General features: G+C 39.1%; 9 protein-coding genes and 1 long non-coding RNA gene across 10 annotated transcripts; 9 read left to right on the top strand and 1 right to left on the bottom strand.

Annotated features, from left to right (window-relative positions):
• Positions 1–5,286: 5,286 nt before the first annotated feature.
• LOC136707615 (olfactory receptor 6N1-like) lies at positions 5,287–6,222 on the top strand. Its single transcript, XM_066681830.1, has one exon. It carries the CDS (start codon positions 5,287–5,289, stop codon positions 6,220–6,222), a length of 936 nt encoding a protein of 311 aa, XP_066537927.1.
• Positions 6,223–12,226: 6,004 nt separating this feature from the next.
• Positions 12,227–13,204, top strand: LOC136707539 (olfactory receptor 52B2-like). Its single transcript, XM_066681710.1, has one exon. It carries the CDS (start codon positions 12,227–12,229, stop codon positions 13,202–13,204), a length of 978 nt encoding a protein of 325 aa, XP_066537807.1.
• Positions 13,205–17,315: 4,111 nt separating this feature from the next.
• On the top strand, positions 17,316–18,293 carry LOC136707458 (olfactory receptor 51I1-like). The gene has a single exon (XM_066681592.1). The coding sequence runs from the start codon at positions 17,316–17,318 to the stop codon at positions 18,291–18,293; it is 978 nt and encodes a 325-aa protein (XP_066537689.1).
• Positions 18,294–33,944: 15,651 nt separating this feature from the next.
• Positions 33,945–34,397, bottom strand: LOC136695706 (uncharacterized). Its single transcript, XR_010802336.1, has 3 exons — positions 34,285–34,397; positions 34,168–34,203; positions 33,945–34,081 (listed from the first exon to the last, which is right to left on the bottom strand). It is a non-coding gene; the product is annotated as an uncharacterized lncRNA (long non-coding RNA).
• A 4,264-nt stretch (positions 34,398–38,661) lies between these two features.
• LOC136707389 (olfactory receptor 51I1-like) lies at positions 38,662–39,642 on the top strand. Its single transcript, XM_066681464.1, has one exon. It carries the CDS (start codon positions 38,662–38,664, stop codon positions 39,640–39,642), a length of 981 nt encoding a protein of 326 aa, XP_066537561.1.
• Positions 39,643–45,055: 5,413 nt separating this feature from the next.
• LOC136707311 (olfactory receptor 52K2-like) lies at positions 45,056–46,045 on the top strand. The gene has a single exon (XM_066681340.1). The coding sequence runs from the start codon at positions 45,056–45,058 to the stop codon at positions 46,043–46,045; it is 990 nt and encodes a 329-aa protein (XP_066537437.1).
• A 4,296-nt stretch (positions 46,046–50,341) lies between these two features.
• LOC136707229 (olfactory receptor 7G1-like) lies at positions 50,342–51,322 on the top strand. Its single transcript, XM_066681220.1, has one exon. It carries the CDS (start codon positions 50,342–50,344, stop codon positions 51,320–51,322), a length of 981 nt encoding a protein of 326 aa, XP_066537317.1.
• A 1,841-nt stretch (positions 51,323–53,163) lies between these two features.
• LOC136707147 (olfactory receptor 52B2-like) lies at positions 53,164–54,129 on the top strand. Its single transcript, XM_066681102.1, has one exon. It carries the CDS (start codon positions 53,164–53,166, stop codon positions 54,127–54,129), a length of 966 nt encoding a protein of 321 aa, XP_066537199.1.
• A 1,930-nt stretch (positions 54,130–56,059) lies between these two features.
• LOC136707068 (olfactory receptor 7G1-like) lies at positions 56,060–57,028 on the top strand. Its single transcript, XM_066680982.1, has one exon. The coding sequence runs from the start codon at positions 56,060–56,062 to the stop codon at positions 57,026–57,028; it is 969 nt and encodes a 322-aa protein (XP_066537079.1).
• A 1,837-nt stretch (positions 57,029–58,865) lies between these two features.
• On the top strand, positions 58,866–59,834 carry LOC136706998 (olfactory receptor 1E16-like). The gene has a single exon (XM_066680857.1). The coding sequence runs from the start codon at positions 58,866–58,868 to the stop codon at positions 59,832–59,834; it is 969 nt and encodes a 322-aa protein (XP_066536954.1).
• Positions 59,835–72,089: the final 12,255 nt, after the last annotated feature.

Below are 72,089 nucleotides of genomic sequence, written 5' to 3'. Positions count from 1 at the left end.
TTAGAAAATTGATAAGGCTTTAGAAACCATGAATATTCCTTCTCAGTGCCCCGTCAACAAAAAATATGTCCCTATGGAATTCAGAGACTATTTAATCACTTGGGCTCATTCTTCACTTTCCTCTGGTCATCCAGAAGAGACATGTACTCAGGAATTAGTAAAAGCTAGGTATTGGTGGGAGAACATGTCAGTGGATATTCACCGTGTTGTTGCGTCTTGTACAGTTTGCGCACAATGCAAGACCCCAAAGACTTTGCCTGCTGGAAAATTGCATCCATTACCTGTTCCTAACCGCCCATGGTCTCACATAGCAGTTGACTTTATTACTGATTTACCTCTTTCGCAGCAATTCACCACCGTCTTAACGGTGGTAGATAGATTCTCTAGAGCTGTGAGATTTATTCCATTTTCTCAGATTCCTACAGCATTCGAAACTGCAGAAGCCTTGTTCAATTATGTGTTCAGACTGTTTGGAATCCCTGAAGACATTGTATCAGACCGAGGTCCACAGTTTACTTCCCAGGTGAGGGCCGCATTCTTTGAACATCTGGGGGTCAATGTAAGCTTAACCTCTGGTTACCATCCTCAGTCCAATGGACAATGTGAAAGAGTTAACCAGGAACTGGGCAAATTCCTTAGATTATATTGCCACAAGAACCAGGTCGAGTGGGCTCATTTCCTCCCCTGGGCTGAAATGGCACAGAATTCCCTGGTAAATTCCACAACAGGTATCACCCCATTTGAATGTATTTTGGGTTATCAACCTCCTATCATGCCCTGGACAGCGGTGACTACTGAAATTCCAGCTGTGGACAGCTGGATGAAAAGGAGTGAAGAGGTATGGGAATTTACTCATCAACACATTGAAAGGGTGCTAAACAGATACTAGAACTTTGCTGATCGCCATAGAAAGGAGACTCCACTCTATCAGCCGGGAGATTGGGTCTGGCTTTCTACACAGGACTTCAGATCTGAAAGGGGTTGTAAAAAACTGACACCTAAATATATTGGTCCATTTAAGATTATGGAAAGGATTAATGATGTTACATATAAGTTGGACTTACCTAAACAGTATAAAGTTTCTAGGTCTTTTCACGTATCCCTTTTAAAGCCTGTGGTTCCAGGTCCTTTGGACGAGGTGATACCAGGTTAGGCACCTCCGCCTCCGGTGGTCGTGGATGGAGTCCCGGTGTACCAGGTTCGTGGCTTGCTGGACTCCAGGAGGAGGAGTGGTCAACTGGAATACCTGGTAGACTGGGAGGGTTATGGTCCGGAGGAGAGGAGTTGGGTTCCTGCCCATGATGTTCTGGATCCTGCCTTAGTGTTAGAGTTCCACCATCTCTATCCTGACAAACCAGCCCCTCGTCCTAGAGGACGTCCCAGGTCTCAACCACTTGGCACGGGCAGGGTTCCTGGTCGACCTCGTCCTCCGACTGCGCCAGACTCCTTGGGGGGGGGGGGGGGGTTGTACTGTCACGCCTGTCTCTGCGGACGTCTCGATTCCTCCCTCAGTTCAGGACGCAGTACCACTTGAGTCTAGGAATGATTCAGAAGACTTCAATTCCCATGATTCAGCTGATGGTCACATGACCTCACCAACCAATAGAACCCCTCTCGCACGCTCCAGGTGACCTGAGTTTTAATTCACAGCTGTTTCGTTTTAGTCATAATCACTCACTCACTATATAAACCTGGACTGTTGCATTCACCATTTGCGAAGTATTGCTAACCATTCCTGTTACATACCGAGCGAACCTTATGAATGAAAGCCAAACCATGTATGACCCTACCTTACGTTCTTCTCGACTCTGTGTTTTTGGATCCGGACTGCTATTGTTTAGTACATTGTGTTTTTGACCCCAGCCTGTATCTCACTACTCTTTGGATTGTCCCTTTTGCTCTGTTTGCCTTCTCTTTACGGTGTGCTTTGCACATCCCTAAAGTAAATCTCTTCCTGTTAAACACCCGCGAGCGTCTCTCTTGTTTACCAAGCCTGACATGTTGCTATGCGGATTGACTAGGATTAGTCCACAAAATCTCCACAGAGTGTGTAATTGCTTGTTCAGAGTGTGTTTTTGCCTTGTGTCTAATTATTCAGGAATCACCATGACCCTCATGAAGATGAAGCAATTACAGAAGATGAATGAATAAGTGAATTGATGGATTATGGAATAAATTAAAGTATTCAGATGACGAGAAAGCATTATTGTGTATTTCAAATTTCCATTAGACTTCAAATGAGTGCTTAATTATGTCTATGGGTTCTGAAAAATATAGACAATTTCCATATTTCCAATTTCCAAACTTGCTAAAATGATATTCACAAGGGGCTTAACATAAATTTACTCAGAGACCTTTTATGCTAGCAATGGCCTAATGGCCAATACATGATTAAATTAAACTGTCTCTGAAGGCTGGAATCGTCTTGGCCAGTGTCTAATTAATATAACCTTGGCCTTCATCCCCACAAGACCTGTACTTGATTTTTTTAGGCTAGTACTGACATCTCATAGATCAGGGACCAGCCAGTCTTACATAGAAATGGCTACTGTAGCTGCAGGTCCTAATTAATACACACTTGATTTCAAGATATTCCCACATATGTTCCCAGTTTTTGTATAGTCCCAAAATAAATTCTATGATTTAGCAGCCACATTGGCCCTGTGGATATATGACTGGTCATACCCTGGATATACATAGTTTCAGTACCAGTCTGAGATAATTTTTGACATCCTCATAATCAAATTTCCCCAGAAGGTTTTCTTTTTTTTTTTTTTAAGTCAAATGGACATTAACTTAATGGTTATCCAATTCTTCCACCATAATGCAAAAGAATCAAAAACACACTTTAAAATGAAATTATAAATATCATGTTGTTTGCAAGAGTTGTATTAACATTAACCACACAATATCAAGCATGTCAATCAGTCTCAGTGACAAAGCACCCTATCCCAAAGGCTTTATTAGAACCTTTGCTCATTATAACCAGAAAAAAAACGTGAGTGTAAATAATCTAAATAGTCAGACTAGGGTCCCTAAGGATTAATTAAAATAGGACTAATAAGATATCATTAAGAGAGTTCCCCATGTGTCTTTAAGATGATGCAACAGTTTGCTGTTGAAACTGTCCCAAAAGACTCATGAGTCCTATTGCTTTTGTAAATATAATTTAAAAAATGTTTAAAGTGTAAAGTTACTCTGAAAGTTCATATTGTGACAGTAATCCATGAAAAGCCCAGTCAACACTAAAACCAACATGATGCCATATTATTTCTTTACTTAAGTAGTTAATTAAAATGAAAAATCCTGCCAAACCTACCAGTTCACATACATACATCTGTCTGTTGCAAAAATATGTTTAAAGTATATTTATTTTAAAACTAACTGGATTAATGTTAGTCAAGGCACTAGTACAGCCATGTTATTCCTATCTACACTTTTAAGAAATACCAGGATCCACGCATTTTATTAAGCTTAATGTAGTCATTCCCATGTCTCCCATTGTCTAAGACTCTCACAATCATAGACTGCTTCCAAACTGAGAGTTAGGGACACTTGTTTCATGAACCCTTTGATGACCTTTGACAGGGGTGTCTTTTGTTCCATTTGTAACTATTTAGAAATGAGTTCTTCTCTTAGTGTTTATGTTTAGATGGTTTGTGGTTTCATTTTAACATATGCTGAATCTGTACATTTAAAATATCTGACACAGCTCTGTCAGAAATATTTTAATCTTTACACCTGAACAATATCATTCAAAAGCATTAAAGCATTTTTGTTAGAATTCAGTTTTTAGTTACTTAGCCTAAGATTTTTAAAACATGTTACTTCATACACTGAATAGCTAAAATATCACCGTATTGTTGCTACTATCATTATTCATTTTATCAGCTCCACTGACCATACTGGGACATTTTGTAGTTGCTTTGTTAGCCCACTTTCTTACTCCTCATCAATTGACACAAAACACTTTTACAACTACAACTGAGCTTGTATAATCTTGGTGATGAATCAGCACAACACTGCTTTCACACTAAAGTGGTGTGGTGTGTTAATGTGTGTTGCACTGGTACAAGTGGATCAGACACAGCAGTGCTGCTGGATTTTTTTTTAAATACCTTATCACCACCACTGGACTGCAAACAGAATCTTGTAACAGATGAGTTACAATCTCTGACTTTATATCTACAAGGTGGATGAATAAGTTAGGTGTGTCTAATAGAGTGGACAGTAAGAGGACACAGTCCAGCACCACTGCTGTGTGTGATCCACTCGTACCATCACAACAGACACAAACACACAACCACCACATGCACGTCTCTACTCATATAATATCTGCTCTGTTATGAACTTATGTGATCTGTGATGGACTATTCAATAACAAAATGGAAAATGGCTCACAGAATAGATAGTCTGCAGTCCATAACTGAAAATAAAAGCAATAAAGTGCCCCTGTATTATCAGTGGAGAGAGGAGATGATCAAATGAACACAGAAGCAGTAGCTGACTGTCGTATTCAACATTACCTGACAGTAGAGTTTGGGGAAATGGAAAAGAATGTTATTGAGATAAGATTTTCTATGTTAAACAATCCTTATATTTATTCCAATATGGGTCTAATATCTAACCCTAACCCAATAAAACATTTGTGAGTGCAAAAAATAAATTTGTGTGAAAAAAAACACGCCAGACAATGACAAGTGCTCGCACAAACAGGAAAACATTTCCTGGAAGGAAAATATATTTTGAGTAAAGCAATTTTGAGTGAATACATGAGGGAAAGTTTATGCCCTTGTGTTCGGACAGGGGGTGACAATACCAGAAAAAATACATCCCAAACACAGAGGGAACAGGAGACTATAACATATGTAAAAAAAAAAAAATCATTTATCGTTTTAACACCCAGAACTACTTGACAGCATTGCTCTTTGTACAACAAAGGAAATAAAACTTCACAATCACATGTTATTGTAAAGAGCTTTACTAAGTGTGTGGTAATAATATGTAATTTTGTCATTTTAGATCATTATTTTTTTCATGCCTTCTCCATGCATGTAGTTCTATAAGGCTGTCAGATGATTGGCTCAGTTATCTTCAACATCACTAATGATGTCATTGAGGTGAAGCATGACTAAGATATTGCAGCCACTTGATGGGTAGAAAGCAGATATCTCTGAATCTGTTTGTCATTATTCTGATTATATTTTTTGCCATTGACAAGCATTTGCGTTTGACATGTTTACTGTGTGCTTGTGTGTTTTTAAGACCATGTGAATGGAAGTTCTAATGGAAAACATGACTCTCACTCTCCACCTGCAACTTAGTCTGAACCCGTTCTTAATCCCTTCTGGTGCAAAATATATAATTTTTTTCACTGGACTTTTAATCTACATTTTTGGCATTTTCTGTAACCTTACTCTGCTGCTTCTCATCATAATGGATCATAACCTTCACAAGCCCATGTATTTTATTTTGTTCAGCCTTCCATTGAATGATCTTATTGGAATAAGTGCTTTGCTTCCAAAAGTGTTGTCAGACATTGTAACAGAAAACAACAAAATCTATTATCCCCTATGTGTCCTTCAGGGTTTTCTTTTACACATGTATGGAGGCGGTGTTTTGTTTATTTTGGCCGCCATGGCATTTGATCGCTATGTAGCCATTTCTCGTCCACTTCACTACAACACAATAATGACTCCCAGAGTGTGTCTTGGCATTATAGCCTTAGTTTGGGGCCTAGATTTTGTCATAATTGCTTCACTATTCTCCCTCCATGACAAGCTTTCCATATGCAGATACAACCTTATGAATGTGTTCTGCGACAACCCCTCTCTACTGTCGCTTACTTGCGCCAACACTATGATTAACAACATAGTCGGGCTGTTCGATACCACCATCATGCAAATTGTAAGTGTGTCTGTTCAGGCATTTTCTTATATAAAAATTTTGATCACCTGCTTGTCCACAAGTCGCTCAGAAACCAAGAAGAAGGCCATAAATACATGTATGGCACAGTTGGTCATTTTCCTCATATTTGAACTTGTGGGGACATTCACAATTCTCTCACACAGATTTGCAAACATTTCAGTTGACCTGCAAAAAATAACTGGGATGCTCATTTTTATAGTGTCTCCTTGTCTGAATCCTATAGTTTATGGACTAAACACAAGTGAAGTTCGACACAGTTTCTTGAATGTTTTCCGCAGAAAGATTTTTACTTAAAAGGTTGTGTATTTTGTGTCTTTATAAATGATCTCTAAAATTACCTAATTAAAATATAAAGCAGTTTCTAAGTTGGAGAGTGTAAAAAATGCTGTACATCTAATCAGTGTTGTCAAAATGTTCATTAAAGCATTTTAAGCAAAACATTTAATTAACTGATATGTATAGCAATATGTAATGCTTGGAATCAAAAATTCTTAATCTCACATTTGCTGTCAGCATTTATATATATATGTATATATATATATATATATATATATATATATATATATATATATATATATATATATATATATATATATATATACACACACACACTCAAACTCAAAGTAAGGATTTTTATCCTGTTGTTTAAATGCTATACATGTGTGTTTAAGTGCACTCAAGTCCCATTTTCATTTAAATTATGTGAATATATTAATCCTATATCTGTCATGAACATGCATGTGTATCTCTGACAAAGAATAAAGATGTCATATGAAACATGTGAACATGTGTGGTTAGACTGCAGCATAGAATTATAACTAGAGCATAGGCCCAAAGATCTGTTCTGACACTAGTAACTCCAAATTAAAGTACCTTATTTTGGCTTCTATTGCTCCTAACTTGCTGCTGTAATTACCTGTATGCTATGTGGGTACGATTTCTTAAAATAAGACATTATAACAGAACAAATGTGTCCTTTCTAGAAAACTTTTTTTAACCACTGGCTGATGTCATTAGTAGGTGTTGTGTAGCTTCTCTCAGTTTCAGCATGTCAAATAATAGCATCTAAAACATAATATAAATGATTGTGCCCCCCATCTCTACTTTCTTGCTATAATTTTATCAATGGATTGCCAATCACTTCACAAAGGGCAATGCAATATTGAAAAAAAAAAGGTATTTCACCATTTACTCTACATTATATTGTGGGAATATTCAGGAAAATCTAGTTATTTAGGGAATCTTAGTTAATGTACAGCAAGGCCTGACATTGTTGACCATGTGGCTATATTCTGCTCAGGAAAATTACTGCCATTTAATGCTGTCCTCTAATACAGCACAACTTGCAACCTGAAACTCGGTTACAAAAGAGGAAAGTCATACATCCATTCTATCCAAAAAACATTGCCAACTTCTCTGGGCCTGAGCTTATTTAGATGAAGTGAAAGACAGTGGAAATATGTACAGTGGTCAGATGGGACAAAGATAATTATTTAGGGGAACAATGCATGTCAGGTTCTCAATATATTAAAGTTTAAACTGGCTCTCCTGAATTTTATCAGTAAAAGGTCAACGGCCAAGGTCTGTCAAGGTATGAGGGTACATCATTGTGAAGGTCCCATTGCTGTGGAGGCATACATTGTGTTTTTGTGGAGATATATGCCATCAACCAAGCAACATATTTTCTGAGAATAGTCCCAGGTCTCATTCTGCAAAAAAAAACTCTTTGAACTCATGCTCAGAGCGCATATGCTTGACTGTCCTGCCTGCAATTTAAAAAAAAATCTTTATTTGTTTGTGTGTGTGTTTGTTTATAGGACCTTGTCATGGTGGAAGGGCTTGTGTGATCTCATGACCTCCAGGACTATGTTGTCGGGAGCCATGTCCATGTCCAGACCACGGTGAACAGGTCTGGAGTGAAGATCCAGACAAACATGATCCAAGAAGCATCCCTATGAGCACAACCATTAGAATTCAATGTACCCTGGCCAGGAGAGGGTTACCAGGACCTACCCCTGGAGCCAGGCCTGGGGATTGTGTCCAAAGGTGAGCGCCTGGTGGCCGGGCAGCCCACATAACCCGGCCAGGCTCAGCCCAAAATGGCAACGTGAGAGTATCATGTGGACTCACCACCCACAAGATCCAGGGTAGGGCTGCGGTGCAATGTCCATCGGGCACAGATGGGGGGAGAAGGGGCCCCTGGCATTGTGGAACTTTGCAGCAGAAACTGGTCCTTAGTATGTAGAATGTAACTTCACTGGGGGGAAAGAGCCAGAGCTGGTGTGTGAGGTTATGAGGTATCAGCTAGATATAGTTGGGCTCACCTCTATACACAATGTGGACTCGGGAACCAAACTCCTTGATAGGGATTGGTGTCTATCCTACTCAGGAGTTGCACAGGGTGAGAGGTGCCAGGCAGGTGTCGAGATACTCACAAGTCCCCGGCTGGTAGCTGTACAGCTGGAGTTTGTCCCAGTTAACGATAGGGTCCTCAATGTGGCTCCGGCTTGCAGAGAGGAAAAATTTGACTGTTGTGTGTGCATATGCACCAAACAGCAGCTCAGAGTATTCTGCCTTCTTGGAGGTAATGGGTGGAGTGCTAGAGTGGATTCCATGTACTGACACTATTGTTTTGCTGGGGGACTTAAATGCTCACATTAGCAATGACTGGGAAACCTGGAGAGGAGGGATTGGGAGGAATGGCCTGCCTGATCTGAACCCGAGCAGTGTGATGTTGTTGGACTTCTGTGCTAGTCATGGTTTGTCCATAACAAACACCATGTTCAAACATGAGGTTGCTCATAAGTGTACTTGGTATCAAAACACCCTGGGCCAAAGGTCAATGATTGATTTTATGGTCATGTCTTCTGCCATATGTTTTGGACACGTGGACATAGAGAGGGGGTGAGCTGTCAACCGATCACCATCTGGTGGTGAGTGGGATCCAATGGCTGGTAAAGCTGCCGGACAGACCTGGTAAACCCAAAAGTATAGTGAGGGTGTGTGGGGAAAAGCTGACAGATGACTCTGTCCGGGTGGATTTCAACTCTTACCATCAAGAGAACTTCTCACATATTCTGGAGGAGGCTGGGGTAATGGAGTCTGAATGGACCCTGTTCTGGACTTCCATTCTGGAAGGGGCTGCATGTAGCTGTGGTCAAAAGCTTGTGGGTTCCTGTTATGGTGGCAACCCAAGAACACATTGGTGGACACCGGGGGTAAGGGAAGTTGTCAAGCGGAAGAAGGAGGCTTTTCTGGCTTGGCTGGCTCGGGAACTTCCAATTCTGGGGATGGGTACCAGCAGGCAAAGATTCTGCAGCTGTGGCAGTGGCTGAAGCAAAATCCAGAGCATGGGAGGAGTTTGGAGTGGTCATGGAAAATGACTTCTGGGCGGAAAACACTCCGACAGCTCAGGAGGGGGAGGGGGGACACTGTCCAAGCTGTGCTCAGCAAGGATGGTGAAACTCTAAACTCGACTGAGTGTATTGTTGGGCGTTGGAAGGAGCACTTTGAGGAACTCCTTAACCTGAGAGACATGCCTTCTGTGCAGGAGGTAGGGCCAGAAGTGTCTGGGGTGTCGGATTCCTTCTCCTTGGCTGAAGTCACTGAGGTGGTGAAAAAGCTTTGCAGTGGCAAAGCCCCAGGAGGGTAAGTGATTCACCTAGAGTTACTGAAGGCACTCGATACTGTGGGGCTGTCTTGGATGACACTACCATGCAATATTGTATGGACCTCGGGAACTGTGCCTTTGGATTGGCAAATGGGGGTGGTGGTTCCCTTTTTTAAAAAAGGGGACAGGAGAAAATGTGCCAATTAAAAGTGGTAAAGTCTATGCCATGGTGCTGGAAAGCAAATCCGTCCAATAGAACCAAGATTTTTGAGGAACAATGCAGATTTCATTGGGCCATGGCACTCTTGTGCAGCCTCTGTTGTGCTAGCACATAGATTTGAAGCAGCATCCTGAAACTTACAAAGTCTACAGATGCTTCTCTGATATTTCCTCCTATAGTTAATCCTCTGGTATATGGACTGAAAACTAACGAGATTTTCCAGAGTATAAAACATGAAGACAGAATCAGGCAGGTTAAAAAGCAACTGCAGTAGGAAATGTTTTAAGAGTCTGTTCTGCAGATTAACTTTGGCCAAGTGTCCATTTTATTAGTATTAAATCACATTTTATTATTTTGAGCCTTTATGAAAAACTTTACTGCGACCCTAAAATGGAAAAGCGGAAAAGAAGAAGATGATGATGATGAAAGATTTTGCTGTGATTTTAATTCTCAGATGGACATAAGTCAATTATGTAGAACACCTTGAAAATAAATATATATTGTTTATAATTAAGTGAATTACAGTATTATTGAAATATAATTAAAATCATTTCCATGTCTGTCTATGTTTAGTTGCTATATCATTTCAACAAAAATTTCGGGTTGTGCCACAATTTCATGATGAATGGACCAATGGAAATGCCAAAATTACTTAATAATATAATTATATATGGACTTCCACTGAAAGTTATGAAGGGGTGGCATGGTAGTGCAACAGGAAGTGTCACTGTCACACAGTCCAGGGTCTTGGGTTTGTGGGTTCCAGCCCTGCTCAGGTCGCATGGGTTCAAGCCCTGCTCAGGTCTGTGAGGAGTTTGATTTTTTTCTCCCCATGTCCATGTGTGTTTCCTCCGGGTGCCCAGTTTCCTCCAAATGGTCTAAAAGCACACATATGTATGTGAAATGACTCAAAAGTGTCAAAGGTGTGAATGTATGAGTGTGTGTTGTCGCTTTGACCTGGAAAAGTGGTTACAGACAATTAATAAATGAAAGTTAAGAAGGATTTTTCATTCACCTATGTAGTTACTATTTTGTAAATACATGCTTTTCATTGGACAGTGACATTTTGAAATTTCAATTCAGACTTTTATCAGATGCAACAGTGTAATAAAGTATCAAGTATCTCATGTATAATAATTATACATTTCCATGTACATCACCTTTCATATATTTAGCAGCTCAAAGAGCTTTGCAGAGAGAAAAAGCAAAAAGTGTATTCAATGATTACAATATAGATACAGTTTTAGATAACGTACAGAGAACATTCAGTAGAAAATATAGAAGTATTACAGAGACCATTCATTCATTCATTCATTCATTGTCTGAAACCACTTATCCAGTTCAGTGTTGCTGTGGGTCTGGAGTCTCCCTGGAATCACCAGGTGAGAGCAGCCTTTTGGCTTTATATTTATTTTTCTGTGTTGCCATTTGTGTATGAGATTTGTCTCCCAAGTGGTAAGTGTTTATCAAACACTGGGGCTAAAATGATTGTTAAAACAATACATTTAAATGACATGTAATCCCAGTTTAGTTTACAGAGCCAGTTTGTGTTGTTTTTTGATTGAAGTAATGGACATTTGAAATTAATTATAGTACACAGTATTATATATAATTATATACAAAAGTAATTATATTTTGTAGTTATATACTTTGGTCATATCCTGTTTTAAACATAAAACCTGCAAAACATGTATTGTGGCAGTGCTGAGTATGGAAAGGCCTAAGGAAACCATGCAGGTGTCACTGAACCTATCTTGTGGCTATGCATTTTTGGAGTTCAGGGCTGTTTTGTTGGTTAATTAATGGGTTTTCTGTTGTTAGTGTGTACTTTATGGATTGGAGCTTGTTTGCATTTGTGTGTGTGTGTGTGTGTGTGTGTGTGTGTGTGTGTTGGACTAGGTGATCCAAATGCCTATGGATTAAAATTGATTTGATCCCAAATGACATGGGATTTGTCAGCCATATATTTGTTTAATTTAGTTCAGAATATGAATAACAATACGGTTTTATTAATATTATTATTTTGTAATTGTAAATGGTTCCCACAGACCTGAACAACATACAAAGGTTAACAAGCACAGGCAGTGAATTATCCCAAATGACATGGAATTTTGTCCACTGTAAACTTGTTTAATTCAGTTGGGTACTGGAAAGGACTTGCCTCTAATACGACAGGTATAAAAATGCCATGCATGACTAACAGCAGCATATTTCCACACATTCACACATATTTAACATAGATTCTTCTTTTAAACAGCTAATTATCTGTCTGTGATTCTCCCTTAAAATAATTGTTTATTTAGAAATTTCTGGACATATATGTTTACTGGGTAAGCAATTTAATTACTACTACTACTTAAAATAAGACTACATTTTTTGTCCCTTGTCTGCTTTCTGCTTTAAATTTTTTATTTTTTTTCCCTTCACCTTCACTTTAGGTCACCTGAAAACTGAAACAGAAGTAAATCATGGATTCTAATTTCTCCATATACACGACCTCTCTGACACTGGATCCCCTGGACATTCCTCCATCCCATATTTTTTCGACATTTTTAATAGGAACACTTACATATTGTGCCATCTTAGTTTTCAATTTGACTATAATTCTAACAATTATTTTCAACAGGAAACTTCATAAGCCTATGTACATTCTATTATTTAACATGCCAGTCAATGATATAATGGGTTCTACAGTCATTTTCCCTCAGCTGGTATCTAGTATACTGTCACAGAATAGATACATCAGTTACTCTGCTTGTTTTGTGCAAGCTTTACTGGCCCATGTATATGGAGTGGGATCGTTTCTTATTCTCATTGCTATGGCTTATGACAGATATATTGCCATTTGTTGTCCACTGAAATATAACACCTTGATGACTCCAAACAACTTGCTGAAAATAATCACTATAATGTGGACCATAGATTTTACTATGATTGGTTTATTACTTGCACTGAATTACAACAAAAAGATTTGCAGCACCAAAATTGTGGACATTTTCTGCAATAATCCATCATTGATGAAGCTCATATGTGAGGATATACAGCCAAATAACTATTATGGACTGTTTATAATAGCTTTGCTGATAGTGCCTCTGCTGTTAGTGACATTCACATACATTCAAATCCTAATGACTGTAGTGATTAAAAGACAGTCTGATGCCAAAAGTAAGGCTATTCAGACCTGTGGTACACACCTAATTGTTTTCTTATGCTTAGAATTCTGTGCAGTCTGTGTCTTGTTAGCACATAGATTTGAGGCAGCATCCCCAAACTTACGAAGGGCCACAGGGGCTTCTGTAATGATATTTCCTCCTATAGTTAATCCTCTAGTGTATGGACTGAAAACTAAGGAAATTCGACAGAGTATTATCTTATTTTTTTATAATAATATTTCCATACAAAAACAGAATGATAAAATCAAACGGATTAGAAACCAACTGCAATAGGAAATGTATTAGTTGGGGTTTGTTTGGCAGATTTCTGGCCAAGAGTCAAATGTATTAATATGTATGGTTTTTTTTTTTTTTTTATGCCTTCATGAAAAAAAAACTTTGTTGTGCTTTCGTCTATCAGATATAAAAGACCACACAAACATAAATATCATACCTGGAAATGTGTAAACTAATTAAAAATGTCTACTAGAAATGGAAATGCATCCTGTTAAAAGACAAACTTGCATCTCCATGCATGTAGATTTATTGGATCCTACATCATTTCAGCCCAGCATCTCTCTTTAAAATTCTTGTTGAATGGACTGATAAAAAGGTTCCAAAACATCTTACAATATAAACAGTTTTCATGTGTATTTAATGATGAAACTATAGATCAAGTCATAGATAATTTATATAGATCATTCAGGGCAAAAAGAGTAGTGTTTAATTAACCCATTTAATCCCATATTTTTTCCAGAAATATAAATATCCAATTTATATGTCATTATATACCTTTTGAAATATTCCATCACTTTTTTAAATTTTCAAGGAAAAATAAGTGAAACTGTTTGTTTTATTATCTTTAAGCAAAGATAATAGAACATCAAACATCAGCATTGTTCCCTTGCATGCAACATGTATTGAAACATTCATGCATTCGATCATTCATTGTCTGTAAGTGCTTATCCAATTCAAGGTCACGGTGGGTCCGGAGCCTACCCAGAATCACTGGACATAAGTGGAGGGGGCACCAGTCCTTTGCAGTGTGATACACACTCACACATTCACTCACACTCTCACACCTATTGACACTTTTGCGTCACCAATACACCTACCAACGTGTGTTTTTGGACTGTGGGAGGAAACCGTGTACATATGTTCAGAATATGCATATAACATCCTGACTGGCAAATTACCTGTCTCCATCTCTTACTTCAAATCTGTTCCATCGTTATCACAAACACTGAGGACAGTATCTTATTAATTCTGAGAGATAACTGCAATTTTGCATGCCTTATCTAGATCACTTGGATCACTTGTATATTTGTTGGAAATGCATATATTTTTCAGGAATATTTAGAATTACAAAAGTAAAAATATGTTTTAATCTCTTTAACTCCTGCATACCTCATGTGTGTGGTAACTGCTGTATTGCTTCAACTTTGTCAGGATCAGGTCAGATCCCGGACCACTCTGTAAGGGTCAGTGCAGACTTTGCCAATACTTTTCTTCAAATCAGACACTATGGGTGCACGCCAATCAGTGAGCTATCTTCAAAGATGACATCTACATCAGCCCCTGTATCTATTATAAATTCAACCAGACTGGAACTTATTAACAACCACAGGGTAGCAACTGGTGAGCCAAGCCCAGCCAGTCAGACAGAGCTCCTTCCCTGTGTGTGAGGGGATATGATTAGGATTGCCAAACTATCCTAGATATTGAGAATCATCTTGTATTTGGACACTAAAATCCATGTTCCTTATGGTGCCTATATACCAGACAAAGCACAGGCGGGGCAGTAGGCACATGCACATTCAACTCATGTGCATGTTAATAAGACATTTTACAACTGGAACGAAACATGGACCATTGAAAAATGAATCTTTATATTCTGCAAATCTGGCATAATACAGGAATGGAAAAGATTGCACTGCACCGATTAGCCTTTCCTGCATTTTAGGTTGTCATCCGTTGTCAGTCTATATCTACCAATCCACGCTATTGGTTGATATGCTTCCAGGTCAGGGTTCAATGCAGCCAAAGTTAAAATGGTTTAAACTTTTTGACACTTAACGGACCATTGTTAACAGCATATGGTCATGTTTGTAGTCCGCCAGAGCCAAGGCAGAGTCCTAACAGAACTACATTTGAGGAATGCGTTTCTGATGCCTCCACAGCTTTTATTGTGTAGGCTCTTTTGGACTGTTAAAATGGATGATTTTTTTGAGAAAAGATGTTCTGTAGATCCACCTCAGCCGGAAGCAGGTATTACATGTTTCCTAAAGAGAGAATGCACCTCTCATTGGTCATCACTTTTATTTACACAATCAGCAGTCAGATTTAGCTATCCGTTACTTAGTGCTGCAGCCAATGGAGTCTCAGTCCCTCCTACTGGGGATTGTTTTGCGGCAGCACTGAGGGCAACATGTCAATGCTGAAAAACTATACACAATACTAAAAGTTACAGCTCTGCTTTTAGATAGATCTAATGTTAGTGCCATGTTGTGGACATCCCAACACATCTGTGATGGCAATAAAGCTGGCTGACTTATAGAATCAAAGTCATTCTTTGTACATAAAAATCACATTAAATAATTTAATATAAGATTAACCATTCTTGTATTCCTTCACTCTGTTTCAGAAAGTTGCAACTTCATATGAGATGTGTTGGCATACAAGCCCGAGGCATACCAGCACTAGGTGCTGTATAAAGTGAGCTCAAAACTGAAACTCTCCCCCTGCCCCCCAAAAAATTGTGTCCACCCAATGGTCAATTTCTGCCAGTGCTACTGCTAACAACTTTAAAGCCCATTACTCTGGCAACTCATCAGCTTTGCCCATAACTCCCAGGCAATATGACTGTAGCTGCCCATTTCTTTTTTACTGTGTTTTGTTTTCCCAAGCTTTCAATATTGACCATAATTTTGTACCTTAATTTTTTTAAATTTTGGCTTAATATGATGTTTGGTGTTTTTGTTGTGCCTATGAGTATGTTTATGTATAACTGCTGCAGCCTCCATTTTCATACTGATTGCATAGAAACTTCTTCCAAATTTCTGACCATCAGTTCCTTCAATAGGTGCAATCTCACTGAAACTGTATTTTTTCTACCAACCCATGACGATACATTTACATAAATCCTTATCTATGCTAGCGCCAAAGACAGTGTTCTGTTAGCTCAAACAAGGCTCTAATAAAGAATTCAGCTTTTCTCCAAGCTTTTGAACATCTTCAAAAGCTTCTTGGATTCATGTATTACATTCCATCTGTGTACAAATTGCCCTTTCTTTTCTGTGTTTCATCCACAAATGTGAAAGACATTTTTCTGAGATGTCTCTGTGTCAGGAGACTGAAGCTGATGGCAGGGTTAGGATGGCCAGTTGTGTCCTTAATGGTTCTCCATTTTTGGAGGAAAGTAGTTAAATGTTTCTTCTTGGATTTGTTTTATGTTTTTTTATTGTCACATGAAAATGTCAAAATGAACAATGTGAATTGAATTGGCCTACAGTCTACTACAGGTTAAAACGTATTATATATAATTATATACAAAGTAATTATATTTTTTAGCTATATATTTTGGTTAAATCCTGTTTTAAACATATAACCTGCAAAATATGTATTGTGGCAGTGCTGAGTATGGAAAGGCCTAAGGAAACCATGCAGGTATCACTGAGCCATCTTGTGGTTATGCATTTTTGAATTTCAGGGCTGTTTTGTTGGTTAATTAATGGGTTTTCTGTTGTTAGTGTGTACTTTATGGGTGGGGGTTTGTTTACATTTGTATGTGTGTGTGTGTGTGTGTGTGTGTGTGTGTGTGTGTGTGTGTTTGTGTGTGTATTGGACTAGGTGCTCCAAATGCCTATGGATTAAAATTGATTTGATCCCAAATGACATGGGATTTGTCAGCCATATATTTGTTTAATTTAGTTCAGAATATGAATAACAATACGGTTTTATTAATATTATTATTTTGTAATTGTAAATGGTTCCCACAGACCTGAACAACATACAAAGGTTAACAAGCACAGGCAGTGAATTATCCCAAATGACATGGAGTTTGTCCACTGTAAACTTGTTTAATTCAGTTGGGTACTGGAAAGGACTTGCCTCTAATATGACAGGTATAAAAATGCCATGCATGACTAACAGCAGCATATTTTCACATATTAACACAGATTAACATATATTCCTCTTTTAAACAGCTCATACTATGTCTGTGATTCTCCCTTAAAAACAAAAATGGTTATTTAGAGATTTCTGGACATATATGTTTACTGGGTAAGCAATTTACTTACTACTTAAAATAAGATTAAATATTTGTCCCTTGTCTGCTTTCTGCTTTAATTTTTTTTTCCCTTCCCCTTAACTTTAGGTCACCTGAAAATTGAAACAGAAGGAAATCATGGATTCTAATTTCTCCATATACACTACCTCTTTGACACTGGATCCCCTGGACATTCCTGCATCCCATATTTTTCTGACATTTTTAATAGGAACACTTACATATTGTGCCATCTTAGTTTTCAATTTGACTATAATTCTAACAATTATTTTCAACAGGAAGCTTCATAAGCCTATGTACATTCTATTATTTAACATGCCAGTCAATGATATAATGGGTTCTACAGCCATTTTCCCTCAGCTGGTATCTAGTATACTGTCACAAAATAGATACATCAGTTACTCTGCTTGTTTTGTGCAAGCTTTACTGGCCCATGTATATGGAGCTGGATCATTTCTTATTCTCACTGCTATGGCTTATGACAGATATATTGCCATTTGTTGTCCACTGAAATATAACACCTTGATGACTCCAAACAACTTGCTGAAAATAATCACTATAATGTGGACCATAGATTTTACTATGATTGGTTTACTACTTGCACTGAATTACCGCAAAAAGATTTGCAGCACCAAAATTGTGGACATTTTCTGCAATAATCCATCCTTGATGAAGCTTATATGTGAGGATATACAGCCAAATAACTATTATGGACTGTTTATAGTAGCTTTTTATACAGCTCTGCCTCTGCTGTTAGTGATATTCACATACATTCAAATTCTAATGACTGTTGTGATTAAAAGACAGTCTGATGCCAAAAGTAAGGCTATTCAGACCTGTGGTACACACCTAATTGTTTTCTTATGCTTAGAATTCTGTGCAGTCTGTGGCTTATTAGCACATAGATTTGAGGCAGCATCCCCAAACTTACGAAGGGCCACAGGGGCTTCTGTGATGATATTTCCTCCTATAGTTAATCCTCTAGTGTATGGACTGAAAACTAAAGAAATTCGACAGAGTATTATCTTATTTTTCTATAATAAAGTGTCCTTACAAAAACAGAATGACAAAATCAAACGGATTAAAAACCAACTGTAATAGGAAATGTGTTTGTTTGGCAGATTATTTCTGGCCAAGAGTCAAATGAACTATATATATATGTCTATATGTCTATATATATGTCTACTAGAAAGGGAAATTCATTCTGTCAAAAGACAAACTTGCATCTCCATACATGTAGATTTATTAGATCATTCAGTACAAAATAGTAGTGTTTAATTAACCCATTTAATCTCATATTTTTTTTTCCATTTATATAAATATCCAATTATAAATATCCAATTTATATGTCATTATTTACCTTTTGAAAAATCCCAATACTCTTTTTTACATTTTCAAGGAAAAATGGGTGAAACACATTTGTGACCGGTGGGATGATATGGTGCATATGCATTTGACATATTTGTCCTATGCAGTCATGTGTATTCTTGTATATTCTATCCTAGTTAATATCACATATCACAGATGTTTTTTCATTAGCAGACCCCAGTATTTCCACAAGACTGCTCTATTATGCTCTAGTGTGACTATATTACACATTGAAAAATCCTTTTGAATACTAAAAGCAAAGATAATAGAACATCAAACATCAGCATTGTTTCAACATGTGCAACATGTATTGAAACTTTCATGCAATAATTAATTCATTGTCTGTAAGTGCTTATCCAGTTCATGGTCATGGTATGTCTGGAGCCTACTCAGAATCACTGGGCATAAGTGGAGAGGGCACCAGTCCTTCGCAGTGTGACACACACTCACACATGCACTCACACACTCACACAAATGGACACTTTTAAGTCACCAATATGCCACCAAACGTCTGTTTTTGGACTGTGGTTGGAAACCATGTACATCAGTTCAGAATATGCATTTAACAGCCTGGACTTCAAATTACTTGTCTCCATCTCTTACTTCAAATCTTTTCCATTGTTATTACAATCACTGAGGACAGTATCTTATTAATTTTGAGAAATAACTGCAATTTTGCATGCTTATCTAGATCACTTGGATCACTTGCATATTTGCTGGAAATGCATATTTTTCAGGAACATATTTAGAATTACAAAAAAAAATAGGTCACTATTTTTAGGTCACTATTGTGACCAATGGGATTTTAAAAGCGTGATTACAGAGACTTGTTTCCGAATACTTTGTTTGTTTGATTGTTCGTACATTTTTTTAAAGTCTTTACTGAGCTTGACTCTCTAACAGAAACAACACTCCATAGTTAAGACGCAACATGACAGAAAGTCATCACTCCATGTTTTATGTTTGTTTTTTAAGATAGTATATGGGACAGCTGTGACCTAATATTTGGCGTATTTGGGGCAGCTGTAGCCTAATAGTTAAGAAGCATGCTTGGGATTGATAGTTTATTGGACAAGTCTACAATTTAAAATATTGCCCTCCCCTCTCAATCAGCAATTTAATGTGAGTTGGTGTAGAGGTTGGCACACTCATCCCCAACTGGTTACAGTCTGATTTTTTGGGGTAAGGATTTGACTGTACTATCATGTCAGACTATCATCTATCATCTGACAGTCACTATCATGCTGACACAATCAGGGAACAAAGAGTGGACCTTTAGCTGATTAGAGTTACCACAAGATAATCTTGACTGACATTTTTCGTTGCCATATTTACAGCTCTCTCAGCAAGCTACTTGTCTGGTGGATGGTGTGAGCTAGACATGCAGCACATGAAATCAAACTGCCTTCTTAAGTCCTGGAACTTTGTGCTAGAAAACTGATATTTCTCTTCCAGGGTCTCTCTAGGAATGGTGTAGCCATAAGGATTTCCTTTTGTTGTGTGCTTTTCAGTTCGCAACATACCTGACATTATTTTATGAGCTTACATATTTCGGTAACACTTTACAATACGGGTGCACAAATAAGCATATATTAATACGTCATGAATTATCTCTTCATAGTATATTAATACATACATTAATGCTTAATATATCAGGAACTAACAAAGGATATGCATTAATGACCACATTACTCATACATAAATCGCCATTAGCAAGGGTAAATATTAAGTATCAACATCTTGTTAATTCAATCTCTTAATTAACACTATGACTTGCCTTATTAATTAACACCCATTACATATTGGATGTATTTGGATACTGTGTGTTACATATCTTTGTGCATTGATGTAGGCAAAATTATAGGCAGGGACATTGCGATTAAGTGATTATTATGAGTTTATTACAAGTTTTGTAATTACTTATATAAAGTCACTTGACTTTAGGGTTGTTATTGGCCACAATAATTAATTAAATAATTAGATTAACCCACAAAGTGTTAATTAATAAGGCAAGTCATAGTGTTAATTAAGAGATTGAATTAACAAGATGTTGATACTTAATGTTTACCCTTGCTAATGGCGATTTGTGTATGAGTAATGTGGTCATTAATGCATATCCTTTGTTAGTTCCTGATATATTAAGCATTAATGTATGTATTAATATACTATGAGGAGATCATTCATGACGTATTAATATATGCTTAAGTAGTATATATCCTACACCTTCTGTCAAACACCTCTGTGAATGATTTATGACCCCTTGATTTATGACCCCTGATTTATGACCCAGGTGACAGGTCAGTACAGGATGTCCTTATATGGGCTTCCCCTCACACCTACACCCCACCCCCTGACACCCTCACACCCCCCCAACATGTTTGGGGTGGGTTGTGCTTGCATGTGTTATTTAAAATGACCCTGGTGGATTTCTATGGCTAAACGCTTTTTAAAATGTCTACAGTGTGTGTAAATCAGTCTCTTTTAAGAGAATCTACAGTTACACCAACTATTAGTTCTGAAACCAACGTTGCTTTTGCGCCAAGGAAGAAACGGCGTGGTAAAGCGTTTGGTAGCAGCCCTCGCGAATATTTTAGGGGTGTTAAAATTAACCTGTTTGATTCTCGGGCTTATGACGTTTGTGGGATGGTCAAAAGTGGATCAACGCCTTCCAGTGATGTCTGTTAAAAGAAACATAAGCCGACACTGAAACCACACGAAGTCAAGACACGAACAACACGCAAGCCATCATGTTTGAGGACATTCTTCCAGCAGACCATCCCGACACCCGTGGACCTATGTGGTGTGAAAATTATCGACTGTCGGACATTGAATATACGCCGATTGACACGGGTCATGGGGTTGTAAACTACAGCTATGGTGAATCGACGGCGGTTGCCAAAGCGGTATCAGACAACAGTTTGTTGGGTCAATATGGTGATGATCTCAGTTGTGTGGACATTGCGAACCCACATGTTTTTCGACAAGACCCGTTGGATGATTTGGCAACGTTGATGGCTAGACAACTGACAATCGCTGAAGCTCCTGAAGACAACGATATATCTGCTCCGATTGATGTGGTGGACGGGCAAGTAAGCTCTACGGCGCTAAAACTGATAAAGTCCACTGTCGTTGTAATCCTACAACACATCATAAACAACAAGCTGAAGGAAACATGTCTTGGTTGTGAAGTGGATCACCCTAGTCAACTTCGACATTCGTGTCTGTTTGAACCTGATATCTTCTTTTTTGAAAAATACTATAAAGATATAACAAGGACATTGTTCACGCCCGCCTTAAAACATGCCATAGCTGGGCTTCTAAAGTGTTTTGGAATAGAACTACCCCTTCTAAAAATTCAAGGATGTGTTGAAACAGTCGTCTGTGAATTACAATGCGAGCCGTACATTGTGGAAAAGCTGCAGGAACTAAGAGAAAGTCTGATTGTTCAAACCTCTGAACAGTTTGTCAGCGATGCCGTTGACTGTTGGGAAGGTGATTCAAAGACTTGCAGAGCTGTTTAAGTGAAAATGGGGATAGTTTGCGGACACCAAAGTCTGTCAAAGCGTGTGCTGAAACACCGTGTGAACTGCGAATTGACACGTTTGTTGTATAAATGTATTGACGATAGTGTGGATGATTTTACACTCATTAATAGTGTGTATGATGTCAATGTTAAACGTTTACAAAATTTCAAGAACCAAATGAATATTGTTAAATCAACATCGCATGATTGGTGTCATTTGACACAGTTATGTATAGATTCTGACGAAACAACCCTTGTGACTATTAGTAAATTACTGTCTCTCATGCCTAAGAGTGAAAATGTGGTAAAAATTGGTTATGTGCTTTGTCTATGTACATATATAATAGACATTTGTGTGATAAAACTTTCAACAAAGAAACCAATTGATGTTTGTAAAGTGATTGAAACATTTGTTGAATATCTAGTTGAGAAAAATGTAGATGTGTGTGCAAACTTTTTAGATTTCATCGATGCATTGTGAATAAAACAGTCAAACAAACAAATCTGGGGTCATTATTTTCAACAATGTCATCTATCGACACATCAAATCTTATGAGAACGGTATATTACACGCCGTCTAATTCTGGTTCATTAGGCGGTAAAAATCGTTTGAAACGGGGTGTTTTAGAGAATACAGGTTTGTGTCTGTCTGATCAACAGGTTTCAGACTGGTTATCTGGAGAGGATGCATACACACTCCACAAACCCATACGACATAATTACAAAAGAAACCGGGTTATAGTATATGGCATTGACGCTCAATTCCAAGCTGATCTTGTTGATATGAGTGCGTATTCTAGGGAAAATGACGGATATAAATATATGTTGACATGTATTGACGTGTTCAGCAAATATGCGTGGGCTCGACTGTTAAAAAATAAGTCTGGTATAGAAGTCTCAAAGGCATTTGCGAACATATTAGAAGAAGGCAGAGTTCCTCAAAAGTTACAGACTGACAGGGGTAAAGAGTTTTTCAACAAACATTTTCAAAATTTAGTATCAAAAAACAAAATCACACATTTTGCTACAGGTAGTGAGCTAAAAGCCAGTGTCATAGAGCGGTTTAATAGAACGCTAAAAAGTTGTATGTGGCGTTATCTAACAGCTGTAAACTCCAAAAGGTACATTGATGTTTTACAAGATATTATGAGCGGTTACAATAATAGTTACCACCGTAGTATCAAAACCAAGCCAGCTGATGTGACGAAAGAAAACGAATCTAGCGTGTTTAAAACGCTGTATGGTGTGAGAAACAAATTAGACAAGAAAACCATATTTAAGTAAAAGACTGGTGACGTTGTGCGTATTTCTAAAGTCAGGGGTCCGTTTACAAAGGGGTATGAGGAGAACTATACACAGGAGTTTTTCACTATATCAGAATGTATCCAACGACAACCACCCGTTTATAAATTGAAAGATTATGACGGTGACATTATACACGGCCGTTTCTATGAAGAAGAGTTGCAAAAAATACGCATGTCTACAGAAAAAGCATTCAAAGTTGAAAAGATTTTGGATAAAAAAAAACAGGGTAAAAAAACAATGGTTTTAGTGAAATGGTTAGGTTGGCCGTCAAAATTTAACAGCTGGGTTCCTGAAAATGATGTTGTGGACATACAAAGGCCTTAAAAGGTGTTGTACTTTGTGAACTAGTTCATTTACATCAAAGGACAAATATGGGGGACAATGGTTTTTGCGTCACACTGCCGAGCAATTCGTCTATGTCGGTATACCCCGATAATCAAATTTCTAATTATAGAACAAAACTAGCGAAACCAATCGATCTAAAAGGTGACTGGGAAGTAGGGGTGATAGAGTTTCAATACCCACGAACGTGGACAACCTTTTGTGAGCTAGATGCCACATTTAGCGTAATTGATAAAAAATCTGGCAAAACAACACAAATAACACTACCTACAGGGTATTATAACCATATACCGGCATTAGTTGCTGAGATTAATATCCATCTAGCAGACCATTCAATAGGTCTTGTTTATGACCAAATAAGTCACAGGTTATTTATTAAGACGTTATCTGATATCGGTTTGATATTTAATGGTAAACTAGCCATCATCTTGGGTTTTAAACCGGGTGTGATACTAGAGTGTGTAGTTAAAACAAATGACCCGGATGTCGTACAAAAAGAGTACGCGCCACACCCTGTCGACATCTATGGTGGTTTCTACTCAATGTTTGTTTACACAGACATTGTTGATTACCAATTAATTGGTGACAGTTTTGTACCTCTGTTAAGATGTGTACATATATCAGGGAACAACCATGATATTGTCACAGTTAGATACAGTAAGCCACACTACGTGTCGACAACAAAATCACAGATAAACGATATCGCTATAGAAGTGAAAACCGATCAGAACCAGCACGTAAATTTTTCTTATGGGAAAGTGGTTGTAAAGCTACACTTTAGACCTGTAAAACAAGGAATTAGGTTTTGAAAATGGAATCTTTCAACAGACAGGCCATGGATCCTGAACGTTACGTTTCTTACTATCAAAGTCAGGCCGGAGGCCACATGCCCGGCTATACAGGTAGCCCAACAATGTATGGTGCGGGATTTGGTGGGATTTTTAGAAATTTATTCAGAATGGCTATACCGTTGTTCAAGAAGGGTTTTAATATAGCCAAACCACATCTAAAAACAGCTGCTAAAAACATTGTAAGTGATGTTGTCAGTAACGGTCTGACGCGTATGATGGCACACAATCAAGTCCTGCTAAGAAAACCAAGCTTGAGATGAAAAAACACATAGTGTCAAAAAGAAAGCGTAAGGGGAAGCAGACAACAACCTCGACCTGTAGGAAACCTATTAAAACCATTTTCTGATCATGGCTCTACTTCATCGCATGTCTGAGGAGTGTATTAAATCAGAACTGGACTTGTTTACAGTACCTTTAACACAAACCGCTATTGAGAAAAACACTTATGTCGAAATTCTGCCGCTGTCAGCAATATCCGACACTGCCCCACTGGAGTTTTTCATAGCCGGCCATGGTGAAGATTATATGGATCTAAATAACACACTATTATACCTTCGTCTTAAAATCACAAAACCTGACGGAAGCGACATTGATGACGGAGCCGCTGTGGGGTTGATAAACTATCCTGGAGCCACAATATTTTCACAGGTCGACGTGTCCCTAGGAGACAGGCTGGTATCACAGAGTTCAAGTACCTACCCATACCGTAGCATGATAGAATGTCTTGCCAACTATGGTCGGGACACCCTGGAAACTGTCTTCTCTGCAGGCCTCTTTTATCTGGACACTGCAGGGCATATGGATGAAACAAACCCCGCAAGGAACAATCGCGGTTTGGCAAAGAGGGCCGCATTTACAAACGCTAGTAATGTGGTAGAACTGCTGACCCCGATTCATAGCGACATATTTTTTCAGGAGAAATTGATGCTTAACGGTGTTGATATAAAAATTTGCATGACACGTAATAAGGATGATTTCTGTCTAATGCGGCATGACGCGTTAGCATACAAAGTGAATATTCTCTCTGCATCGTTATTTGTCAAAAAAGTATCTGTGTCACCAGCTGTAAGGTTGGGTCATGCCCAGACATTGTTGTCAACAACGGCTAAATACCCCATTGACAGAGTGTGTCTAAAAAATTTTTCCATACCCGCTGGAACACGTGTTTCTAACCAAGAAAATTTGTTCTTGGGGACTCTACCCAAGTCTATGATAATAGCCATGGTTGATAATGATGCATTCACAGGCGCGTATAATAAAAACCCCTTCGCGTTTAAACATTACAACTTGGAGTTTCTTGCGGTCTATTTAGACGGCCAACAATTTCCAGCCAAACCACACCAATCCGATTTCCACACTGGTTCCGCCATGCGCGAATTCTTCCAGTTAGCGCTTGCATCTGGAAGACATCTGAAAAACCAGGCATTGCCAATTGATAGGCAGGATTTCCTACAGGGCTACACTCTGTATGCGTTTAACCTCACACCTGATGAAGAATGCGGTCAACACGTGTCTTTGGACAAATCAGGTAATATTAGACTGGAGGTCCGTTTCAGACAGCCGCTCCCGCATACTGTAAATTTGGTTGTGTATGCTGTTTTTGACAGCATCATTGAAATCTCTAACCGAAGACAAGTTTTAGTGGATTATTACTAATGAATACGTTGGAGCTGTCTGCTGTAATGGACAAAGTGGCTGTTAACACACATTTTCTCGGTGTGTTAGCATGTGACCAATTACCAACAAATGGTATATGGAAATTACCTGTGACGGCTATTGTCAATACACACTCATCTGATCTTCCTGGCGAACATTGGCTTGCTATCTACATAAGTGAAGACCGTGTCGGGTGTTTTTTTGACAGTTTTGGAAATGCACCTACCTATGACAAGTTCCCTAAAATTATTAGTGATTTCCTTAAAACAACATGCACGACTTTGAGGTATTCTACCAGACAAGTTCAAGATTTTACATCAACTACATGCGGTCAACATTGTGTGTTTTTTCTATACCACATGGTTAGACTGTGTAATTATGAAGAAGTGATGTCAAAATATGGTTTTAATTTAACTAAAAATGACAATATGGTTTCAGCCTTTGTGAAACATTTGTATCCGTGTGTTTGTAAGAACAGGTCGTTTATTTGTATACAACATGTTCAAAAAGGAGAGATGTTTATTGTATAACCCTGTGTAGTGTAAAGCTGACGAATAAAAACACTGATTTTCAAAAAAGATTTTCAACTCTGGTTCGTTTATTTACAAATATACATGTAACAATAATAAAACAACAAATGACAGTTTTCAAACAATGTGAAAAATATTCAAAACAATCAATTAAACAACACAATCACACACACATCAAATAAAATAAAAATAAAATATATAACAATTAGAAGTTTAACCAAACACTTCTGTCTAAAACGGGGGAGTGAAATCTGGGGTGTTCAACACTCTTAACAGGCGATTGCAAAGTGTCTTTCACTGGTGTAGCATAATCAGCAGACTTTTTATTTTTTAACAAATTAATTTTTTGTCTGACAAACTTATTTGGTATGGTAGAAAGAGGGATGTTTAAAACAGCAAAAGCCTCTAGAAACTCGCTCCACCCCTGAGGTCTACGATCATCGCTAACACGGTGTGCGGCGGTGATGCTTTTCACCAAGTCCAGAATATGTGACCCTGGGATCGTACGTCCATTTAAGACAAATTCTCCTAATTCATTCCAGGAAGACACATCTTTTGATTTAGACATTGTATCTAAAACATACTGAACATTCTGTCTGCTTCGCGAAGATACATTTCTAAGAACATCATCGAGTATGGAATGTTTGTTACCAGTCTGATCGACAACATTTATTTCCTTATTAACAGTATCCGCATGCGGCAATGACAATGTTAAAGTATTGGTCTCCATATCACCATGTTTAGCGATGGTTAAATATCTCTGTAACACGGATGTATAAAGTTTGGCCTTCTCGTGGGGGTCGAGATCCCTCCTGGCCAAAATATCTCTGATCGACACGTCCAAATCATTTTCTACAATTTGTCGGACAGCGCCCCGACTGTTATCACTCTTTAACTTATCCAACTGGTGCTGAGGTACCAAAAATAATTTTTCAGCATACTCCATGCCTTCAGTTTATCTCCCCGCTATCAAGCTTGCTATAAATGGTAAAGCAACGCTTAACAATGGTAAAAGAAAGCCGCCTTTCTGATTAATTATTTTCTTTTTCCGTGAAACACCAACCTTTTTATCAGCGATAAATTTAATTTCAGACTTCTTCTTCTTTAACTCACGATATTGTGTTGATGTGAGAGGTACAGTGCCATTAAGAACATTAAGGGCAACCTCACACAGAGTTAAGATAAGTTCATTAGACGCCGTTTGTAAAATAACACGTCTCTGTGCTGGTGTGGCTTTAAATAAAAGTTTAAGAAGCGGCAGGTTTCTATATAGTCTGTCCGACATGCTGATCTATCTGCGTATTTTCGGAATGTAAACAACAGGCGTGTTTGAAAGCAGATCTGTTCTGAGACGAAAGTTTTCAGGAGTCTTAGCTTTATAATCAATTAAAAGGTGACCGAACGGCTTGCTAACAGCATTTTGAAAACATTCCATGAAAAATTTGGTGTTGCCGGGGTACATCTGTCTACCTAATACACAAACCTGATTGTTGTCTCTTGGATTTTTAAATAATATGAGATAGTTTGTATTCAAACTAATTGTCCTACTAGACTTTCCTTGAAAAAACAAATTTTGCATTAAGTAAATGGCGCTTAAATTTCTGTGATGTACATACTGTGTAAACACCTTTTCCACTTCGGCATTATTGCTGGCAACATCATCAATTATTAACAAATTATTTCTGTTAAGCGGTAAAAGTGTGTCGTCACATAGCGACGTTGGTATCCCTTGAACAAAAATAATATTTCTTATCTTTAACATTTCATCATAAAGGGGTTGCCAGCAGTCATAAATGTATACTATATTTTCTATTTTATTTGAAATCAACTCATCAGAACGCTCAATTAACTGTTTTACAAAAAAAGTTTTTCCGGAATTTGATGGTCCGCTTATTACACACGAAAATGGGTGTTGTAATCTAAAATCAAACCCGTCAACATCTATCACACCTCGACCGTCTTTAGTACCCATAAGGAAGTGTTGAAAAATCAGGCAACAGGACACGTTTGTTGTACACAACTTTAAACCGCTTCACTACTGATTTGTTTTTCAGCGTGAGGTTCTTTTTATTTCTCACAATGCCGTCAGCGCGAGCAAGTATGTGTCGGCTAGTATCGCGATTCGTCACATAATTATCAACAAGGTCAATAAGTGTGTCGAGTCTAATAACTTTTGAGTTTTCAGAATTTAGCGTAATGCCCTTTGCTTTCATGCATGTTTTACCGCCAGCTGTAAGATAACCGTACGTCTTAGGACCTCCCGAGCAGAACTCTGTAATGTAATCACCACCACCAATCTCGTCTGTCAAATCGCCTAAATAAGGCCCCAGAGGGGGTTCCCAATCACCTTCACGAGAAACAAAAATAACACTGTCAGTGTCGCTATACAACAATCTGTCTCCCAATTTATCCATTATATTATACAATTCTAAACGAGCGTGCGCTGTTGTAAATGCGCCGAGGAATACATTAATATCACGTGTTGGACAGCTGTCTCCAGCCGAATAGCACCACTGAATCAATGCTGCGGTGTCGGACACAAATGAAAAGTGTTTAACCTCATAGCCGTCACCAAAGATGTGTTGTGAAAACTGTTCAGGGTCCGTTAACACTTCAGACACGGGCAGGTTTTCCCTCATTGAAAAACGGCCCCACAAGCTGTTTAACAACAATTTGTTAATAGAGCGACGCGCCTGGTTAAGGCATATCTTGTCAGGATTCAGTTGGATATTTTCCTTTTCAAAATAATCCCTGATGTATTCGTCCCTCTCTTCCTCTGTGACAGCATGTGCTGGATAACCACTGGCCTCCTGCTTGTACTGTAAAAACGTCTTTACATACTCGCAGAACAATGTCTCTGAACTGTCTGGGAAATGCCAAACTTCATGGATTTTTGCAACTACATACCCTTTCTCAACAGCCTTCACTAGTTCAATACTGACCCATGACCCCGTTATAGATCTCTCTTCATCACTATGCATACACGAACGCAACTGGTTTTCGTGCTCGGCACATGTGCGGCACATGTGCGGCACAGAGGGAACATTAACTTTCCATTACAACAGTATGGTAAAACAGGGTGGAGGAGTTTTCTTGGCGGATATACTGTTGCCTTGACTAGACCATAGTAATCCTCAAGAGGTTGAAAGTCTTTGAAAAATATTTGGGGGTGCCCTACTGGGTATTTCTTCCGGGCCTGGCAGAATGGGTACAAGCTGGTGAAGTCCAAATATCTAATCTTCTCACCCTCCTTTGCTTTGTAATACAAATTATACGCATTTGTTCGACCACCAAAAAGTGCGTCTCTTGGTTTGAGCCTTTCAGGAGCTGTGTAATTAGAAATGAACGTGGCAACATCCAAATCATCCCTCTTAGCAGATGCCCACTGACATTCCCACATCACTTCAACTTCTAGACCATATGCACGAACAAGCGTCTCCACCTTGGTATCAAACCGCATTCGCAAATCTCCATACAAGACCTTTGACATAGGATGGCACTGGTTCGGGTTGTAACGACATTCATGACCATGATGCATGCAACCATTAAATTCTAAAGCTTTCTAAAGCTTTTCGCACACCATCTTTTTCATAATAACCATCCACATAATATGCGCCAAACTTCATTTCCCCGTGAGTTAAAGCGTGGTGCACATCAACATCTCTTACATGCTTAACATACTCAAGCCATTCAATAGAGACGTTAGAGAATGTCTTGTGCTGGTTAATGTATGCGTTGTTGTGTGTCAGCGCCAGCGTGTCTTTTGGTAGAAAATGTGTTTTGTATACTGCCATACAACATGATGCTAATGTCGTATAATTAAACGGGTCTAGCTTTGTGCACTGAATGAATTCTTCGTGATACTTGATACATGCTTCGCGCAGTAAAACAACGTCGTTCCTGCCGTAAACATACAACTCCTTTTGGAAGTCAAAAACACCGTTTGAGACTGTGTCGTACCATTCGTCAAACTCTTTTTTGCCTTTGTCGTTCATAGTGTCATAACCATAAAAACCCTTTTCAGGGTATGGCCCCACATAGTTCTCATTTTGTTTTAAATTGAATTTGTGTGGGAAATGTCCTTTCTCGGAGCATGTTAGATTTAAGGCTGATGTTGTTTTAGCCAAACGCATTGGAATGAATGAATATGAGTCTATGTAACGTTGTTTGTATGTTTCATCATACATGGAGATCAATCTACACCCCATCATGGTGATTTTGACAGCGACACCCACACTAGAAAAATATTCCAATAATAGAAAATTGTCAAAACCGGCCGCATTGTGTGCTAACCATGTGTACCCTTGATATTTGAGCTGTCTAAACTTTCTCATAAGCCTTTCTATGCAGTCAGACCCTTCTGCAGTGAATTCTGTACCATCATATGTAATAGCGCAGACAAAATTAGCTTCATGCTTTCCATTTTCAAAGCGTGTCTCAAAGTCGAAAAAGATGTAGGAATTACTGGGTTCTTTTATTTTGATCGGCTGTATGTAACATTCATGTGTGGTGTCCGATATTAAATCTTCACCACAATGAACACAACGACCCGACACACACTTGTGGGGTTTTGGTTTTATTAAACTTACGTGATAACGATGGCCACATTTTTTGCAATACTTAGTTAGATTGCATGAGGATGCTATCACCCCTGTAATAGACTGTTGTTTTTGTTTCTTATGCTGCTCATAGCAATAGACAGACTTGCAGTAACGCGAACAGTCATCACAATATTTCACACGCCTGGGGTGTTTGTGACACATCGCATCTTGACACACATCGCAACTATATTTACAGCTATGATCTCTGGCGTTAGTGTAGCCCGTATAACAAAACGTGCAAACATGCGGCACCCCCATGAACGCTTTCAAATTTTTTACCAAATAATAATGACCGTCATGGAGGTACAGAAACGCAGTCTTGGTATGTGGTTTGTCTTTGGTTTGGTACTTTTCTAATTTACCCGAACGACTCTTGTGGAACACAACTATTTTAATACCATACTTATATTCAAAATGACCAATATCATTAAAACCTACTCTATGGTCACGTGTGTAGCCAATGTTTATCTGTATCTGTTCGGCTATAGGTTCTAATGTGTTATGTGGTACATGCGGATTCAGAAAAAGAGCAATGCAGATTGCAAAACACAGATTGTTTGAGATGTTTGTTGGGCAGAAAAGATTCAGTCTGTTCCTTTTGATCACCTGATCGTGTGCTAGGTCACGCACCTTACGACGAACACCACCATTTTTACCCACGACTATCGAGACAGTCAGAGCCAAACTCTCATCCGTTTTAATACTGTTATTGCTCTGCATAACCCTTTCAATAGCATCTGAAAATCTGTCCACACTGTAACCGTCCCTTGAAGACAACACCGTGTTTACATCAGATGTTAAACTACTACCTCTTAGGGTGATGTCGATAACACCGCCATCACCAGCCAAGACCCTGGAGAATGACACAATTTCTGACAACACATCGTGTATATAGGACGTGTATGAAGCTATGTCTGTGGATGGCGCGTCATGTAAATTCAGCATCCGGTGAAGCACAACGCTGTTAAACCGATTCCTAGACACTATGGTATAATCGTCTACAACACCACCATTTCTCACCAATTCTGCTATATGACCGTCAGATAAACCAAAGTTAGGAGCTGTTGGGTCAAATGCTGAATGTCCAGGTGTTGTCACACCGCTACCTGTTTGTTCATTGTTTATGTGTTGTGTATTATTTTGAATATCATTTTCTAGGTCTGCTATAGCCATGTCACATTCTTCGATAAGACAGTGTAGTTTTTCACTTGGAGACAACCGCCCCCAAGCATCATATGTTGCGTCATCACATGCAAAATCTGTTGATTGTTCGCCACTACTATCATATCTACAACGCTTAACCGGTTGTGTATGTGATGCTTGTCTTGTGTTTGTTAACCATTCGTCCAGTGTAATTTGTAATAAGCCATGTGCGTTACTGTTATCGCTGTCTTGTATGTCTACTTCTTGCTGGTTGCTAAGCGATTCAATACCCATATCATATTCGTCCATAAGACAAAGCATTTTTTCACTCGGAGACAACTGTTTCCACGCTTCATATATTGGGTCATCACGCGCAATATCTGTAGATGCCATGACTGTTTAGACCTATTTGGTTTTCGATACACAAATTGTTGGTTTTTAAATGTCAATGGTTTAAAATAATGCTATTACTTTTGAATGTACGTTAATGATTTGATTTATTTAACACATACTTGAAAAAAAAAACCCACAGTATATTATTAACACAATAATAATAATAATAACAATTATAATATTAACTATTATCATCTACAAGACGGTCCTGCAACAGGGTTCCGTGTTGATTTTTTTAACTGCAAAAGTCTGTTTAATTTATACAACAATTCTAACGCTGTTTCACTGTGCGCAACCTGTTTCTTACACAAACCATGAATATCCTTAACTAAATTGACATTAGCTGTTTGTTCTTTACACAAGGCTTCAATACATTCAAACTGTTTCTGAATAATATTGTCACGCCTGCGGTTTAAAGCAGCCTGCCTACGCTGTTCAATAGAGATTTTAGCGATCTCCTGTGACATCTGTCTCATCAACGTTATAAGCTCAACAGGGTTGTTAGCACAATTAGAACCCCCCACCTGGTTTTGTTGTTGTTGTTGTTGTTGTTGTTGTTGTTCGTGATCTTGATTGGATTTTATTTCATCCGTAACAGAGTCCCCATGTTCGATCAGAGCATCATTTAACACATCATTCGGCACAACAGCAGCACCGTTGTCCTCCTTTACTGTAAAGCTGTTATCATTCCATATTTTAAATAACTCATCAGACCATCCAGCGGCGCACAGACCAGGATCAACACAGTCCTCATACACCGACAGATCGAAAATGTCCAAATCTATGAACAGATAAAATAATGAAACACTCGTTAACACACAAACCTCATGTTATAAATAATACAAATAATATTTAATTGTGTTTTTATTACCGTTTGTTTTGTGGATATCGTCCAATCTAAGACGTTTACCACTACTTGAGCGCGATGTTTGAGCACCACCAGATCCAAAACTACCACGTTTTCCTTGTGGAACAGGCACCCTGATGTCCCTTGGGACGCTTTGTTTGGATCGGGTAGGACTGCTTGTTAAACACGGCGTAAATGTTTGCGGCGCTTGGTCGTTGTTGGCGTACGTAGCATCCAATGGTTCAACAACAGCAGAGGTGCCGGGAACAACTTCAAACCCTGGCGGTGTTAAGAGATTTGTTTCTTCAACCAAACGTGTCAACCCTACTACAGAGAACATATAAATTACACACTATTGCGACACACAATCAAAATATAACACCATGAGTTATAAGATGTATCAGACAACCTACCAAGAGGATTTAAATACCCCGTAGCATCCACAGTTTCTGAAGAAATGAAAAAATAATCTCATGAATAACAACTAAAATCAAAAAAGACACATAAAATAATAAAGAGCAGAGTCATACCTTCACAAAGTTGTGATAAACCTTCAATGCTCCTAATGGCACGGATGGTTTCTAACTCAGATGTACCTAGACAAGATAAACCCTGTTAAGTGGGTAAGAAAATATTATATCACCGAAATTCTGACAAAAAATTAGGTAGAAATCTGTAGTTTAACACTTACCGAAAATGTAGGACTCCATTGCGACTTCCAAATAGTGTCGGTATAGGCTTTCTCACAAACACAGGATTCAAGCTAACTATATATACATGGGGCTGTGGGTGTGTCAGGGGTGTGGTGTGGGTGTGAGGGGGAACCCATATAAGGGCATCCTGTACTGACCTGTCAGTCATAAGTCCGAGAATCAAACTGGTTAATTTTAACACCCCTAAAATATTCGCGAGGGCTGCTACCAAATGCTTTACCACGCCGTTTCTTCCTTGGCGCAAAAGCAACGTTGGTTTCAGAACTAATAGTTGGTGTAACTGTAGATTCTCTTAAAAGAGACTGATTTACACACACTGTAGACATTTTAAAAAGCGTTTAGCCATAGAAATCCACCAGGGTCATTTTAAATAACACATGCAAGCACAACCCACCCCAAACATGTTGGGGGGGTGTGAGGGTGTCAGGGGGTGGGGTGTAGGTGTGAGGGGAAGCCCATATAAGGACATCCTGTACTGACCTGTCACCTGGGTCATAAATCAGGGGTCATAAATCAAGGGGTCATAAATCATTCACAGAGGTGTTTGACAGAAGGTGTAGGATATATACTACTTGCTTATTTGTGCACCCGTATTGTAAAGTGTTACCCATATTTCTATACCTAGTCCAGGCCACCACACTGATGGGCTTGGTCTTTCTTTACATTTCACCAAGCCCTGATGTGCTTCATAAATTTTCTGAAAAATCTCAACTGCCATTGACCACAGCACAACAATCCTGCTGTGCCTATGACCAGACCATCATGTTCAAATAGCAGATTTCACGTGAATGTAGTCTCATGCTGACACGGGAACTTTACTAGAGTGATGAGGCCATCCTGACTTTATTAGTTTCATGACAGAGAACTGTTCTGCATCAGCAGTTGTCAGTGGTCTGAGTTGGTTAATTTTGCTGGTGGACGCAGAAATTCCCTCTACCACATTAGTAACATAACAGGATATTTCACTGTGTATATCAGTCTCAGTGCATGGACTGGCCAGTGGGCAATAATTAGACATTTCCCAAGATACTCTACAACAAGACTAAAACTCATGAGTCTCATGTGAAGGCACTGATAGTGTAAAGGCACGATTACCAAGCTACAGCTGTGAATGAGACTAAATAGCGTCTTGTGCATTGATACTAGCTCAAAATTCTCAAGCCCACTGTGGTATCTGTGAATCTTTTACCATGCCCACAAGTCTGCTAATCTTTCTTTATTGATATGGCAGTTTTCCAAACTTGGTAATTTACTGTTCTAAAGGACACAACTCGTCATCCTAACCCTGCCGTCAGCTTCAGAAAAATGTCTTTCACATTTGTGGATGAACCACAGAAAAGAAAGGGCAATTTGTACACAGATGGAATGTAATACATGAATCCACGAACATGTCCAAAAGCCTGGAGAAAAGCTGAGTTCTTTATTAGAGCCTTGTTTGAGCTAACAGAATGCTGTGACTTCGGCGTTGGCATAGATAAAAATTTCTGTAAATGTATCATCATGGGGTGGTAGAAAAATTCCGTTTCAAGGAGATTGCACCTATTGAAGGAACTGATGGTCAGGAATTTGGAAGAAGTTGCTATGCAAGTCAGTATGAAAATGGAGGCTGCAGCAGTTATACATGAACATACTGATAGGCACAACAAACACACCAAACATCATATTAAGCCAAAGGTACAAAATTATGGTCAATGTTGAAAGCTTGGGAAAACAAAACACAGTAAAAATTAAATTTGTCCAGTGAGCAAATCCACTTGGAACACATGCAGTAATATAGTACATTGTAGTAGAGAGTGCCAAACGAGGACACGAGTGAGCAAGCTTACAGAGTGCAGTTACAGTCATATTGCCTGGGAGTTATGGGCAAAGCTGATGAGTTGCCAGAGTAATGGGCTTTAAAGTTGTTAGCAGTAGCACAGGCAGAAATTGACCATTTGGAGGACACAATTTTTTGTGGCAGTGGGGAAGTTGCAGTCTTGAGCTCACTTTATACAGCACCTAGTGCTGGTATGCCTTGGGCTTGTATGCCAACAAATCTCATATGTGGTTGCAACTTTCTGAAATAGAGTGAAGGAATACAAGAATGGTTAATCTTATATTAAATTATTTAATGTGATTTTTATGTACAAAGAATGACTTTGATTCTAAAAGTCAGCCAGCTTTATTGCCATCACAGATGTGTTGGGATGTCCATGACATGGTACTAACATTAGATCTATCTAAAAGCAGAGCTGTAACTTTTAATATTGTGTATAGTTTTTCAGCATTGACATGTTGCCCTCAGTGCTGCCGCACTGACTGAGACTCCATTGGCTGCAGCACTAAGTAACGGATAGCTAAATCTGACTGCTGATTGTGTAAATAAAAGTGATGACCAATGAGAGGTTTATTCTCTCTTTAGGAAACATGTAATACCTCCTACCAGCTGAGGTGGATCTACAGAACATCTTTTCTCAAACAAATCATCCATCTTAACAGTCCAAAAGAGCCTACACAATAAAAGCTGTGGAGGCGTCAAAAACACATTCCTCAAATGTAGTTCTGTTAGGACTCTGCCTTGGCTCTGGCGGACTACAAACATGCCCATATGCTGTTAACAATGGTCCGTTAAACCATTTTAACTTTGGCTGCATCGGACCCTGACCTGGAAGCATATCAACCAATAGCGTGGATTGGTGGGTACAGACTGTCAGTCTGTACGGATGACAACCCAAAATGCAGGAAAGGCTAATCGATGCAGTGCACTCTTTTCCATTCCTGTATTATGCCAGATTTGCAGAATATAAAGATTAATTTTTCAATGGTCCATGTTTCGTTCCAGTTGTAAAATGTCTTATTAACATGCACAAGAGCTGAATGTGCATGCGCCTACTGCCCCGCCTGTGCTTTGTCTGGTGTGTAGGCACCATAAGGAACATGGATTTTAGTGTCCAAATACAGGATGATTCTCACTATCTAGGATAGTTTGGCAACTCTAATCATATCCCCTCATGCCCCAGCTCTGACTGTTTGTGTGGAGCAGTCAAAAAGTGGAGCGTGTCCGTGCATGTGCACTCACACACAGGGAAGGAGCTCTGTCTGACTGGCTGGACTTGGCTCACCAGTTTCTACCCCCTGGTTGTTAATGGTTCTCCATTTTTGGGGGAATGTAGTTAAATGTTTCTTCTTGAATTTGTTTTATGTTGTTTTATTGCCACATGAATATGTCAAAAGGAACAATGTGAATTTAATTGGCCTACAATCTACTGCAGAAGTGCCACTCCTGCTGTTTATTTACAGTGAAGAACACTAGACAGGTCCGATCAGACCTAACTGTGACTTTTTCAATACGTATGCACTTGTTCACTTTACTTAGTTGTTATACAATTATCTTGCACTACAGTCTACTCTGCCTTTTACATCCAGTATCCTACCTCCTCCTATTACAATTATTTTGCACTACTGTTTTTCACTGCTTTGTAAATCAGGTTATTGTCTTCAGTCAGTGTCCCATTGACTCATGTATGTCTATCAGTGAGCTACTGGTATCGTATGTCCTGCACTTGTCTTCTGTTTGTTCACATTCATATATTTCAATTCTTAGCTTAGTTGAATTTAGTCTATTTTTTGTTAAATGTTACTGCATCTTGGAGAGGAGAGTAACATAATTTCAACCCTTTGCATGTCCTGTACATAAGCAGAATTGACAATAAAACTCTCTTGACTCTCTTGACTCTTTAGACAAATAAAGAAATGCAAGGAATCATTAACCACCCCCCACACCCATGGACACACACACACCCACACCCATGGACAAAATAGAGATCCTATACGTCATCCATGTTTTTGTTTTGCTGTAGACTGGTTTCATACATTTGGGAATCTGAAAGGACTTGCTTCTATTATGAAAGGTATAAAAACATCATGCATGATGAACGGCTGCATATTTACACATATTAACACATCTGATAGAGCCCTCTTTTAAGCAGCTCTGTGTCCATACCATCTGTGGTTCTCCATTTTTAAAAGAGTAAAATTCTATTATTAGTTTAATTATTAATTTAATTAGCGTTTTCTGGACATGGTTCTTGTTGTTTATTGGGTAAGCAATTTACTTACTACTTAAAATAAGGCTAAATTGTGGCCACTTGTCTGCTTTCTGCATTTGTTTTTCCCCTTCACTTTAGGTCATCTCAGAATTGAAACATATATATTATGGATTCTAATTTCTCCATATACACAACCTCTCTAACATTGGATCCCCTGGACATACCTCCATATCATGTTTTTTCAGCATTTTTAATAGGAACTCTTACATATTGTGCCATCTTAGTTTTCAATTTGACTATAATTCTAACAATTATTTTCAACAGGAAGCTTCATAAGCCTATGTACATTCTATTATTTAACATGCCAGTCAATGATATAATGGGTTCTACATCCTTTTTCCCTCAGCTGGTATCTAGTATACTGTCACAGAATAGATACATCAATTACTCTGCTTGTTTTGTTCAAGCTTTACTGACCCACCTGTATGGAGCTGGATCTTTTCTTATTCTCACTGCTATGGCTTATGACAGATATATTGCCATTTGTTGTCCACTGAAATATAACATCTTGATGACTCCAAACAACTTGCTGAAAATAATCACTATAATGTGGACCATAGATTTTACTATGATTGGTTTACTACTTGCACTGAATTACCGCAAAAAGATTTGCAGCACCAACATTGTGGACATTTTCTGCAATAATCCATCCTTGATGAAGCTCATATGTGAGGATATACAGCCAAATAACTATTATGGACTGTTTATAGTAGCTTTTTATACAGCTCTCCCTCTGCTGATAGTGATATTCACATACATTCAGATCCTAATGACTGTAGTGATTAAAAGGCAGTCTGATGCCAAAAGTAAGGCTATTCAAACTTGTGGTACACACCTAGTTGTTTTCCTATGTTTAGAATTTTGTGCAACCTGTGTCTTGTTAGCACATAGATTTGAGGCAGCATCCCCAAACTTACGAAGGGCCACAGGTGCTTCTGTGATGATATTTCCCCCTATTGTTAATCCTCTGGTGTATGGACTGAAAACTAAAGAAATTCGACAAAGTATTACTTTATTTTTCTATAATAAAATCTCCTCACACAAACAAAATGACAAAATCAGGCAGGTTAAAAAGCAACTGCAGTAAGAAATGTATTGCTCTGAGTTAGACTAAGAGTCAAATGTACTGTAATTAAATAACTTTTTAAATTTAAACCTTTTTGAAAAAGCTTTGCTGTGTTTTTGTCTTTCAGATGAATGAAATGAAATACAAAATTATAAATAAATATAAATATATAAACCGCGACCCTGAAATGGAGAAGCGGAAAAGAAAATGATGATGATGATGATGATAAATATATAAGTTTTAAACTTTTGAATTCTGCTTTAACATGGTTTGACTGACACAGGTAATTGTCATAGTTGGTTTTGTGTACATTCCGAATATATAATCTATATTTATGAAACACAAAATCATTGAATGGAATTCAAACTTCTGTATCCATCTTTGTCTATTTTTATTCTGTTACATAATTTCAACCCAAATTTTCACATTGTGTGACAATTTCATGATGAATGTATCAATAGAATTTCTCAGATAATAATTGATATATTTCAATCTTGACTTCCATTTAAAATTAAATAGGTTTATATTATTATTAATAATATTCACCTATAAACTTATGTGAAAATATGTGTTGTTCATTGGACAGTGACAATTTGAAACTACAGATTTTTCATAAGATGCATCAGATGTGTGTGTGTAGACCTATTTATTATTTACATTATTACTGTATAGCTATTTTTCTTCCATGTCTGTTCATTTATGTTTAAATGTCCTCCCTCACAAATAATATATTGTAAATAAAATTAAAATTCTAATAGTCCTCTGAAGAGGGGAGAAGATGCAGCAGTGTAAATAATAATTACACTGAAAATGCAAATAACAATTGAAGAGTTTTATGTACATCATTTTTCATATAATACATATGTGTATTTTATGATAAAACTATAGATAAATCTATACATACGTTAAATAGATCAGTACTCAGTACAAAACAAGTAGTGTTCAATTAAAATTACAGAGACTATTTGTTTGCAATAGTTTGTAACGACGTATCCAGCTCAAAGCTGGAGCATACCCTGGAGGGGAACCAGTTCATCACAGGGCAACACACAACACACACAGTTTCATTGACACACTCATGCCTAGGAGTAGCCAATCCACCTACAAATGTGGGTTTTTGGACCATGGGAGGAAAAACAGAGCACCCTGAGCAAGCCAATTCAGGTATGGGGAGAATTCATGATGCTCTTTATAGACAGTAACCCAGAGCAGGGCTTGAACCAACAACCCCGAAACCTTAGGCCTAAAATTTGAGGTATTTGGGGCAGCTGTAGTATTTTAAAATGTGAGCTTGGGATTGGAAGGTCATTGGATCAACCCAACTGTAAAGGACTGCCTTCCCCTTCGAAATGTCTTTTAATGTGAGCTGGTCTACAAGTTTTCACACTTGTCTCCATCTGGTTACAGTCTGATTGGTTATTTAGGGTAAGGTTTTGACTGCATTCTGACAGGAATGTTCTATATAGTGGTGACTCAATTAGGGTGAGTGTTAATCACTGTGTAGTTATTTGGTGCCATACATAGCAGGCTACTTAACTGTGCATATCAGTCTCAGTGTGGTCAGCATTTTCCCAGGATCATACTCTGTGACTGGTTTAATCTCAAGAGTCTCACAAGAAGGCACTGAACGTAAATGTTAGATTTCCAAGTTACAGTTGTTAAAGGGCGTTACTAGCATCTTATGGTCTGTTACTAGTTAAATTGCTCCAGCTCATTTGGAATATCTGTTAAACTTTTCATTTGCTCACACTCCTGTTAAATGCTATATTTTTATTTGGCTGTAACATGCTTCTGCATCCATGAGTCATCTGGAAATACATGCCACCAGTTTCCACTGTTTTCTGTTGAGTTGAAGGAGAATGCCTTTCAGCCCATGACTGTGATCATCTGCAGATAGTATCATTGTTTTTTTTGTGTTCCAAAAACACACAAAGTAGTGTCTGCCATCAGTGCTACACATATTGAAACATTTATTGCATTCCATATGTGTACAAAATACTAGTCAAATTTTTCAAGCACCCTCTCAAAGTCTCTTCTATGTGTTCCTTTCGCAACTAAGTGAAAAAATGGTAGATGTTTTCTGACTCACTCCTCATATCATATATCAGGCTGCTCACCTGCAGAGAGTCATCCTACATTTCCATGCTTGTGGTGGTTTTGACTTTTGAAAGCACTGCTTTCAATCCAGGTATGTCACAATATAGGAACAGTGTGTCATGTGGCTCTGGTGCAAGTTACCAAAGAAAGAAGATGAAACACATGGTCAAAGTAACTGTGTTTTAGCTGTAGTTTGGCCTCAGCTGAGAGGGAGTTGGCAGATGATGGAATCCGGACAGGGCTGGTGACTTGCAGGAGAGTGCCCAACCAGTAAAATGTGATGGAGAAAGGCCCTGCCATCTTCGTTATAAAATGTATGAAGGACCCACATGGACATGCTGACCTAGTTTTAACTAAACAGTTAAGAAAAATCTGTTTTAAATTATATTTGTAATATTTTATATCAGGTGCCAAATTAGGTCTAGTTTACACATATCCCAGTCAAATGTAGCTGGGCCCCACAAAGAAACACTGAAAATTCACTAAAAATGTAATCTTATTCTGGATTGATGAGCAGAACAATAGAACACCACATGCCTGTACCGGTGTGGTGAAAAATGTCCTTCCTGGTCCCTGTTCCAGTGTGTGTGTGTGTGTATGTGTGTGTCAGTGTTGGACAGTAACAAAGTAAATTTAATTTGTGTTTTGCAGAATTGCAGAAATTGCTCAAACTATGCTCTGCAACTATGTAGACAGAACTTAAAGGAAGAACTTAAAGGAATGCTCTGTAATATATTTACCTTAAAATTACAGCTTCAATATTATTGTGATGCTTCACTGACCTGTAATTGTGCCTCTGTCGTTGCTTTTCAGGGGTCAGCACTGCAGAAACTGCACTATGTAACATTTGAATGTAGGCTAGGAAACCACTCCTTTCCTACCCCTGACCTACCGGTTTCAGTACAGTTGTGTAAAGGTTAATTGCACTACAGGGAGCCCCAGGAGCAGACAAAAAAAATAAAAATTGCCTCGTGTTCCTAAGTGAGTAACAAAACTATTATGCACAAGTGTCCTATGCCATTGTGAATGTTTATACTTGTGCTCTGGTGTTTGCATCACTCTGTAATTACACCACTCAACCACTAGGACTGAATTCCAAACATATTTTTCAACCCTATGTAGTACACAATGTATTGGTGTAGAGGTATTCGATGTATGAACCTTTAACCTGCACTATTAAAGGAGTGTAATGTAGAGTGCCGCCCTTAGGTTCAACACAGAAGCATAAATTGGGTTTTACATTCAGGTGACAGCTACCTTGGGTGTATGTAATAGTTGATATAACATAATTCATTATATTTCATCTTTGGCACACTTAGGAAGGTTTTTTCATTCACCTATAAAATTACTATTATAAAGATAAATGTTTTTCATTGGACAGTGACCATTTGAAACTTCAATATGCACAAACAAATTGTGTGCTTTCAGTTTGTATTTTTAAGCAATTTACATACTACTCAAACGAAGACTAAGCAAACTGGTGGCACTTGTCTGCTTTCTGCATTATGTTGTTCTTTGTGTCCCACCTCATTGTAGGTCATCTGAAAATTTAACCATATATAAATCATGGATTTAAATTTCTCCATATACATGACCTCTCTGACATTGGAGACCCTGGACATAGCTCCATCTCATATTTTCCCAAAATTTTTAATAGGAACCCTTACATATTGTGCCATTTTGGTTTTCAATTTGACTATAATTCTAACAACAGCTTTCAACAGGAAACTTCATAAACCTATGTACATTCTATTGTTTAACATGCTGGTCAATGATATAATGCTTTCCAAAGCATTTTTCCCTCAGCTGATGTCTAGTATACTTTCTCAGAATAGATTTATGAGTTATTCAGCTTGTTTTTTTCAAGCGTTTGTCACCCACCTGTATGGAGCTGGATCATTTCTTATTCTTACTGCTATGGCTTATGTCAGATACATTGCCATTTGTTGCTAAAAACAATTTTTGCTGATTTTACTGTGGTTGGTTTACTACTTGCATTGAATGTAATTCACTTTTGTGTTTGTTTTTGTCTATTTTTAAGTGTTCTACATAATTTCAAGCCATATTTTGACATTGTGTGACAATTTCATGAAGAATGGACCAGTAGAAATGGTCCAAAATGACTTGCCCTTTGCAGAGTATTTGTTTATTTTATTACCCAGAAATGGATGATTATTTAATTTAATAAGTTATTTTGTAATACCTACCTTTTGGGTTCCATTGGCTATATTTCAGAGTATACAAGTGATTTTTTATTAAGGTGTTTAAATAAAATTCCAGTTATTTATACAATTGAATGTGTGAGTGCAATCAGTGAGTTATTACAAGACAGCCATAAAAACAACTGGCCATTGCAACACTATTTATTATTTTTAAAATTGAACAATAATATATTGTCCATACAGTCATGTAAAATGTAGATAATATTGTTCTGTACCAGTGGAAATAAGTGGTAAAACAAAGAGCCATTTAGGAGCTGAAAGAGCCGGCTCTTTATGAAGAGCCGAGCCAAAAGAGCCGGCTCCCCAAAAAGAGCTGAAATTCCCATCACTAGTTATTGCTGGAATAGGGCTATTCACTGTATAGAACTGTGTACCAGCCCCTACCTTTGCACACCTAAGTTATGGTCTCAGTCACATTAAGAAGGCAAGCATTTCTACAAATTAAATCTTGACAAGGCCACAGCTGTTCACTGAAAACCATTCCAGGTGACAACCTCATGAAGCTGATTAAGTGAGTGTGCAAAGCTGTCATCAAAGCAAAAGGGGGCTACTTTGAAAAATCTACAGTATAAAACTTATTCTGGTTTGTTTAACACTTTGTTGATTACTACATAATTCCATATATGTTCCTTCATAGTTTTAAGGTCTTCCATATTCATTTACAATTTAAAAAAGAATAATAAACAGAGAAAAAACACTAAATGAGAAGATGTCCAAACTTTTGACTGGTTCTATATATACTGAATCTTGATGCAACATGCAGTGTCACAGTCGCACAGCTCCATGGTCCTGGGGTTGTGGGTTCGAGACCCGCTCCAGGTGACTGTCTGTGAGGAGTTTTGTGTGTTCTCTCCATGTCCGTTTGGGTTTACTCCGGGTGCTCCGGTTTCTTCCCACGGTCCAAAAACACACATTGGTAGGTGGATTGGCACTCAAAAGTGCTTGCAGGTGTACGTGTATGTGTGTGTCACCCTATGAAGGACTGGCAGCCCCTCCAGTGTGTTCTTGCTTACAGTCAAAGAATGAATGAGCATTATTGAGATGAATCCGCATTACTTTGTTCTTTGTGTCCCACCTCACTGTAGGTAATCTGAAAATTGAACCATATGTAAATCATGGATTTTAATTTCTCCATATACACGACCTCTCTGACACTGGAGATCCTCGATATACCTCCATCTCATATTTTCCCAACATTTGTAATAGGAACCCTTACATATTGTGCCATTTTGGTTTTCAATATGACTATAATTCTAACAATAGCTTTCAACAGGAAACTTCATAAACCTATGTACATTCTATTGTTTAACATGCCAGTCAATGATATAATGGGTTCCACAGCATTTTTCCCTCAGCTGGTGTCTAGTATAATTTCTCAGAATAGATTTATTAGTTATTCATCTTGTTTTTTTCAAGCTTTTGTTGCCCACCTGTATGGAGCTGGATCATTTCTTATTCTCACTGCTATGGCCTATGACAGATACATTGCCATTTGTTGTCCACTGAAATATAACTCCTTGATGACACCAAACAACTTGCTAAAAATAATCCTTACAATGTGGACCATAGATTTTACTGTGGTTGGTTTACTACTTGCACTTTCTTATCACAAAGAGATTTGCAGCACAAAAATTGTGGATATGTTCTGTAATAATCCATCTTTGGTGAAGCTTATATGTGGAGACACAAGGTTAAATAACTATTATGGACTGTTTACAATAGCATCATTTAATGGCCTGTTACTGCTGGTAGTAATATTCACATATGTCCAAATCTTAATGAACGTTATGATTAAAAGACAGTCTGAGGCCAAAAGTAAGGCCATTCAGACCTGTGGTACACACCTAATTGTTTTCTTATTCTATGAATTTTGTGTAGTCTGTGTCCTATTAGCACACAGATTTGAGGCAGCGTCACCAAATTTACGCAGGGCCACTGGTGCTTCTATGATGATATTTCCTCCTATAGTTAATCCTCTAGTGTATGGACTGAAAATTAAAGAAATTCGACAAAGTATTACTTTATTTCTCTACAGGAAAATTTCCTCACAGAAACAAAATGACAAAATCAGGATAAAAAGTAGAAAACATGTTAGTGTGAGTTAGGCTAAGGGTCTCAAATGTTTTATGATTAAATACCTTGATTTCATTTTAAGCCTTTATGAAATATTTGCTGTGATTTTGTTTGTAAGATGAACATAAAGGAAATATAAAATTATATATAAATAAAAATATATACCTCATATTTATAAATAAGTGCATTACTATAATATTTGTTTTTTTTTATCAAAATTTAATCATTTTAATTCATTTAAAACAGATGCTTAGGTCTGTTTTTCAGTGACACTTTTTGAAAATTTGGATTCTGATTTATATTCTGTGAACAGACAAAGTAAATTTCATAGTCTGTGTTATAATGTAGTAGTGTGCTACATAATTTCAAGCCAAATTTTCACATTGTGTGACAATTTCATGAAGAATAGACCAGTAGAATACACCTATAAAATTGCTATTTTGATGATACTTGCTTTTCGTTTAAATTTGAAACTTCAATTCAGAATTTTCATCAGATGCAACATTTTAATATCAAGTACTTTGACAGTTCATTCATTCCTTTATTCAATGTCTGTAAGTGCGTATCCAGTTCATGGTTGAGGTGGGTACGGATCCTACCTGGAATCATTGGCTGCAAGGCAGGAACACACACTGGAGGGGGCGGCAGTCTCTTACAGGGTGTCTCACACACACACACACACACACACACACACACAAACACACACACACACACACACACACACACACACAGCCCTATGGATGTTTTTGAGTAACCAATCCACCTACCAACATGTGTTTTTGGACCATGGCAGGAAACCAGAGCATCTGGAGGAAACCCACATGGACATGGGAAGAACACATCAATCTCCTCACAGACAGTCACCCAGAGTGTGACTTCAACTCACAAACTCCAGGTCCTTGGAGCTGTGTGACTGCGAAACTACCTGCTGCGTACATGACATTTCGTACATGTAGCACCACAAAGTGCTTTACAGAGGAAAAAAAAAACATGTGTTTATTTAATAAGAAACCTATAAATCAACTTGTAGAACATTCAGTATAAAAAGAGTAGTGCTTGATTAAAAGCTAGATTACAGAGACTACAACTTTCCAGTAGGACATGTTAGAAATCCTGAAAGTCACTCATATTGGCGCTCGAACACAAAATCCTAGAGCTCTGTGACAGCAGCACTACCTGTTGTGCCACTGTGTCAGCCCAGAATACAGAGACTTATTTCTGTACTGTGCTTTACTGTCTAAGAGGAAAAGAGCTCCACAGCTAAGATGCATAGTAAAAGAAAAATGGCATTTTCATGTTTCACCCATGGTCTAATATTTGGCACAGTAGTGGCCTATTGGTAAAGAAACAGGTCTGGGACTGGATGGTCACTTGTTCAATCCCCACAACAGGTGGGAAAACCAAGGGTAGGGAAGTGGAGGAACAGGGATGTCCACCTCCCTCAGTCCATGGCTAAGGTCCCCTTGATCAAGGCATCTAAACCCCATCTGCAGTCTAGGTGCTGGGGATGCCTGACCACTGCCCCATGTGTGTTTTCACTGCTACAGTTGGTTTAAATGTAGAAGACACATTTAGTTGCACATTATACAATATCAATCGCACACATGACTTTTGTCTGCATTTACAAAAGGCCAGAAACAAGCGATCTAAAATAGCAATCTAGAATCGGCAGAATCACTGTATACATTGAGGTAAACAGGAGCTATTTCATTCAGAGCATGCTGCCAACATATCTGGTGACCAGGAGGCATACAGCTTAGCCAGAGTCAACCTCAGAAGAAGCATCTCAAAGGATAAATATGGTTAGAAGCAGTGAACTGAAGAGCACTTCATCTCCTCTCAACTTCAGTGTGTGTAACAAGGCAAACACACAATGACTGAGTAGCACTGCACTGCCCCCCCTCAACCCCACCCCAACTGTGCCTCGTTGCCCAATGAGGTCAATCATTTTATGCTCGCTTCGACTGGGGAAATTAGGTACTCTTTTACAAGATAGATTTTCCAACAGGTTAGAAGCCATCACACTCTGCACCATAGACATCTGTTACTCTCTGTGCTGGGTGAATGCTTGCAAGGCAGCAGGCCAGGATGTAGTAACTGGCCGGGTGCTTAAAGTTGTGTCGAGCAGATGGCTGGTGTCTTCACAGAGATTTTCAACCTGTCACTGGCCAAAGCGGTTGGCCCGAATATCTTTAAGACTGCCACCATTGTGCCAGTGCTGATACATTCAACTGTTTCTGCCCTGAATGACCTCTGCCCTGTCACACTTACTCCCTAGGTCTTCAAAATTCTAGATTTTTCTCATGTGAAATCATGTCTGCCAGCTGCAATGGACCCACACCAGTTTGCCACTACCACTGAAACAGGTCAACTGATAATGCCATCTCTACAACACTAAACATTGTCCTGGACTGACAAAACTCATATGTCAGAGTGCTGTTCACTGCCTTTAGTTCACTTTTCAAGACTGTGATTACCAAGCTTAGCCAGCTCTCTGCACAGCAATCTTTCTGCAGTTGGATTCTGGACTTCCTGACTAACAGACCCCAGTTTCTTAAAATAGACAAATTCTTCTTATCCACTATCACCTCGAACACTGGTGTGCCACAAGGTTGTGTTTTGAGCCCCCTCCTGTACTTCCTATTCATCTAGGACTGTGTTCCTCTTTATGGCTCAAACACCATAATCAAGTTTGTGATGATACCACGGTGATAGGCCTGATGAGAGGTGACAATGAAGGGGGTGAGGTCACAGGGATGAGAATCTGGTGGTGTGGTGCAACAAAAACAACCTGGAACTCACCACACAGAAGACCAAATGGATCCTAGTGGACGTTATGAGAGTTAGGAACCAGGCACACACTCCAATCTACATCAGCAGAGCTGAGGCAGAATGTGTGCCTGACTTCAAGTTCCTTGGCATCCATATTTCTGAGGCTCTCACCTCATTACTGAACTCCTCCTCTATGGTCAAAAAGGCACAACAGTGCCTTTGCTTCTTATGAAACCCTCAAGAAAGCTCAATGGTGTCCCAGATTGCTGGTGGATGTCTACCGCTGAGAGCATACTTTATAACTGCTGTGTGGTATAGCAGCTGCTTTGTATCTGACCACAAATCTCTCCAGAGGGTGTTGAAATATGCCCAACACATCACAGGCACTCGGTTACACACCATTAAGAACATGTAGCAGAAGAGCTGTCTGAGCAGGGCAGGGAATGTCATTAATGACCATTCTCACCCTAACTACTGACTTCGTATCCTTCTCCCATCTGGAAGGCATTACAGGAGTCTCCATTCCTGCACCAACAGGCTCAGTAGGAGCTTCTTTCCTGAGGCTGTGACCTTTTATACAACCCCAGTATCCTTTCATTCTATGTATATATTTATTCTATAATCTTTATATGTCATTATACTGTATTTTGCACTTCTATTTACATGATTTATGCATTTCATTGGCTTTGTAACTGTACTCTGCTCAATGACAATCTAATCTAATCTAATGTAATATAATAATAAAAAAACTGAATCTCTGTTATACAAAGACAAATGCTCCTTTCTGACTGTCCAAAAAACACTGGAAAAAATAAACCACATAGAATCACCATGATAAAAATAAAAGTAACCATCCAAACTGTAATGAAGGATAGTTGCAAAAACAAACACCTGTCATGGTATGAGATGTATAACTCTTACTAACATTGTTTGAATGGAATTTTATTATTAATGTCAAATGTAAATAACATTTGAAATAATCTGTAACAAGCACACACAGGGAATTTGATAGTATCCCTAATGACATGTATGTTGTCAGCCTCAATTTTTTTTTTTTTTTATTCTGTTGGGAATTGGAAAGAACTTGGATCTAATATATTTGTTATCAAACCTGGTCCTAGTGGGCCACTGCCCTACATGAAGTTTTATCCTAAATATAATCACATATACTTCATACTTTGGAGGATATTTTAATTAGCTCATTAGTTGCATCAAGTGTGTGGGGAGCAGAAGAATTTCTAAAATATTTAGGGCAGTAGCAAACAAAGACCAGATTTGAGAGACACCGCTCTAATATGACATAAATACAAATGCTGTTCATAACAAACAGATGCATATTTACACATATTAATTCATCTGATAGATTCTTTAAACTGCTAATATCTGTGACTGATTCTATCTGTGATCCATCCTTAGAATATCAATATCATATATATAAATGCTGGAGTTTTCTGGGTAAGCACACTATTTACTACTGAAATGCAGACTAAGCAAATTGTTGCAACTTGTCTGCATTCTGCATTAACCTCATTTTAGGTCATCAAGCTTAAAAAAATATGGATTTTAATTTCTCCATATACACAACCTCTCTGACACTGGAGACCCTGGATATGCCTCCATCTGATATTTTTCCAGCATTTTTACTAGGAACTTTTACATATTGTGCCGTTTTGGTTTTCAATTTGACTATAATTCTAACAATAGCTTTCAACAGGAAACTTCATAAACCTATGTACATTCTATTGTTTAACATGCCAGTCAATGATATAATGGGTTCCACAGCAATTTTCCCTCAGCTGGTGTCTAGTATACTTTCTCAAAATAGATTGATTAGTTATTCAGCTTGTTTTTTTCAAGCTTTACTCAGCCACCTGTATGGAGCTGGATCATTTCTTATTCTCACTGCTATGGCTTATGACAGATACATTGCCATTTGTTGTCCACTGAAATATAACTCCTTGATGACACCAAACAACTTGCTAAAAATAATCCTTACAATGTGGACCATAGATTTTACTGTGGTTGGTTTACTACTTGCACTTTCTTATCGCAAAGAGATTTGCAGCACAAAAATTGTGGACTTGTTCTGCAATAATCCATCTTTGGTGAAGCTTATATGTGATGATACAAGTTTAAATAACTACTATGGACTGTTTACAATAGCTTCGTTTAATGGCCTTTTACTGCTGGTAGTAATATTCACATATGTCCAAATCTTAATGACTGTTGTGATTAAAAGACATTCTGATGCAAAAAGTAAGGCCATTCAGACCTGTGGTACACACCTAATTGTTTTCTTATTCTATGAATTTTGTGTAGCCTTTGTCGTGTTAGCACACAGATTTGAAACAGCATCCCCTAACTTACGAAGGGCTACAGGTGCTTCTGTGATGATATTTCCTCCTATAGTTAATCCTCTAGTGTATGGACTAAAAACTAAAGAGATTCGACAAAGTATTAATTTATTTTTCAAGAGGAAAATCTCCTCACAAAAACATAATGACAAAATCAGGCAGGTTAAAAAGCAACTTCAGTAGGAAACATGTTAGTTGAAGTGAGGCCAAAATAAAATGTATTATAATTAAATGAATTTATTTTATTTTAAGCCTTTATGAAAACACTTTGGTGTAATTTTGTTTGTCAGATGGATATGGGGGAAATAAAAAATATATACCACTAATTTTTAAATAAGTTCATTACTGTATTATTTGGTTATTTTGGTTTTATTTGTATATTTTGGTTTCTGTTTTATACATTCTGTGAACAGACACAAAAGTAAATGCCATCGCTGGTTAGGTATAACTTATGAATACATAATTTATATTTATGAATCACAAAATCATTGTATGTACTTAAAACGCCTGTGTCTGTTTCTATCTATTTTTAGTGTGCCACAAAATTTCAAGACGCATTTTTAAACTGTGTGACAATTTCATGAAGAATGGGCCAATGAAGAATGCGCCAAAATTACTTGGAATTAAATATTTTTATATTAACTTCCACTGAAACTTAATAAGGTTTTTTTCATTCATCTACAAAATTACTATTGTAAAGATTCTTGTTTTTCATTGGACAGTGTGCACATTGAATTGAAGTTTCAAATTGTCAAAGAATTGTATGCTTTCCTGTCAGCTGATATGCCCATGTATTTAATATGACCTTTTATAACAGTTTATAAATTGATTTGATCTATTTGATGACCTTTTTACCATTGAAGACTATATCAAAGCTGGATAAATTGCATAAAAAATGAAAATAAATCTGAGAACATTTATAACAATCATATGCATTGATCACCTTAAGAGTGATCCCTTAATTAGTTCATTGGTTGTGTCAGGTGTGTTGTGAGCAGAGGAATCTCTTGAATATTCAGGGCTGTGACCCACAAATGCCAAGATCGAGAAGCACTGCTCTAACACAACATGTATAAAAATGTTGTGCATGACTAACAGCTGCATACTTACACATATTTAACACATGTGATAGGTTCTTTAAGCTGCTAGTATTTGTGGCAGATTCTATCTGTGATTCTCCAACTTAGAAAATTAGTGTGATCTTGATGAACACGTATGTGTACTAGGTAAGCAGTTTACATACTACTCAGAAGAAGACTAAAGAAAATTGTTGCCACTTGTCTGCTTTCTGCATTATTTTGCACTTTTTTGTCCACCTCCCATTAGGTAATATGTAAATTGAACCATTTCTCCATATACCAGTGGCGGATGCTGGTCATTCAAGGAGGGGAAGCTCAATTTCAGCCTATATCATAAAATGTGTCAGTTTATTTATATGTAAATTCTACCCTCCGTTCCTTTTCAAGAAAATTATCGGTGACCCTGTTGTACCAACAAGGCGTCTTTTCCAGGGACTTGACTAGTGTCCTCTCAATGGCCAGCAGAGCTAGGCTGCTTAAACAGCCTTGGCACATGTGAAGTGTGTCCGTCCGCCTGTGAGTGCTTTGTGACCTTGGAGGGGCTCAGCAGCACTCGCTGGACAGAAATTGCGATAGAAGTCAGTCTCTAAACACAAGCAGCTACAAAAAACCCATCAGAAATAGAAGCTTAATTTCTCACGTCGTTTTTAACAAAGAAAATGCTGCTAAGAGGTTTAAGAAAGTCTCCGGTTCAACTCAGAACAGAATGAAAATATAATGCTCTCACGGATATTTACACCAAAGGATAGCTGATTCGCTCATTTCGCTGTCAATCAAAAAGGGATTCAGCCTCAGACAATCATCATGCAGAAGCTGAGCGTCCGGGCCACCCAAGGCCAGCCCACTGCCCCATAGACCCCAGGTACTTGTCTGCTTTCTGCATTACTTTGTTCTTTGTGTTCCACCTCACTGTAGGTAATCTGAAAATTGAACCATATGTAAATCATGGATTTAAATTTCTCAATATACACAACCTCTCTGACACTGGAGACCCTGGATATACCTCTATCATTTATTTTCCCATCATTTTTAATAGGAATCCTTACATACTGTACCATTTTGGTTTTCAATATGGCTATAATTCTAACTATTGTTTTCAACAAAAAACTTCATAAGCCTATGTATATTCTATTGTTTAACATGCCAGTCAATGATATAATGGGTTCCACAGCATTTTTCCCTCAGCTGGTGTCTAGTATACTTTCACAGAATAGATCAATCACTTACTCTGCTTGTTTTTTTCAAGCTTTACTGGCCCATGTTTATGGAGCTGGATCATTTCTTATTCTCACTGCTATGGCCTGTGACAGATACATAGCAATTTGTTTTCCACTGAAATATAACACCTTGATGACACCAAACGACTTGGTGAAAATAATCACTATAATATGGACCATAGATTTTACTATGTTTGGTTTACTATTTGCAGTAACTTATCGCAAAGAGATTTGCAGCACAAAAATTGTGGATATGTTCTGTAATAATCCATCCTTGATTAAGCTAATATGTGATGATACAAGGTTAAATAACTACTATGGATTGTTTACAATATCTTTTCATAATGGCCTTTTACTGCTGATAGTGATATTTATATATTTCCAAATCCTAATGACCGTTGTGATTAAAAGACAGTCTGATGCCAAAAGTAAGGCCATTCAGACCTGTGGTACACACTTAATTGTTTTCTTATACTTAGAATTTTGTGCAGCCTTTGACTTATTAGCACACAGATTTGAGACAGCTTCCCCGAATTTACGAAGAGCCACAGGTGCTTCTGTGATGATATTTCCTCCTGTAGTTAATCCTCTGGTATATGGACTGAAAACAAAGGAAATTCGACAGAGTACCCTATTTTTCTGCAAGAAGTTCTCAAAAAAACAGAAAGGCAAAATCAGACGGGTGAAAAAATAACTGCAGTAGGAAATTTGTTAATGTGGCCGATACCAGCTCATTTCTTTAACAGTCTAGATGCCAAGAATGAAATGTTTTCAGATTAAATTACTTTTCAGGACACTGAGGGGATTAAAATCTCCAGCAGCACTTCTGTGTCTGAACCACTCGTACCAGCACAACGCACAATAACAAACCACATTATATGGAAACATTGTGTGCTTTCCTGTCAACTGGACAAAGAGGCAGTAATCAGCAATAAACTTTCATTCATCTCTAATTTTCAGCAGTAGATATGTAACACATATTTATAAATAAAGGCAAAAGTATCATTTGTTGTAATGTTTTAGTCTTCTTCAGTAATAAGGTTTTAACTTTTGTATTCTGCTTTATACAAGCTGTAAACACAACATACAGATTTAGAGCTAGTTATGTACCAAATGTGAATAAATAATCTATATTTATACATAACAGAAATAATCTCTGTCCTCCTCCCTCAGTCCACAGCTGAGGTTTCTTTGTGCAAGGCATCTAACCTCCAACTGCAGCCTGTAAAATTAAAATCATTCACCAAACATAGTCTGTATTATTGCATATATCATTACTTCTTTCACCATGTACTGCATGTTACTGTACATATTGGGGGAAAACAGGAAATCTATAGAAATCTCTGTTTTTTGAAAGGCTGAAAACATGATCTTTGAATGTGAATGACCTTTAAGTGCTTGAATGACATGGCAAGAAATAAAAGTCATTTTACTAAATAATCACAATAGATTTTGCAAAACCATCATCACTTAACACAGTGCATTTCTGCATCAAAAAATTCAACCTAAAACACTATTATTTAAGGTAAAAATGTCCTCGATCATTCAGAGTATTGCTTTAAAATATCTCACTCTAATATGTCATCTGTAATATATTCTGTTACATTACTAACTGTGACTAACGTGTTCTGAATTGTTTTAAGTATTTCAACATTTTCTTACATTTTAAAACAGTGTGAATATGGCAATTATACTATGCTTACTTAAGAAGAATATTCTGTGTTTTTTTACTGTAGCACCTGAGTGAAGTGCATAGGTCCACCTTTTAATTCTTTAAAATGCTACATGATTATTTTCCCATTGGAAAAATTTGCCTTTGATCCAGTATAGTGGCTTTCGAGATGGCAGCAATTTTCCAGACATAGCCTAAAAGATTGCCCTCTCACCCATTACTTGCTGGGCTATAGAGATATAAGTGTGTCCTGTTATCTTGGATTTATAACAATTTAAATATTGATTATTTAAATGATGATTTTGGGCAATGGAAGAATGCATGAAAGCTGGATGAATTTCATCATATTCATGTTCACATTGGATGTTCTCCAGTAATTATAAACCTGGATTAATACTGGATATGTAAATAATGGTCACGAATCATAATTATAAATGTGTACAATAGCCATAATGATGTATTCTGAACTGAACGTTTAATTAAGGTCAAACTGAAATAACATATGAGATCATTTATAACAATCATATGTACTGATCACCTTCGGAGGGATCCCTTAACTCATTAGTTGCATCAGGTGTGTCAGGAGCAGAGGAATTTCTTATATATTCAGGGCTGTGGCCAACAAAGCCCAGGATTGAGAACTGCTCTACCACATCATATATACAAATGCTGTGCTTGACTAAGAGCTGACTATTTACACACATTACACACATGTGATAGGTTCTTTAAGCTGCTAATATTTGTGGCAGATTCTACCTGTGATTCTCCATTCTTACAAAAGTAATGTGGTAAGATATGTATGAACACTGATGGTTTACTGGTTAATCAGTTTACATACTACTCAAATGAACACTAAGCAAATTGTTGCCACTTGTCTGTTTTCTGAATTATTTACTCTGCATTATTATCCTTTGGGTCCCACCTTACTAGAGGTCATAACTATATTTAAATCATGGATTTAAATTTCTCCATATACACAACCTCTCTGACACTGGAGACCCTGGATATACCTCCATCTTATATTTTCCCATCATTTTTAATAGGAACCCTTACATATTGTGCCATTGTGGTTTTCAATATGGCTATAATTCTAACAATTGTTTTCAACAGGAAACTTCATAAGCCTATGTATATTCTATTGTTTAACCTGCCAGTCAATGATATAATGGGTTCCACAACATTTTTCCCTCAGCTGTTGTCTAGTATACTGTCACAGAATAGATCAATCACTTACTCTGCTTGTTTTTTTCAAGCTTTACTGGCCCATGTTTATGGAGCTGGATCATTTCTTATTCTCACTGTAATGGCCTGTGACAGATACATAGCAATTTGTTTTCCACTGAAATATAACACCTTGATGACAGCAAACAACTTACTAAAATTAATCACTATAATGTGGACCATAGATTTTACTATGTTTGGTTTACTACTTGCACTTTCTTATCGCAAAGAGATTTGCAGCACAAAAATTGTTGATATGTTCTGTAATAATCCGTCCTTGATGAAGCTAATATGTGATGATACAAGGTTAAATAACTACTATGGATTGTTTACAATATCTTTTCATAATGGCCTTTTACTGCTGATAGTTATATTTACATATGTCCAAATCCTAATGACCGTTGTGATTAAAAGACAATCTGATGCCAAAAGTAAGGCCATTCAGACCTGTGGCACACACCTAATTGTTTTCTTATTCTTAGAATTTTGTGCAACCTTTGTCTTATTAGCACACAGATTTGAGACAGCTTCCCCAAATTTACGAAGAGCCACAGGTGCTTCTGTGATGGTATTTCCTCCTATAGTTAATCCTCTGGTATATGGACTGAAAACAAAGGAAATTCGACAGAATATTGCCCTATTTTTCTGCAAGAAGTTCTCAAAAAAACAGAAAGGCAAAATCAGACGGGTGAAAAAGTAACTGCAATGTAATGGCTGATACCAGCTCACTTTAACAGTCTGGATGCCAAGAATGAAATGTTTTCAGATTAAATTACGTTTTTACTAGAAGACATTATATGGAAACATTGTGTGCTTTCCTGTCAGCTGGACAAAGAGGAAGTAATCAGTAATATACTTTCATTCGTTTGTAATATTTTGCAATAGATATGTACCACATATTTATAAATAAATGCATAAGTATTATTTCATGTAATGTTTTTAAAGCCTTCTTCAGTAATAAGATTTTAACTTTTTGATTGTGCTTTATACAAGCTGTAAACATGACATCCAGTCCTATAGCTAGTTATGTTAAAAATATGTATAAATAATCTATATTTATACATAACAGAAATTATCAAATTAAAATTGAGAAGCATTAGTTGCTTCAAATTAAATCCATCAGAAGCTGTCCTCCTCCCTCAGTCCAAAGCTGAGGTTTCTTTGTGCAAGGCATCTAACCTCCAACAACAGTCTGTAAAGTTAAATCCCTCACCAAACATAGTATGTATTATTGCATATATCATTACTTCTTCCAACATGTACTGCAAGGTACTGTACATATGGGGGCGGGGGGTGGGGGGGGGTAGGAAATCTATAGATATTTCTGTCTATTGCTAGATTGAAAACATGATCTTTGAATGTGAATGACCTTTAAGTGCTTGAATGACACTGCAGGAAAAAAGTCATGTTACTAAATAGTCACATGGGCAACTGAGTTTGTAAAACCACCATCACTTAGCACAGTCCATTGCTGCATCGAAAAAATACGACCTAAAACAGTATTTTCTGAGGTAAACAGGTCCTTGATCATTGAGAGTATAACTTTAAAATATCTCGCTCTGATATGTCATCTGTAATGTATTCTGTTACATTACTAACTCTGACTAACATGTTCTAAATTGTTTTAAGTATTTCAACTTTTTCTTACATTTTAAAACAGTGTAAATAGGGCAATAATATTCTGCTTATTTAAGATGAATATTCTGTATTTTTTTACTGTAGCACCTAAGTGAAGTGCATAGGTCCCCATTTTACTTCTTTAAAATGATAAATGACAATTTTTCCATTAGAAAAATGTGCCTTTGATCCACTGTAGTGGCTTTCAAGATGGCAGCAATGTTCCAGACATAGCCTAAAAGATTGCCCTCTCACCCATTACTTGCTGGGCTATAGAGATATAAGTGTGTCCTGTTATCTTGGATTTATAACAATTAAATATTGATAATTTATATGATGATTTTGGGCAGTGGAAGAATGTATGAAAGCTGGATGAATTTCATTATATTCATGTTCACATTGGATGTTGTCCAGTAATTATAAACCTGGATTAATACTGAATATGTAAATAATGGTCACAAATCATAATTATAAATTTGTTTAATAGCCATACTGATGTAATCTGAACTGAACTTTTAATTAAGGTCAAACTGAAATAACATATGAGATCATTTATAACAATCATATGCACTGATCACCTTCAGAGAGATCCCTTAACTCATTAGCTGCATCAGGTGTGTCGGGAGCAGAGGAATTTCTTAAATATTCAGGGCTGTGGCCCACAAGGCCCAGGATTGAGAAATGCTCTACCACAACATATATAAAAAATGCTGTACATGACTAACAGCTGAATATTTACACACATTACACACATGTTGTAAGATATGTTTGAACACTGATGTTTACTGGGTAAGAAATTTGCATACTACTCAAATGAACACTAAGAACATTTTTGCCACTTGTCTGCTTTCTGCATTATTGATTCTGCATTATGATTCTTTGAGTCCCACCTCACTATAGGTCATAACCATATTTAAATCATGGATTTAAATTTCTCCATATACACAACCTCTCTGACACAGGAAACCTTGGATATACCTCCATCTCATATTTTATCAACATTTTTAATAGGAATCCTTACATACTGTACCATTTTGGTTTTCAATATGGCTATAATTCTAACTATTGTTTTCAACAAAAAACTTCATAAGCCTATGTATATTCTATTGTTTAATCTGCCAGTCAATGATATAATGGGTTCCACAGCATTTTTCCCTCAGCTGGTGTCTAGTATACTGTCACAGAATAGATCAATTACTTATTCTGCTTGTTTTGTTCAAGCTTTACTGTCCCATGTATATGGAACTGGATCATTTCTTATTCTCACTGCTATGGCCTATGACAGATACATAGCAATTTGTTGTCCACTGAAATATAACACCTTGATGACAGCAAACAACTTGCTGAAAATAATCACTATAACATGGACCATAGATTTTACTATGATTGGTTTACTACTTGCACTTTCTTATCGCAAAGAGATTTGCAGCACAAAAATTGTTGATATGTTCTGTAATAATCCGTCCTTGATGAAGCTAATATGTGATGATACAAGGTTAAATAACTACTATGGATTGTTTACAATAGCTTTTGTAAATGGCATTTCACTGCTGATAGTAATATTCACATATGTTCAAATCTTAATGACTGTTGTGATTAAAAGACAGTCTGATGCCAAAAGTAAGGCCATTCAGACCTGTGGTACACACCTAATTGTTTTCTTATTCTTAGAATTTTGTGCAACCTTTGTCTTATTAGCACACAGATATGAGGCAGCATCATCAAACTTACGAAGAGCCACAGGTGCTTCTGTGATGATATTTCCTCCTATAGTTAATCCTCTGGTATATGGACTGAAAACAAAGGAAATTCGACAGAGTATTGCCCTATTTTTCTGCAAGAGGTTCTCAAAAAAACAGAAAGACAAAATCAGACGGGTGAAAAAGTAACTTCAGTAGGAAATGTGTTAATGAGGCTGATACCAGCTCATTTTTAGCAGTCTGGATGTCAAGTGTACCTCATATTTATAAAAAAAATGGATAAATATTATAACATTTTTTAAATATCCCCCTTAGTGATCCACAGACATCTCTGTTCATTACAAGGCTGAAAACATTACCTTTGGATGTGCATGACCATTGAGCACTCAGATGAGACAGCAAGAAAAATGCTGCTAAATAGTCACATGGGCAATTGACTACTTTGGAAAACCACTGTCACTTAGCAAATTCCATTGCTGCATCAAAAAAAATGCAACCCAAACAATGTTTTACAATGTTACAATGTCATTTGTAATATATTTTGTTACATCACTAATGTGAGTAAAATGTTCTGAACAGTTTGAAATATTTCAAAATGTTCTTTCATTTTAAAACAATGTGAATATGGCAATAATACCCTGCCCACTTAAGAAGAATATTATGTGTTCTTGTACTGTAGCAGCTAGCTGGATGTATTAGAAATTTATAAAACATTTGCTGTAAAGAAGTAAAGCATATATGAATATTTAAACAAAACCATATTCAATGAATGTGTGGATAAAAATAAGAAAAGAAACATCTTCTACATCTTCGCATAAACTGTTTCCCAGTTCAAGGTGTAATGAGCAGCAAGTTTGGAACTTTATTTTCTGTAGGAGACATCTTGCTTCTCATTAAAAAGTACACAGAACTACTAAATCATCATATTTGTCCAATCAGTGTCTAAGAACCAAACTAAATGGTGTGTTTACAAGAGCTTTCTTTACATTAGTCAACATCAGGTTTTCAGTTAATTACATGGATTGCCTAACTCAGATATCAATTTAGGGTAGCACAACAGTTAGCTTCACAGTCACACAGCTCCAGGGACCTGGAGGTTGTGGGTTTGAATCAACATGACTGTACGTGTTTGGTGTGTTCTCCCCTTGTCTGCATGGGTTTCCTCCGGGTACTCCGGTTTCCTCCCAAGGTCCAAAAACACACGTTGGTAGGTGGATTGGCGAGTTAAAAAGTGTCCTAGGTGTGAGTGACTGTGTGTGTGTTGCCCTGTGAAGGACTGGCGCCCCCTCCACTGTGTATTCCTGCCTTGCGTTCAGTGATTCCAGATAGGCTCTGGATCCACTGCGACCCTGAACTGGATAAGTGGTTACAGATAATGAATGAATGAATGAATGAATGATTGAAAGATGTCAATTTAAGCCAGAACAAAAGAAAAAAAAGTACTTCAATAAACTTCTCTCCATGAGACTGTTTGTGGAATTTGGTGTGTTCTCCTTGTTTCCATGCGGGTTTCTTCCAGGTGCTCCAGTTTCTTCCAATGGTCCATAAACACAAATTGGTAGGTGGATTGGCTACTCAAAAGTATTCATAGATTTGAATGCGTGAGTGTGTGTCACCCTGTGAAGAACTGGTGCCTCCTCCAGGGTGTGTTCCTGCCTTGCACCAAGTGATTCCAGATCCACTGTGACCCTGAACAGGATAAGTGCTTACAGACATTGAATGAATGAATAAATGTGATCCATTATTTTCACCATTGCAACTGTATCATTAATACTGTCTATTTACATTGTAACTGATGCACTAAAAATAATGCATTATGTGGTAATTTAATATTTTGCTGACAAGAATATAAATATATATATATATATATATATATATATATATATTAATATAATATTTTACATATTTTAACTGACCAATATTATTACATTTTGTAATATATTCCAACTTGCAACTTTTAACAGGCTCCATATATTTTGGACAGGGGCAGAAGTTATGAAATATATCAAATGAGCAGCCAGCAATTCTCAGTCAATGCAAGCAAATTTGTGCCAACCCTTATATCAGCAATAAAATTAGTTTTTCACATTTTACTGTACATAGTTTGGGCAAAAAATTCAATCTGTTTATTGCAAGTCTGAAAATCAATTATGGATATGCATGACCTTGGAGCTCTCATAAGACACAAAAAAAATAATTATAAAGCTGTCATGACCGGTCCCTCCTCCCTTATGTTCTGGTACTGTTCCAATGTTTAGTTATGCTTTGCTTTTTGATTTCCTTGGGCTGTTCTCATAGACAGTACATAAACTGGACCCAGTGATCCTGCTGTTTTCAATGGGGATACCTGTAATCATCCCCAACTCTTCCTGATCAGCTTCTTGTGCAATGAATACCTGGAAAGTCAGAGACTGCACAAGTGCCCGCATGACTTGAATCTGCAGCATGCCATACAAACAGCATCACTATTTGTAGAAGCTTCACCATTAAATCCCATTAGAATTTTTATCTGTGTGTGTGTGTGAAATAAATGAAATAAGATTATGTGAAATAAGACTTAAAAGATTGTATAAAATTAATAAGAGCAGATGTCACATAATCAAGGTCACTGCTTTTTACATTTGTGTAAAATATATACTTTTCACCATGATCAAGAGACTATTTTCATTGTAACAAGCCTGTCAATAGAAAATTGTTTTGTGCAATCTCTGTGCTTCTGGATTATACTGAGCATCTTCTTCAAGCATTACAGCACAGAACACTAGAATATAGGCAGAAACACTGTATAAATTAAGGTGAACAGGAGCCAGATCATTTAGAGCATGAACAGACTTAATGTTTTTGTTTTGTTTTGTTTCTCAAGAAATTCTTTCTTTCACATTGAACTGTACAAGATTTTGAGGGAAGAAAATCTGGAAATCCACAGAAATCTCTATCAGTTTATTTCAAGTGTGAAAAGCAGTGTTGGATATGGATGACTGTTGAGCTCTCTGATGACACTGGTTATTTTATAATAGTAGCATGAAAAACTGTCATCCCACTGTTATAAATATAGCCACACGGGCAATGGAGTATTTTGGAAATCCATTGTCACAGATCAGAAAAATGCAACCTGAATCTTTATTATGCAAAGACAAATGCTCCTCTCAGATGATCCAAAAACACTGGGAGGAAAAACACAGGACTCTTAATGCTAAATATTAAAGGTGTAACTGTAATGAGGGCTAGTTGTAAAGCACCTATCATGGAGATACACTATAACACTTGTAGCGTGGTAACAGTATTCGAATTATTTCTGCTTAATGGTGATTATCAATTAGAAATTATTATTATTATTATTATCACTGAATTTAGATAACAAAAATATTAATAATGTATCAGTAATTGGGATACTGTTCACACTAGGGAGTGAGTTTCAGGATTTTCAGATATACAGTATTATTTCAAATCAAAGAATACTTCATTAAAAAGAAATAATTATTTGATACATAGCATGACCATCAACTCCTAGCAAGGATGAACAAAGGTGAAGCCCATCTTCTGGCTTAATAATCAGCTAGGCTATATGACTTGTGTCAGGAACGAGGGACGGACTGACTGAGGGCGGACGCATTGGCTAAAGCACAGATACTTTTAATGACAAAGAATAACAAAACAAAGAGACTGTAAACAAAAGACAAGAAACGGGGATCCAGGCAGGATAAACGGGACACGGGGAGTAGAACAGGATTAACGGGACAGACAGACGAAAGAACGAAACGACAAAGGAAATACAACGACAACGTGAAAACTAACAACGGAGACTAACGAACACGACAGACTTGACTGGATACACGGAACAATAGAACAATGACAAACAAACAGGAAGTGTAGGAAGGGGACTTAAATACAAGACACTGACGAGACGCACCTGAGACAGATAACGAGAAGGACGGGTTAACAGATGACAGACGAGGAGGCGGGACAAAGGCGGAGACTAGAACATAAACAAAACAGAGCCATGTGCAAATAAAGCACATGGCGGGGACAACAGACTGACAGGACGAAGGCGTGACAGATGCCCCCCCCCCAAGAACGCGCAACTCCCGGGCGCGTACTCCTAAAACCCCCCAGGAGCTGGCACAGGAGAGGGCACGGAAAACAAGACAGGACAACAAACCAACGGGAGACAGGACTCAGGACAATACGGGAACAGACACTGGAGCTGGGGACACAACAGGACCGAATATACGAGATGGGACCTGGGACATGACAGGTGACTGACAAAGGGAGGTAACAAAAGACTGGAACGGACTGGACATGACGGGAGTGGACACATGAGACTTGACAGGGTTTTTGACATTGGACATGACACTGGATGGAAACAGGGACTGGACAGAAGATGGGACAGGTGACAGGACTTGGTGCTGGGACTGGACGGGAGCAGAGACTGGTGACAAGACACTGGACAGGATAGGAACGTTGTACTGGACAGGGGTACGTGACTGGACAGAAGACAGGACAGGTGACATGACACTAGACTGAAACGGAGACGGGACTGGAGACTGGACAGGGGATTGAAAGGGAAACTGGACTGGAGACAAGACAGGTGACTGGACATTGGACGGATACGGGAACTGGACGTGAGACAAGACAGAGGGTTGAAAGAGAGACTGGACTGGACAAGACAGGGGACTGAACGCTGGACGGATACGGGGACTGGACATGAGACAGGACAGAGGGTTGAAACGGTGACTGAACAAGGGGTTGAAACGGAGACTGGACAGGAGACGGGACTTGAGACTGGACAGGAGACGGGACTTGAGACTGGACAGGGGTTTGAAACAGAGACTGGACCGGAGACAAGACGGGTGACTGGACATTGGACGGATACGGAGATTGGACATGACTAACAGGGGACTGCACATGAGACAAGATAGGGGGTTGAACCAGAGACTGAACAGGGCTGACAGGGTACTGGACAGGACTTGACAGGGGAACTGGTACAAGAACATTTACAGGGACCGACACAAACACAGTGACCGGGACAGGGACAGAGACAAAGGCTGACACGGGCACAGGGACAAGGACAGAAACAGGAACCAAGACAGGGACAGACAGGGGAACCAATATAACAGGGGGGTGCCCAGGACTGGCTAATGTCTGTGGGGCAGTCTGAGGAACCAGCCTGGGCACAGTTCTGGGGATCGGCCCTGAAGTCCTTCGGGCCGACCTACGGACATGGACAGGAGAGGCCGTAGCCACAGTCGCGGGGACAGGAGAGGCCGTAGCCACAGTCACAGGGACAGGAGAGGCCGTAGCCACAGTCACGGGGACAGGAGCGGCGGGTGCCGCCATCACGGGGACAGGAGCGGCGGGTGCCACCATCACCGGGACAGGAGCGGCGGGTGCCGCCATCACCGGGACAGGAGCGGCGGGTGCCGCCATCACCGAGACAGGAGTGGCGGGTGCCGCCATCACCGAGACAGGAGCGGCGGGTGCCGCCATCACCGAGACAGGAGCGGCGGGTGCCGCCATCACCGAGACAGGAGCGGCGGGTGCCGCCATCACCGAGACAGGAAGCCCTGCGACGTCGTCCACGGAGGCAGGGGAACCTGCGACGTCATCCACGGAGGCAGGGGAACCTGCGACGACGTCCACGGAGGCAGGGGAATCTGCGACGTCGTCCACGGAGACTGGGGAACGTGCGACGACGTCCACGGAGGCAGAGGAGTCTGCGCCGTGGTCCACGGAGACTGGGGAACGTGCGACGACGTCCACGGAGGCAGAGGAGTCTGCGCCGTCGTCCACGGAGACTGGAGAACGTGCAACGACGACCACGGAGGCAGAGGAGTCTGCGCCGTCGTCCACGGAGACTGGGGAACGTGCGACGACGTCCACGGAGGCAGAGGAGTCTGCGCCGTCGTCCACGGAGACTGGAGAACGTGCGACGACGTCCACGGAGGCAGAGGAGTCTGCGCCGTCGTCCACGGAGACTGGGGAACGTGCGACGACGACCACAGAGGCAGAGGAGTCTGCGCCGTCGTCCACGGAGACTGGAGAACGTGCGACGACGTCCACGGAGGCAGAGGAATCTGCGCCGTCGTCCACGGAGACTGGGGAACGTGCGACGACGTCCACGGAGGCAGAGGAATCTGCGACGTCGTCCACGGAGACAGGAGAGGCGCGCGTCGCACTCACGAAGACAGGAGAGGCGCGCGCCGCGCTCACGAAGACAGGCGCGGCTGGAGGTGCCGCGCTCTCGAGGACAGGGGTTTGTGCTGCTCGCCGGGCTCGCGCTGGAGCTGTAAAGGGTTTAGGGGGTTTCACAGGCGCACCCATTAGATCCCCTCGAGGTGCGCCCCTGTTAGCCTCAGACCTCAGAGCTACGGAGGTGAGGCTAACCTTAACGCCCCCCCAAAAATTTCCCCGGACCTGAGGGGGTAATCCTCCAGCAAGGGGGGAACTCCAGCACGGTTCTTCCGCCGACTCTTTCGACTCCCGCTGGCGCAACTACTCGATTCCCGAGTCGACTCCTCCGCTATAGGATCCGGAACAGCGCCAGGCAGGAGCTGGAGCCGGCGACTCCATTCCGAGGCCGCTTTCAAAGCATCCCCCACAGGATCTTTGGGGCCTGTGCGGAATGGAGTCCGTCGAACGGCACACCCTTTGAGATAAAAATCTGCGCTAGCTGCGTCCTTGCGGTTGGTCATTCTGTCAGGAACAAGGGACGGACTGACTGAGGGCGGACGCATTCGCTAAAGCACAGATACTTTTAATGACAAAGAATAACAAAACAAAGAGACTGTAAACAAAAGACAAGAAACGGGGATCCAGGCAGGATAAACGGGACACGGGGAGTAGAACAGGATTAACGGGACAGACAGACGAAAGAACGAAACGACAAAGGAAATACAGCGACAACGTGAAAACTAACAACGGAGAGACTAACGAACACGACAGACTTGACTGGATACACGGAACAATAGAACAATGACCAACAAACAGGAAGTGTACGAAGGGGACTTAAATACAAGACACTGACGAGACGCACCTGAGACAGATAACGAGAAGGACGGGTTAACAGATGACAGACGAGGAGGCGGGACAAAGGCGGAGACTAGAACATAAACAAAACAGAGCCATTTGCAAATAAAGCACATGGCGGGGACAACAGACTGACAGGACGAAGGCGTGACAGATGCCCCCCCCCCCAAGAACGCGCAACTCCCGGGCGCGTACTCCTAAAACCCCCCAGGAGCTGGCACAGGCTCACTAGGGAGGTAGCCGTTCTCTGATTGGCTACTGGGTTTGGGATGTACACGTGACCATCTTCAGTTTCCAGAGAAATAAAAATTACATATGGTTCGGTGAAAATAGGACATTCTATAATCAATACCTCGCATTTACTTGAATGTATATGTAATGTATACTTATGTATATATGTATACCTGAACATATTGAGTATACTGATGCAATTACACCAACTATTCTAGTTATTAGAGATTAAATTGAAAAAAGAATTGGTCTTCGTGATTCCAAAATGCACATTAATTCATATCAAATCAATTCATGACAGTATACCTTCACCTGCAAATTATATATGCTAAACAACAATACAACAATACATAATGCATAACTGGATTCAGAAAAGCATACGTGTTCAAGTTAATGAGAGAGAGAGAGAGAGAGAGAGAGAGAGAGAGAGAATGCTTCTGGTGGCATATGATCTCACAAATGTCCACTTGGGGGCACTGTTGGTCCATGCTGTTCCAGCTGGGTTGAACTCTGGTTGGAGAGAAAGAGGTCCATGCATTCCTGAGGGACATCTGCCGATGCTGTGATAAGGTCGAGACCGAAGGTCTCCTCAAGTGGTGAGTTTTATGACTCAGTTCCCAAGGTTCTTTTTCGTTATTGTTGATTTACTGGTGCTTTCTGGACATCATAAAGGTGGGAGAACCACTCAGTGTCAGTGTGAGCCTCTCCCAGCATACCTGGGCCTTCCTCCATGACATTCCACCCTTTTTTTTCAGTTTTGTGGTCCGGTAGGGAAAATGGAGCTGAGAAAAATTGCTGTTGAGGGAGGTGAGGTCAGCAAGCACATTCAAATATATTTTCAAAGCTGATGTCTTCCTGTCAGTGTGTATGGGTGCATATTAAGTGTTGATGTTGGTGTAATGAAGGAATTCTAATTACTTATGGGTAGGTCTTGTTCAAACGCAACCCCGAGAGCTGGTTCTTCGACATTGCCCTTGGCTTCATATCTAAAACTTGGGGGCCCACCTCTCTGGGCTCTTTTGTGTATGACAAACTTAACCATTTTATCAGACCAAGTTTCTAACCTGCTCTGTAGAGCTCGAGTGCGTTTGAAGTAGAACCAAGCTATAGCAAAGGTCAAAAGGTATCCTAATCCTTCCAGTGCAACTAGTAAGGTGTCATGAGTGGACCATGCATAAGTGACAAGCTGTACTGGCCAAAGGGTTTGAGACGACAGTTCTTTAAGGGTGTTATCAATAGGAGTTAGGTCAATGACTTGGGTTCCCACATATTCTAGGCGAGTTAGTGTTTTGGCATCTAGCTCAATGGTGTGCTTGAAGAACAATTCTGAAATTTCTATGTCACTCTCATATTGGTCAGGGTTCAGATGATACAGGACCAGGTCTCCCACATGTTGGATTGCATTTACGGGAACGTCTACCCAGAAAGTCTGGCCAGGAAGAGGTACCCTTTCTGAAGTTTCATGTTGATCATAGGTTAATAGGGCCTCTCTAAAGGGGGTGTTAATCAACCAATGGTTTCCAACAATATCTGCTTGGGTACTGGTTACCAAACGTCGAGGTGTGACAACCACCGGGCACTGAGTATTATTTATCATAGGCTTAAGGCCACAAATACCATTCGCGCTGTCACGAATAAAAGAGTTGCTAGGGCACAAGTAGTGGATGTCTTTGGTGAGTGTGCACATAAGCAAATTAGGCACCAAGTATAGATCAGGGTTATCATCTTGGTATGCTACAAGAGGTGTTGTCTTTACACGGACATAGGCAGAATCCTGCCAGAACCCAATGTTAACGACATCTTTCAAATGGTAGATGTTTTCAGGTGCCATTATGGGAAGGTTAATGATGAATGCTAATTCTTGTCTAGTCTAGTCTTGGGGATTGACATAAATTGGGATGACACTACCTAAGGTATAAGCTAGGTGGGCCTGGAGATCAGTGACTACTTCTCAAGTTGCTGTAGGCAGAATCTCCTGTACTAAGGATAAAGGAACCAGATAGGGGGGAATCCTCCCCATGGCTAAGCTATCCTGGAGAGTTTTGTTCAAAGTGACACTGTGAGCATTGAGTACCACAACGGTGCCTTGTAGGGTTTGCCCAATTGTTTGCAGGTGTTGTTGCTGCTTGCTTAATTGGGGTTTAATGTTTGGAATTTCAGCCTGAAATTCCCCTACTTAGTGTTTGACTGTGGCTAAGTTGACGGCGGACGTTCCAAGGCTCAGTAGTGATCCCACAGTTGTAGCTCCCATTGGCAATCCCCCTATGAAAAGTTTAGATCGTTTATTAAAACCACTTAATTCTGATTGTGTTACGGTAAATTTAGCTGGTGGGGCATATGAGTTACGTCAGCTTCTGCATGGATGATAGCTTCCTCAGTCCATCTAGCTCCATTCTGGCCAGTTTGCAAGGTGATTATCGGTAGGTTTTTCCTACATGCTTTGGCGGGATTCAACTATACAAATACTCTCTGGGTATGTAGGCGACAGTTAGTGATTAACAATCCTGGCTGGTCTTTCAGTATTATTCCGGAGCCAGGACCCGGTTCAATCACTTCAAGGAGTATGACGGTTCCTAGGGAGCCGATGATCAGGAGAATGAGCAGAGGGGCCATCCTACCGGGAGAAATGCTCATGATTAGATTTGAGTAATTACGGCGAGTCACTTTTAGAAAAACTTACCACTATGCCCCTTTTGATAAAGGTTTTATATCTAGGATAAACACTCTAAAATAATTCACGATGAGGGACTAGGATCTTGCACCCTTAGTGTCCTCAGTCTGGCTAGAAGCTTGTTGCCTGCTGCAGAGTGAGAGAAGAGAGGAAGATAGATTGAAGAATTAAGGTTGGGAGTAGAAAGCTGTAGCTGGTTTTTAACCAACACCTTTCTTGCCTTTGGTTCTATTGTTTATGACCTAACACAAACGTTAGTGTCCCCTAAAGGTCCCATGGGGGTTTTGTGTGGCCTGATTTGGTTGTGGTGGACCCATTTGAGATCGGCACTGCCCTGACCTTGGTTGATTTTGATCTGGTACACAACGGGGGACAGTTTGTCAGTGATCTCATAGGGACCTGACCAGATTGCAGGCCAGATTCCCCCCTGTTTTTCATGACCTTCCAACAGGTTGGACAAAGATGTACTACCACACATTGTCCCCCATTTGGAGTTCCTCATGGGATGCCTTGTGATCATTGTACGCTTTGTGACCTTCTGAACTTTTTTCCAGTTTCTGATAGGCAAATGCAAAAGTGGCTTTGAGGTGTTTCTGCAGATCCTCCGTATACTGATGAGTGGTGTAGGCTACTGCTATGCTAGCTTCACCTGGCTGATATAACAGATGTACAGGCAGAGTCATCTGTCTCCATGTCATCAACTCAAAGGGTGAGACCCCAACCGCACCATGTGGTGTTGCACTTATGACCATCAGTACAAGGGGTAGCTTGACATCCCAGTCTCACTGGTTTGCTGCTACATACTTTTTCAGTATGCTAACAACAGTTCTGTTGACTCACTCTACCTGACCTGAGCTTTGAGGATGGTAGCTAATGTGAAGGCTGGCTTTTACTCCTAAGAGCTGCCAGAGTTGCTGCATGACTTCTGCTGTGAAATGTGTCCCTCTGTCAGAGTCGACATGGCTGGGTAGGCCAAACCATGAGAAGACATGGTTCATCAGTAAGTAGGCAGTGGTTAGCACTGTGTCATTCGGTGCAGGGAGGCATTCTACCCATTTAGTTAATGCACATGTGACTGTGAGGAAGTACTTGTTACCTCTCACTGTTCAGGTGAGTTGTCCAACCCAGTCTATCTGGAGGTTTGACCAAGGGAACGATAACCCTTTCTTTTGCAAGGGGGCTCTGTGAAGAGGATTTGAGGGTTGAAATTGGCAGCATGCCAGACAGCCTTTAATGTAATCAGCCACATCATTTACCATGTGGGCCCAATATGCCAGCTGCCGGAGCGCAGAGTGTGTTGCTTTGATCCTTTTGTGTCCCGCAGATGGGGAGTCATGGGCATGCATCAGCATCACCCCCCTGTGGCAACTGAGGAACCATGAACGCAGGTGAAGTGTGCAAGTCAGTGGCATGAACAAGCCAGCCTTTGACGACCTGGAGAGATGCTCTGGAGCCGTATAGGTCTTTAAGGCCTGGTATGGTGTCAAGATCTTGAGCCAAGATGGGACATGTAGATGGGTCAGAGACATGCATAAGCGTTTTGGAAATGGACGGGTCCCAAGCCTGGAGAGCAATTAAGTTGGCATCAGAAAAAACAGGGTTAATGGAGACAATGGTACTTTTAGCACTGTCAGGTGACGCTGTCGCTACAGTTCAAGACAGTGGAATAGCTAGGACATCGGTGTCGGGTGGGTTTGGATAAAGGGAGGGATTGAATGTCCATGATGTGCCTTCGCAGGCCTCTTGTTTGGCTAAGCTATGTGCCTGATCATTGAATTCTTTGTCATCTCATGGGATTTGGGAGTGGCCCCTCACATGCTTCCAGTAGATCTGCAGGTCATGTGTGTCTACCAAGTGTTCACACGCTGCGAAAAGCTCTTTGTGCTTGACTGGCTTTTTGCTTGATGTGGTGTAGTTGTTTGTTTTCCACAGTTTCAAGTGGCATGTGAAGCTTAGGTGCGCATAGTTGGAGTCTGTGCAGATCACCAACGTTTTTATGCTTTTCTGGACCACAGAGTGAATTGTGATGAGAATTCCTGCTATTTCAGCATATTGGGAGGACTGAGCACCCAATTTGAACATTAGGGGTTTGTGAGGCCACCCGTTTATTCCGACAATGCCCACCCCTGCCATTAGTGTGTTCTCGGCGGAATGAACAACCATCTACATATGAAGTGACAAGGTCTTTGCATGTGTTAGAGTCAAAATAGTGGTGGTTAGCCACGGTAGGTACGAGGGTTTCTGGAGTCTGTGGCACTTGGAAAGGAATGTCCCCTTCACATCGCCTGCAGGAGGCAAGGTCTGTGCCTAGAGGGCTCTTGTAGTTTTGTGCATAACGTACTTCCAAGTCAAAGCTTTGAAGAGCCATTAGCCAGGAGGCTACTCGAGCGTTAGTCACTACACACTCTCAAATTCATTGGCTGTTCAGGAAAGTGACTGGCTGATGATGAGTTTCAACAATCACCTTGTGACCACCTAGGTAGTTGGAGAAGTGTTTGACTGCCCACACTGTTGCT

This window comes from Hoplias malabaricus, chromosome 1, assembly GCF_029633855.1.
Source record: "Hoplias malabaricus isolate fHopMal1 chromosome 1, fHopMal1.hap1, whole genome shotgun sequence".
Classification (NCBI taxonomy): Eukaryota; Metazoa; Chordata; class Actinopteri; order Characiformes; family Erythrinidae; genus Hoplias; species Hoplias malabaricus.
The sequence above is the reverse complement of the archived record's forward strand: the minus strand, read 5'-3'. Positions and strand labels throughout refer to the sequence as shown.

Coding starts and splice junctions, on each gene's coding strand:
- LOC136707389 (XM_066681464.1), top strand. CDS start 38,662: ATGGATTCTAATTTCTCCATATACACAACCTCTCTAACATTGGATCCC.
- LOC136707458 (XM_066681592.1), top strand. CDS start 17,316: ATGGATTCTAATTTCTCCATATACACTACCTCTTTGACACTGGATCCC.
- LOC136707539 (XM_066681710.1), top strand. CDS start 12,227: ATGGATTCTAATTTCTCCATATACACGACCTCTCTGACACTGGATCCC.
- LOC136707615 (XM_066681830.1), top strand. CDS start 5,287: ATGGAAAACATGACTCTCACTCTCCACCTGCAACTTAGTCTGAACCCG.
- LOC136707068 (XM_066680982.1), top strand. CDS start 56,060: ATGGATTTAAATTTCTCCATATACACAACCTCTCTGACACTGGAGACC.
- LOC136707229 (XM_066681220.1), top strand. CDS start 50,342: ATGGATTTTAATTTCTCCATATACACAACCTCTCTGACACTGGAGACC.
- LOC136707311 (XM_066681340.1), top strand. CDS start 45,056: ATGGATTTTAATTTCTCCATATACACGACCTCTCTGACACTGGAGATC.
- LOC136707147 (XM_066681102.1), top strand. CDS start 53,164: ATGGATTTAAATTTCTCAATATACACAACCTCTCTGACACTGGAGACC.
- LOC136706998 (XM_066680857.1), top strand. CDS start 58,866: ATGGATTTAAATTTCTCCATATACACAACCTCTCTGACACAGGAAACC.